General features: G+C 36.2%; 5 protein-coding genes and 2 long non-coding RNA genes across 7 annotated transcripts; all 7 read left to right on the top strand.

The window, feature by feature from the left end:
• Positions 1–21,231: 21,231 nt before the first annotated feature.
• On the top strand, positions 21,232–24,333 carry LOC113071444 (serine/threonine-protein kinase pim-2-like). Its single transcript, XM_026244804.1, has 8 exons — positions 21,232–21,265; positions 21,730–22,077; positions 22,160–22,348; positions 22,790–22,884; positions 23,027–23,077; positions 23,289–23,670; positions 23,782–23,961; positions 24,215–24,333. Exons 1-8 carry the CDS (start codon positions 21,232–21,234, stop codon positions 24,331–24,333), a joined length of 1,398 nt encoding a protein of 465 aa, XP_026100589.1.
• Positions 24,334–30,398: 6,065 nt separating this feature from the next.
• Positions 30,399–32,444, top strand: LOC113071442 (uncharacterized). The gene is made up of 5 exons (XM_026244802.1): positions 30,399–30,593; positions 31,057–31,410; positions 31,493–31,681; positions 32,127–32,221; positions 32,364–32,444. The coding sequence occupies exons 1-5, from the start codon at positions 30,560–30,562 to the stop codon at positions 32,442–32,444; spliced, it is 753 nt and encodes a 250-aa protein (XP_026100587.1). The 5' UTR covers positions 30,399–30,559.
• A 540-nt stretch (positions 32,445–32,984) lies between these two features.
• Positions 32,985–34,070, top strand: LOC113071441 (uncharacterized). The gene is made up of 4 exons (XR_003280091.1): positions 32,985–33,006; positions 33,118–33,297; positions 33,551–33,794; positions 33,902–34,070. It is a non-coding gene; the product is annotated as an uncharacterized LOC113071441 (long non-coding RNA).
• A 13,476-nt stretch (positions 34,071–47,546) lies between these two features.
• LOC113071440 (uncharacterized) lies at positions 47,547–48,649 on the top strand. The gene is made up of 4 exons (XR_003280090.1): positions 47,547–47,568; positions 47,680–47,859; positions 48,113–48,356; positions 48,464–48,649. It is a non-coding gene; the product is annotated as an uncharacterized LOC113071440 (long non-coding RNA).
• Positions 48,650–54,928: 6,279 nt separating this feature from the next.
• LOC113071443 (uncharacterized) lies at positions 54,929–59,284 on the top strand. The gene is made up of 8 exons (XM_026244803.1): positions 54,929–55,030; positions 55,131–55,174; positions 57,353–57,432; positions 57,905–58,064; positions 58,156–58,259; positions 58,342–58,530; positions 58,967–59,061; positions 59,204–59,284. Exons 1-8 carry the CDS (start codon positions 54,929–54,931, stop codon positions 59,282–59,284), a joined length of 855 nt encoding a protein of 284 aa, XP_026100588.1.
• Positions 59,285–59,454: 170 nt separating this feature from the next.
• On the top strand, positions 59,455–60,501 carry LOC113071439 (serine/threonine-protein kinase pim-3-like). Its single transcript, XM_026244800.1, has 3 exons — positions 59,455–59,819; positions 59,931–60,110; positions 60,364–60,501. The coding sequence occupies exons 1-3, from the start codon at positions 59,477–59,479 to the stop codon at positions 60,480–60,482; spliced, it is 642 nt and encodes a 213-aa protein (XP_026100585.1). The 5' UTR covers positions 59,455–59,476; the 3' UTR covers positions 60,483–60,501.
• Positions 60,502–66,253: 5,752 nt separating this feature from the next.
• Positions 66,254–68,277, top strand: LOC113071438 (uncharacterized). The gene is made up of 5 exons (XM_026244799.1): positions 66,254–66,373; positions 66,839–67,192; positions 67,275–67,463; positions 67,914–68,008; positions 68,153–68,277. Exons 1-5 carry the CDS (start codon positions 66,340–66,342, stop codon positions 68,231–68,233), a joined length of 753 nt encoding a protein of 250 aa, XP_026100584.1. The 5' UTR covers positions 66,254–66,339; the 3' UTR covers positions 68,234–68,277.
• Positions 68,278–71,909: the final 3,632 nt, after the last annotated feature.

Genomic DNA, 71,909 nt, shown 5'->3' with positions numbered 1-71,909 from the left:
TGTGGAACTCAAAACACTATATTATGAAGACTGTTGGTGTCCAAACAACATTAGAGTTCCTTGAAAGATTGTATGGAGAAAAAAAAACTTACATAATCATATTTTTGAATGAACTGTCCATTAAAACTGAGAATGAACTACATGAAAGTGATGTAGAATCATAAGATTAAAAATTAAATGACAAAACAATGGCAAATTAAATGATAAGAACAGATTTTGTAGAAAATGTACTATATTATATTGTATGTAACACTTGGAACAATATATTACAGTAGCTATACATTGTTATATGTATATTTGTTCAATTCATGGCAAACATTGTCATTCTGTCATAATCCCGCATTCTATAGCAAACATCACAAAAGTTTATTTACCTATTAAAAAGAGCATCAGAGGATGTGTTGCAGACAAATTCATGTTTACATTCCAGTCAAATCAGCTCAACTGAGAAGAATCGATATCAGCTTTATTTATTTGAGGGGGTGTGGCTTTTACACTGTACATGTGCCCATCTGTTTTAAAGCAGACTATAATATGCACTGTACAGAAGGGTCATCTAAATTTGTGTAAATTTAGTAATAATCAATAATAATAATAATAATAATAATAATAATGCTAATAAGTTCAGATCATATAGATCTTGAATTCTCTATTTATTCCTTCGTCATAGATAATTTTTCATAGATCTATTATATATATATATATATATATAAAACTTCTGATGTATGTCTATAGAACCTAGTTATTATTACATTACAGTACATTATGTATTATCTTCTAAAATCAAGTTCAAATGTCAAAATAATATAATTTACTTGTAAAACAAACAAACAAACCTAAGCAAATAACTAGTTAGTTGTTATTCAGTTTAAAATATAACATTAATCCAAATGTAGAAACTTAATGGGCAGACTCTGATGCATCGGTTACATTGCAATCTTGAGAAAGTCTTAAAACATTCACAAAACTAAAGGTAAAGGTCAACCAATAGGTTGGGAGACATTGCTGTCATAGAAACTTTTTTTTTGTATGTTTGAAATGTTGTGGGCCATCAGATTCGGCAAGCCTGGTAGCTCTACATAAACAGCACATTTTCAAAAAGATAAAGAAGGTTTTTATTATTACTATTATTAATAATAATAGTTTATTTAACATAAATTATGAAACCCATAATGAGTAGTGCAATAGCTGTAAGTAAAATATATATGTAGGCTACTAGCTAAATGACAACATTGCGAAGATGCCATGTACATACATCATTAGATAAGTTGCATGTATAGTTTTTTTCTTCTTTTTTTCTTTTTTTTTTCTTTTTAGAGAGCATTTTGATTGTAGACCAACCACACCACAAACCGCGTGACTGTGTTTAAACAAAAGCAGCCTCTCATCTAATAAAGTGGCAAACAAAGAATCATCATTTCCTGTAGGGAGTGACAGGAAATAACAGTTCAGTGCAGAACGAGTCCTGGTGAGGTGAACTTCAGCAGACCAACACACAAAGATTGAGCTTTAGTTCAGTTTTAGGTTTTCATTAGTTGTTTAATTTCATTATATACCACTACATTAGCAAAAACTGTTATTCTGTATAAAATACTGTAAATCTACACAGCACCTAAATAATGACTGAATATTTTATAACGTGTGTAGGAAACTGCAATTACATTATTTTTTTGTTCTTAATTCAGATGAATTCTTTGGTCATCAGCTTCAGTGTGTAATGCATACACTAAGCTTAAGTGTAACAATTGAACATAAATATAAGATTTAGGTCTGTGTCTATTGTTTCCACTCACAAAACTGAGATCACACTCACTTCATTAGATGTAAACCACATAAACAGTGATTGTGACACATTTATTTGCAAAACATTTTTTTTTAAATAAGCGAAAAGCATATATCTTGCGATCTGTAATTGGTCACTATTTATAAAAAGTCCACTGTTTAATAATCTTTTTTAAATTCACATTTAAATTGTAACATGAATATTTAAATATTCCAGTGACCTCTCAATTATAAGAAAATCATTAGGTGCGTGCATAATAATTATAAATGGAAAATGTAATTTAGTTGTAGTAAGTAGTTTTTTTTCTGTTGTCTGATGCTGGTAAAAGCAGCAGCATGATACTTTATACACTTGTGGTTTTAGACTATGAGCCCAGACCACAAAAAAAAATTGCAATCACCTAGTAAGACCGAGAATGGAAAGAATGAGATAGCCCCCATCAGTGCTCTCACCTCTGCAGCTGTAACTTTCCATTGAAACACTTATGATTAAAGTGTGAGAGTGGCTGACTAAACTGCAACTCAGTGAAGCTTGACCTCATGTTTTAGGCTGATGGCATTAAATAAAAGGCCTACAGTGTATTGTAACAATTTCATTTTTTCCACCAAATACTACTGTATAATGTGCCGAGTCGGCTGCCTTTTTTGACTTTTGATCGATCACAAGTGTAACGCATATGAAGTTGTATTGGTGCTGCTGTTTTGTGTCTTTTTCTCTTTTTTGATGTTGTTCTCTTTCTTGTTATTCTTCTCTCCTGTCCTGTTTCTTGGAGTTTGCCCCGCCTTAATTGGACATGCCACCAGCGTGCGTAGTGATAGGTGGTGAGGAGCACCGCCATCTTTTAAAAAAAGAATGATGAGCAATACCCGGTTTTGGGCGTGGGAGAGCATAATCTGTGTTGTTCATCTTGTTGTACTTTGTCATCGAATCTTGATTGTAAGATTAGTGAAAGTTGTGCGAACCATTGAAAGGCTTACTGTTCTCTCCCTCATGTTCTTTTTTCTTCCTCCTTCATTGTGTGTTACTGACCACTTATGTGATCTGATAAGTTTGGTTCATGAACAATGTAGGGGCAAGTTTTTCTAATTTTGGACATATTTTTCTAATGTTTTTGGATTAGTTAAGAAGTAAGGGAAGTGTTTCCTTTTATTTTTGTTTTATTATGATATTTCGTTTTGGGTTAAGGTAGTTCTGTTTGCTTATTATTTTGGCCTGGCCTAGTCCTTAAGTTTTTCGTGTTTTTGCTCTTTGTGTGAACGGCTTACGAAACAGATTTTCTTGGTCCTCCTGATAAAAGAAAATAACCTGGAAAGGTTTCTTAAAAGTACTAGCGTACTCAATTATTTATTTATTTTTTATTTTTTTTGTAATGTTTTGCCCCTAAACCCTAGACTCTGGAATGTAACAACTGGGGGCTAGTCTTTTGGGGTCAGTTTAGTACCGTATTTATCTTTTTTTTTTTTTTTTTTCATGGGAAATTGATATGAAACGAGAATGCATTATAATAGAGGGAATTTTTGTTTGCTTCATCTACTTTCTCTATGACTGCGTTTGGGGTAAGTGCTTCAGAATTTTTTTGTCACATGCTTTGTCATTTATTTTTATTCTTTTTCTTTGTCTGTTTGTTCTCTTTTTGTGTTGGAAAGAAAACAAGTGGGCATTGTATTTTGACCTGATCCCTTATACACTGGCTCTGACTAAGGAATGATTCCATCTTTGCCGCAAAGATGATTTGATTGAAATTGCAGATTTTTTTATAAGTTAGTGTGTTGCGTAATGCTAAAAAAAAAAAAAAAAAAAAAAAGATATTAAAAAGTATTTGCATCAGGAGTTGATCCTTAATCTTACCTGAGGAGATGGTGTTGGGTGGTGCAGTTGACAATGCTGTTCGCTGGTAGTAGCTGACGAGGAGCCTCCTTCTGTCCCTCCCTCTCCCATACCTCTTAGGTTTCTGTTATTTGTGCCACCTAGTAGCACAATGATGCTTCCGTCATCATGAGAAATTAATCTAAGGCAGGTGGAGGTGATCTGTTGCAACACAGATCGTCATTAGTATGATTTCAGAACCATGGACAGAGACACATTATATTTATTACATTTCACATTTTATACTTTCTTTTTAAAGTAATAGTTCACCAAAAAAAGAAAATATGCACCACAATGTCTTTAGGTGTTAATATTCAAATGCTAATTTACATTTTCACCAAGCTTTAGTTAGTTTACACTGTGTGTCCTGCAAAGTACATGAAAGCTTCTTAATTACTAAATAATTAGTTTTTTTTTTTTTAAATCTTAGTAATGTATGTACAACGTGGGGATTTTGCCATTCGCTTTTAAGATTGGTTTATTTTCAGAAAGCACATGGCTATGATGTCAAACTGAAACTTTTATCTTATTTGCCATAATTATTTGACTCAGTTGCACATGCAAGTTTAAGCAGCTAATGTTTTTTTTAAGCATCTAAAGCAAATTAATATCTCCCCTACACGTAAAATCATTAGCCCCTAAAACAGCTCCGACATATATCTGATAATTATGAGACAGATTATCTTATTTGATTTTAAAAGGTCAGTTTTAGCACAAACCACAGGCTCTTGCACAAACAATGCAAATGCTGCGGATGTGACAGCGACTGGTGCTCCAACCAGTAGACAGCGTTTGTTCGCAGCATCACTTCCTGTAGAGAAACGACAGAGAGAATCTGCTCAGTACAGAGTGAGAAGTGCTGATGTGTACTTCAGCGGACCAGCTTTGACATTCACCTGAGTGAACTGCATCATTACAATATTTGATATAATCATACTTTGATGTAATCATCTATTATATAATGAACACGTTCATACTTCACAAGTTGAGTAAATGTAAAAATTTAAGGCAGCACAAATTTCTTTTAGAAACTCTAACTCAGATTGTTTCTTTTAGAATTTATTTTTAATACAATTAAAAAAAAAAAATTCTAAAAGAAACAATCTTAGAGTTTCTAAAAGAAATAGTGTATCAACAGTTATTTTTGATTTCTTAAACATGTGTTGCAATTATTATTGAAAATGACCAATATATCGTTGAAAAAATGAGATCATGAGATGTTTGTTTGCACTTCTATGTGTACCTTTGTTCGTGCATTGCTTGCGCACATTGTGGTTTGATCATTTTCCAACCACTGGACTGACCCCTTGCTTCTGTTTTGAAGCCCCTTTCTGAATCAAAACCACAAAAACATCCTTCTCAACAGACAAACATTTATGCAATTAAAAAAAAACTACCCATTTAACTGTTTTTTTATTACACTTAAACAATTTATTAAATATTTTAGTGAACGATTTGTTCTAACCCGTTGATGTGCATGTTTATGCATAAAGTTACAGTTTATCAGTCCATTGTCTGACCTGCTGTATGTATCATGTGTGAAGTTTTAAAACAAATTAGACTGGACTGATAAATGCATCCCACAGAATGTGTGACATTTAGAAAATAAAGACTTCATAAGAATTGTTGAGAATAATTTGTAATAATATTATGAAATCTGGCCATGTAATAACACAATGTGTGCAATGAGCATTAGCAGTATAAAAAAACAAAATGTAAAAAGAGATATGAATAAAATTCTTTTGAAACTAAATGATCATATTTAGATTTCTGCATGTTTATTACAGACCACTGTTATTAGTACACCTGCACACTTTCAAATGTTGTCCTCTTATAGACCACAAGAAAAGAGGCCACTCTCTATTACTGCCGTATATGGTAGAATGTCACCTCATCAGTTCTCACTTTGTACTGAGTGGCTTCTTCCTGTCTCAGTTTCCACAGGAAATTATGGTCTTCTGTGCTCGCTCTCTGACTGGAGTCCCACCAGTGCAAAGTCAAACTTGTGTGGTTAGACCTCACAGTCAGAAGCATTCTAACTTCAAAGTTGAAATGATCACAGACAATAAAATCTATATTGCAGTGAGCCACAGTATTATGAAAAAATAAATAGCTTAAAGATTTTTTTTTCTGTTACAGACCAAGTGTAAAATTGAATTTAAATGTAAATGTGTTTCTATAACAGTGTGTGAGTTAAATCGTTCTCACATTCATATATTAATTTTAACAAATAACATGACCTTCTTAAGTTCATACTGGATTAGTGCACAATGTGTTACAGTGTTGCAGCATTATATATATATATATATATATATATATATATATATATATATATATATATATATATATATATGTATTTATAAAAGGAATATGGGGAAAATATTATCACATACTGCCCCCTACTGGTATATCTTATCACCTGCTGTCAACATCTTCACCTACAGCATATCAAGCAGGAAAAACAAATACTTTCTTTATTATTATTTTTCTTGATTGAATTTTACCCTATTTTATTTAGTGTATTATAATATTACAAAAAAAAAATTCTCAAATCATGTACATTTTTAATTCTCAAATCATGATAATGACTATAATTTTGCAGGTTGACCTAGACTGTAACTAGACTGTAAAACTAACTTAACTAAAAAATGAAAATGAAAAAAAAAAAAAAAAAAAAAAAAAAAAACAGTCCAGAGATGGTGACCTCTTAAGGATAATGAGATCTTTATTATTTCTGTTAAACATGCTGGTTTTTGTGTTGTTTTCATAAACTAAAGAAAAAGTTATTAAAAATAGTATGTGTATTAAAATAGATTTTAGCTGCAATTCAATGAGGCTAAACCCCCAAAACCATAAGACCTATTTTGGTCTAAACGAGCTTTCAATGGTGTGGGGCCAGCTGAGGTCAACTTCAGATCATTTCCTGTGATAATTGCAGCAATATGTTGTTTGTTTTTCTGCAGAAAATGTATGAGGCATTCAGACTGTTGCAGTTTACATCATTTGCATAAATTTGTTAATCATAATTTGAGTCTATTCAACCCACAATAATGACCTCATTTCATGCCTTTGTGTCAAAACCACAAAAACAGTAAGCAAAACATTTTCCATTACCAAAAGCACCTGATTGCATCGGTTATGATTAGAAAACTAAAAATATGTTTTAACAACTGTCGGTGTATACATATAACTTTTTGTGTTATATAATTCATTGCCATTTTATTTTCATTTTCTTTATTCCACTTTTCGTTAGGGAAACAAAACATGTGGCACAAGACAACATGATCAATCACTTTGTTTGCTGCTTCATGTTTGCAAAGAGATTTGCTGCTACATGCAGTTTCGCTTTGTTCTATGATCTCAGGCCACAAAGCTCAGCCTACAAGAGTAAAAACACAACAAACAACAGTCAGAGCCCCATCAGAGCTCACATTTATGTGGTCAAATATTTCCTGAGAAACTAACACACTTGTTCACTTTACATTTAATACAGAAGATAATATTCCCATAATGATTTTACGGTACACGAATATCCCTGGGGGTGGTGGGGTGGGGGGTATCTTCATGACAGATAGTAAAATGTACAATAAAGATATTTGAAGCACACGTGTTATGTTTTTAATTTTTTATTTATTATTTATTAATTTGCATTAATTTAATCCAAAAGTACTTAAACTGCAGTATCTATGATGTATGCATTCAGCACCACGGACAAGAACATGCAACTCCATATCACTCTTTCACTGCTTTACATTCAAACTTTGAATTAAAATTGTGAATTTCTTTTTTTTTTTTTTGTGGCTAATATGGCACATTTAATAGACATGTAACTCACTGATCAAATTGTGGAAAAATAACAGCTAAATGAAATTACTTAACATTAAAACAGTGTGTAACAAAACAATTAAAACACTGTCTTGTAATGTGATAACAGCAAAGGTGGACTTGGTGTATGAGTTTTTGTATTTTTTCAAGATAACCTAATAGTTAATTGTTTAGTTAATTAATATGTAATTTAAAAAGTGTAATTAAATTTTCTTTTCACATCTTTTATCAGATTACCAATTAAGAATTTACTTATTTAATTAAAGGAGATAATCGGCTTAATGTGTTGGGAATGTTTACAAATCTGAACACAAAAACTCACAAAACGACATTTAATGCTACACATAAACATTAAAAAAAAATATTAACATGTTTACATGTACACTGTAGAAAAATAGCAAGTTGTATCATGTTCTATCAAAACAAAGATTGGAATATTTCAATCTTTCTACAAAATTTCATTTTGAAGTCAATGTGTAACTTACCATTTACTTGTGAAATTTGTTTCTACACCATGTTTTTCAGTGTAGTTTGCATAGACCTATATGAATTTAGTTTTAGACTAATTGAATTTAAGTTGGCTTATGTTCTTATATTGTGCTTGCTTTATATTTTGCCCTATGTACAAAAATTTATTCTCAAATGAATGTGTCATTCCTTCAAAAATGTAGTCATAGATTTCGTTACAATAGCGTAGGCCATTTCTGCATGAACATAATAAATCAAGGAACCCAACAATCCTAAATAAAGTTTGACATTCATTTTAACTAAATGTTGTCCTTTAAATGTCTCTCAACTAACATTCAGAGCAAACCCACACCTGTGCACTTTGCTCTCCTTGAGGTACATAACTCTGTATACAGTATGTCGTCCTATATAAAGCACAGCTCAAAGCTGCTCTCTTCACAACAGTGTCTGTGTGATGAGTTCTCACTGATTGGCACTCAAGTTAATACGTAAGTCAGTTTTACTACTTAACCTGAGATAAGCAGGTATTTACTAAATATTTTTAATATATATATATATATATATATATATATATATATATATATATATATATATATATATATATATATATATATATATATAGATATATATATATGAAAAAATGTGTTTGTGTAAAACAATCCCATTTTATTTCTCTTTGTTTTAGGTGACAAAATGGCTGGTAAAAAATTTCTATAATATCCACACTTGCAAACTGTCTCTCAAATTTCTGTAAAATGCAAATACATTTTAACTTTAACATTACAGTTGTAATTTTAATAAACTGCATTGCTTGTTGAATGTAAATGACAAATTAATGGTAATCAATTATTTATTAACTTATTTGTAAAATACTACAAGTACTGATAAAATGTAAATGTGTACCTTGAATGCAATGTACAGTGAGTCGCTTTGGATAAAGTCATTTGGCAAATGCATAAATGTAAATGTAATTTTATAACAGTCACACATGACTATGAAGTAACTTTCTCTTAGAACACAATATTCCATCCAGGAAATATATGTTTTTTTCTTCTTAATATCATAGTTACCATTATAGGTAACATTTATTACAATAAGGTCTCATTTGTTAACATAAATTAATTTATTAACTAAAATCAATGAACAATGTATTATTACAATGTATTTTTATTCTGTTAACAGATATAACTTTTTATTTTAATAATGTATTCATAAATGTTGAATTTAACATTAACTGGTTAATGCTGTACATAATATTGTTCATTTTAACTACTATAATTCACTAATGCTAACATCTGAAACATTGTAATTTATTTTTTATATTTTATTATTTATAGACACATTTTTACTTATAAATTATTTCTCATTTGTTCTATAAATAGTATTAATATGTTTATTATTATTGTTGTTTTATGTAAATGCTATTCTTTTGACAATTATAGGTCTATGTATTTTCTGTAGGTTAACTAAACATACAAAATCCCAAACAATAATTCTAAACCAAGTGGTTATATTATTATTATTATTATTATTATTATTATTATTATTATTATTATTATTATTATTATTATTATTAAAATCATTATTAGTAGTACTTGCTAAATATCTGACTGATAACTTACATTTTTGCACCAAGTGATAATTTACAGATCCATCACATTACTACATATATACAAAGTGTGTGTGTGTGTGTACATTTATTTTCATTTGTTCTATAAAGATCATTTATATGTTCATATTTTGCTTAATTCAGATTGTTCAGCACTCTTCCAAGTGGTGTTTGTCTGCAATATTGTGATTTTACTCTTCAGTGGAATCATGAACATAATTCTATGTGACAGACTGAGGAAAAAAAAAAGTGAATTGTGTGCAGGTGTAGTAAATATTTAAGTTGTTTTCATTTTGTTTCCTAAAATGCGGAATAAAATCAGTATTGTAATGTTATGTAGACATTGAATACATTATCTTTTTTTTTTTGAGAAAGAGAGAGAGGGTGAGAGTGAGAGTGAGAGAGTTCAGCAGTGGCCATTTATTCAAATATTATTGGAAGTTTAGTTGTTTCTGTACCATTGTTTTCTGTTCATGTACCATTATTTTACTTTATCCCATTATTTTTGATTCTTGCAGCACATCACAGGAGGCTTCACCTGGCTGTTCCTACTCAACCAAACTCTGTGTCAGATGTCCGTATTAATCTTTTATTTTATTACATCTAATTTGTTTTAATTTTACATATGGTACTCAGCTATAACCTTCATAAATATAAAGTGATAACAAATTTGTCATTTCCCTCAAAGGATCAAGAGAGTGAGGTGAACTATACCATGCTGCAATTCCCTGAAGACATCACAAAAACAGAGAGCTCAGAGAAGAGAAGAAAAAACACTGTCTATTCCAGTCTAAAATACCAAATCTCAAACATCACTGAGGAAAACTAAGTCAGGATATTCAGGTGACTATAGCTGTGGACACATTGGACATGAATGAATATATACGTTGGGGTGCTACGGTACAAAAATCTGACGGTTCGGTATGTACCTCGATTTTAACATCACAGTTTTTTTATTTATTTATTAAAAGTTAAAATATCTGCTCTAAACGAATCTGTAGGGCGTCACGGCTCAGACACGGGGAATGGGAAGCCAAACACTGAAAGTAGGATGAAACAGCACAGTGTTCGAGTGTTCAAGCAGTGCTGATCGGTCATTGGCGCAGCTCGTGACCGACTCGACAGCAAAGAGATTACATGTTTACCAGCGCCACCAAACTGACAGTTTCAACAGCACAGCTCGAACACTACTCTTCTTCTAATAACGTTTAATGGCAGATGGCAAACCAACTTTTGGTGCATATACCACCACCAACTGGACTGGAGTGTGAAGCAACGAATATATACATATTTACATATATAAAAATTCTCCTGGTTAATCAAATTTCTTTAATGTATTTAACAATACCCAATTTTTTACCTTGTTCTGCATGTTCTTTCAGAAGGCTTGACAAATTAAATGTTTCAACACCTATGTTTCTTAATATATATATATATATATATATATATATATATATATATATATATATATATATATATATATATATATATATATATATATATATCACGGGCGTAATTTCCTATGGGGACAGGGGGGACATGTCCCCCCCCACTTTTCAAAATCCCGTTCGTGTCCCCCCCACTTTCAAATTAGTTTGTTATGATTTTTTTTTTAACTGCGCGCCGTCATCGTCACGGAGGAGCAGGACCATAGACAGTAAAAGAAATGGACACAGCGACCCCCTTGGAACTCAATTGAGACAAGTGAACCCCATTTATAGCGTTTTTTAGCACTTCCGTTCCTGACGCGCAGACTCAAACGAAGCTTGACGACGTCAGCAACCTGTCTGCCAGATGTAAATCTTCTAAGTGGCTGTGCGTGCAAACTGCCATCGTTAATCTTGCAGAGACGGCGAGCTTGAGCGGTGAGTTCTTTGTCGTGAGTGAGCAGGAGTAAGTATTCTGATTAATTATTTTGTATAGTATTTTAAAATGTAATGCCAGTACGCCATATTAGGTTAATTGCCTACAAGCTTCTCCTCCTGTCTGTACGGTAATGCGACAGAGAGACGAGTGGTTATGACGCAATCGTTAGCCTATTTTTTACAAAAACTGTTTATACAGGGCCATAATGTAACATAGAAGGTAATGGAGCCCTTTATACATTGTCGTGTATCTTTAGAAATAAATAATTGACAAACGGAGTCTTTAAACGCCTCAGATGTAAAGTTATTCGCTGTCAAAGTGACGCCAAAATGAATTGGAGTCAATGGGAATGCTAACGCAAGTGAAGTTCTGCTAAAAGATGGCAGCCCCCACCCGACTTCAACTTCCAGTCGAGTTCCTTGCCCCCTGAGCAGGACCAAGAAGAACAGAAATCCTGCCTGTCTGTGTCGATGCGCGCGTCCGCGTACAGGCAGTGACGTCTCGTGCACACTCTAAACAGTGTAAGCGCACTGAAAGTTCTACTGAGCAGCCGGTATGAGTCATGAAACGCCAGCAACAGATGACTTTAATGTCTTCTTGGATGAAAAAAAGGAAAGGAGATGTGATTTGGTTGATTCAGTAAATTAGCTCAAGTCAGGGTAATCAAAATGTCTGTCTACTTATTTTTTTAGGTCTACACCTGTTGATGAGCTAACGTTACAATAGGGCTTGGGCGCCAAGTTGCATTCTGGGACGTGGCGGCCATGTTGCCAGCTTTGCGAATGTAAACATACAGCCAGTTGAACGAGAAGAGCAGAGCTGGGAGAAAAGAAAAAAAGATGTCAAAATCGCGAAAAGATTGTGGGATTTATAGGGATACGCTAAATAGGGATGCCAGGGACCGGTATGTGGACAAAATCTGCACTATTAACGGTTTGGATCCATATGAAATTCCCAACAAATAGTGGAGTACCGACGAAGACTTGTTGCCGCACGTTTGCATAAGAGATATCTTCGGCTACCTACCTTGTTTGTTTTGTGAGCGGCTACACTTCAGAAAAGTTCCGAAGCTACAAGTCCAGTCTCATGTACAGTTCACAAATGGATGGGTTCAGGAGCTGCAAATCATAGAAACGGAACAGTGGCAAAACAGTATACAGTAATCCGGTAAGCTGCGCTCTACCTAGCTGCTAGTTTAGTAACCGTTAGTGCTAACAACCATTCACACATGGACTTTTAACAATGTGTTTCAAAAGTGTAGTTAGTGGCTGTCCACCCTCCCGTTTTTCCGGGGTTCTCACGTATTTGAGCTGTTTTGCCACTGTCTTCCCGTTTTAGTATTTTCCTGTAAAATATCCCGTTAGCCCCTCCATCAGACCTGTCAAGTCTCTGTGTTGTTGTCCTGTTGCTACTCCTTGTCCTTCCAGCGAAACAGATGTTTTCAAAGCATCGTTTGCTTACTTGAAAGCAACCTTAGTGTGATGTTGGGCTTTTTAAGATAGCGTGGTTGTTGTGAGAGCACGATTTCACGCCAATCTGTAACTAAAGTCACGTTAGACCTAGCTTCACAAATCGCTTAACGTTAGTTAATGCAGCAGTTTTATAGTACGAATTTTTGCTGTCAGCAGAGGGATAGCAACAAAAAGATGAATGTTGAAATTTCCCGTATTTTCAATGTTGACTTAAGCTATATAAATTAATATTCAGATGTTATGGTCTCCGTAGTCGCGCCTCCAAGCAGGAAAGCGGTGTAAAGTTAATCCATTCTCATTTTATTTTCCCCATGGCGATTATGTGTTGCGGTATTACACCCCACAATACAGCAACGGTTGAAAATGGTTAAAATAGATTTTTTAATTAATCAAATTAAGACACACGGATGAGAGGGAGTATGTCTAAACACTGCGCAGTAGCCCAAGTAGCAGTAAAGGAGGCTACCAACGGGGCGGCCACGCCAAGTAATGACGTCACGACGCCCAAGCCCTATACACTGTTGCTAGGTAAGACACTGTTGCTCAGACCGTTAGCTAGCTAACCTAAACATTTAATGTTGCCTAGAACATTAAACAGCAGCGTTTTCTGTCAACAATGTATGACAAGCAGACTCTGGCTTCTGTTATAGGATACTCAACTCATTATACTCAGATGCAGAAATAAAATAAGTCTTAATAATAAATGTTTTTCTAAACTTGAGCTATTGTTGTTCACTTACAATATTTGTTCATTTAAAATTGAAGTTAATTTGTACAAATTTATTTACTTGTTCAAAGAAAATGATTAATGTCGAGCTAGCCTGAGTTAGCCTATATTTTATATAGTGTTATGGTTATGTGGTGAGCCTGAGTATAGTTTTGCACATCAGCCCATTCTAGTCTGTAAAGTTATTGATACACAGTCAGGGTTTTTTTTTTATACATTAATCTGAAAATGAATGTGGCACACCCAGTTTTTAAAATGTACATCCAGAGACTCTTTTGTGGCTATGTGGACTCAATATGATCATAACCCAGTTGTTTTCATATCAGAGCACAGATGAGGTGGAGCTGCTTCAGAACAGAGAGGGTGAGATAGGGAAAAACAGTAGCAGCACAACGTTACAGGTAGGTTATGTGCTGTATGAAAGGCCAGGTGATTTTCATTTGTTGGTGATAAAAAGGAAGAAGTGTACATGATAAATAGTGAATACAGTTTGAATATTATCAAATTAAATGTTCTTCTTGTAGGAGCCAAACTGCGGGTTGTTACTTGTTTAGAATATTTTTTTAACATGATCACATCATCACATGGGTGTGGTTTCATATTATTTACCTGCTCACTTGTGTGGTGGGAGAGAAACAGAATCAGGCCCTGATATTTTTCTGTTGACTGTTATAATATAGTTTCAGTTGTGATGAACTTTTGTTTATTTTTTATGCCATGCTTTCATATCAGAGAACAGATGAGGTGAAGCTGATTAAAGACAGGGAGGGTGAGACAGGGAGAAGTAGCTCAGAGTTGCAGGTATGTGCTGTGTAAAGGGTCAGGTAATTAATTTTAATTATGTCATGTCAGAAACAGGTTAGCACATTTTCATATTTCATAGGTGATTTTATAAAATTATTCTCTCAAGTCTTGGCTATTCAACAATAAATAAAGTAAGACATCTTTTTCTTCTACATAGTAGCCTATTATTCTTTTTGGCAGAATTTATCATTATAATTAATTCCTGGATTTTGTATCACCATAGTCCCTGACTGTATGTAAATGGAGGAAATGGGATTCAAATCGAAAACATTTTTCCCCATTTTGTGTTCCCCCCACTTCTCAAACCAAAGTTACACCCTTGATATATATATTTATATATATATATATATATATATATATATTATTTATTTATTTATTTTTTACGTATGCGCATTGCCTCTCAATGCAGAATGCCGGTGTTGTGCCAAGCACTTAAACAAATGCTCAATGTCATCTGTTGTATCAGTGTACAGTAGAGTATTTTGAATTATTGACTGTTAAAAGCAGATGATTGGCTTCCCTGTGGGTGTAACAGTTTTCCTTATAAAGTTGAATTGAGGATTGAGGAAGTGGCATGTCTCTTATAAATTTTCTCTGGCTTGATCCATTGAGCCGTGCCAATGACCGGTCAGCGCTGTGTGAACACTTGAATACAGCGCTGTTTAATTCATCTTTCGGTGTTTGGCTTCCCATAAACCAGAGCTGATCGCGACCACTTGTACTTGTGTTGGGATTATAACAGCATGAGCCCAACATGCTGAGTCCATTCGGGCCGGGTTCGGGCCATTTATTTTTTATTTTTTACAGATCAGGCTCGAGCCAATTTTTTTGGGCTAGGGCTCATTTAGCTTCTCTCCTTTATAGTGTCCATAAAAAGTTTCCCTAATGCTTTGGAAAAGCTGCATTTTGAAAGAATTTTGATTGGATTACCATGACAAACAACGAGCCAATTGGTCATGTGCAGTGCTCCCAATCACCTCATTAGATGCACCTTTAAGAAATGCATCTATATGGATTATGATTATATAACAGTTTAATCTGCAAGGGGTGCCCAAACTTTTGATCCCCACTGTATATACAGTGAGGATCGAAAGTTTGGGCACCCCTTGCAGAATCTGCGAAAATATGAGTAATTTTCAAAAAATAAGAGAGATCATACTAAATGCATGTTATTTTTTATTTAGTACTGTCCTGAGTAAGATATTGTACATAAAATATTTTGGAAAACTGAAGAATCTGCAGGACCTTAAAGATTTTTCTGAAGAACGCTGCTCAGTTTAACTGTTCAGAACAAACAAGGGACTCATGCATTAACATCACAAAACAGAAAGACAGTCGAGGATCATCAGGTAACAGCACACAGTATTAAGAACCAAGGGTTCCCAAACTTTTGAGTGGGGTTATTTTAATAATTTCAGCATTTTTTTTTTTTTGTCTTGTGGAATAAATGTTAAAATATTGTATGTACAATATCTTACTCAGGACAGTACTAAATAAAAAATAACATGCATTTAGTATGATCTCTCTTATTTTTTGAAAATTACTCATATTTTCACAGATTCTGCAAGGGGTGCCCAAACTTTCGAGCCCCACTGTATATATATATATATATATATATATATATATATATATATATATATATATATATATATATATATATATATATATCACTTTACCATTACATACAATACTGAACTATGTTTAATAGCTGAAACAGTTTAATCAATATTATAAACTAATATTGGAAAAAAAAAAAACACAGTATTTTACTTTAAAACTACCACAAGACAATTTTAAATGCATAAGAACATCAGTAAAATAAAATTAATTTAAAGTCAGGCTTTTATCCATTCATTGGAACAGATTTTGAGAAATTTAGCATTACATAACTTGCTCACCAGTGGATCCTCTGCAGTGAATGGCTGCCATCAGAAGATATATATATCATCATCATCAATATATCATTGAAATATTTTAACTGTTGTTTCCGGCTAAATATGAGTTACAAGCATATATATATATATATATATATATATATATATATATATATATATATTTATATATATATATATATATATATATATATATATATATATATATATATATATATATATATCTCAACAACATTTGAGTTTATGAACATACAGGAGAGTATACAGTTTACATCCCAGAATACAGTACAGGTTTTAAAATAGCTGTTCTTGATATTTTTGAATAAAAAAACTAAACTAAACTAAAACAAAAACTTTTTCGTGATCATAAAACCAGGACATCAGGAGTTTTATAAAATTATTACTTACAAATGATATAAATACTTTAACAACAGTATATTTGCCAAAGTAACAAAGTTAACCATAAGTAAAATGCTAACAAAAGCTCCATTAAACTATAAACTAACTAACTAACTAAATAAATAAAAACAAATAATGCCAAAATAATTATCTCAAGCTAAACCTGTGTAAATGTAGGTTTAGAGTAAATATAACTGTACATTCATAAACTAACTAATGTAAATGTAAACTTAACCATGTCTCATCAACCCCAGGAAACATTTCAGTTTCACTAATATATTATTACATAAGTCAAAATATATGATGACTCTATGGCTAATGTGTCAGATTAAAAACTATTATATAGTATATGAACAAAAATATATATTTGTTGTACAGTAATTGCAAAACAGAAAAAAAATGTAAGAACATATGTCTGAAATCAATGATTGAGCTTACATAGTGTATATAACAAACTGCATACTGTATCAGAATGCATATATTTTAAGCACTTTTATGGCTTGTCAAGGCAGACAAAATTATGTCTTTCCTCACAGTCTGTGGGTTTCCAAATCTTCTCTTCTCTATCTAGAGCTTCCCAGCGCAGATTTCCAGCCGGACCCTGGGTCTCTCCCTCCTCAGACCAGGCTTCATATTGAAGATCATCACCACTGACCCAAAACCAATGACCAGCCATAAAGCGCAGACCAGTCCACACATAAGCTGTCTGGAATGTTGTAGTGTAATTTATCACCTCTGCCATAATTGTCCCAGAATTTAGACTTGCCAGATCAGTGTACTCTTTTCTGCAATAGTCCACAGCTTCATCCCACGTCTTATTCTGATGAACCAAAACTGGGCTGAAGACCTTCATACAGTAAAAAGATAGAGTCTCAGAGCATGGTATGTTGTGCAGTTTAGAAGTGGATATTTTTAACCCGCCACAATTTTCAGAATAATAATCTGGTTGTTTGCTATCCCAGTTGTCAATTGGTTGCCTCTCACCTCTGGACCAAATCCATTTTTCTGTTGTTAAAACTTCTGTATAGTCCAACCCAGTTTAAATGATACACAGAATCTGTACAAGTGGAGAGCTTTTCTGCCTCTTCTTTACTGATGGTGGAAAGTTCATCGTAGTACTCTCTGCAGTATTTCTGTGCATCGTTCCAAGTAATTTTTTCCCCCACAAAATAGTGGATTCAATGGGCACTGAGGTTCAGCCCAAAAAGACTCAAAAGTAAGAACAAAGTGACTGCAGCCTTCATTTCTGTATGGACGATTTACACAGTAATGCCCTAAGCATTTCTTAAATATTTGTTTTCTTTTTTAAATAAGAGACCAATAAAAAAAAGATGTAATGGAACTTGTCAATCAGAAGATCACATCCTTGAAGTATTTGTGTTGCAAATGTTTCAATAAATAATGATTCATTGCAAATATTTGGATAGCAAAGAAAACAGGCCATGCACCTCTGGCTAAAAAAAAAAAAAAAAAAAAAAAGTTATATTAAGTTAAGAGCACAATATTCTGATTTGAAAAAATAATCAATAGAATACATTGATAAATAAATGAATGTTGATTATGTAATATTTTATAAGAATTTGAATTGTAGGGAATTTAATAGTTACTATTCAGGTTCCTAGATGAATCCAGTAAAACTTGTTTTACATTGTACAGAAAAAAAAATAATTTAGAATAAAGCAATGGAATTATTATTACATTGACAGTCCTCCACAGTTGTTTGCCACATCATGGATATTTTATATATGCTATATAAAAATATAGATTGGTCGGGATTTCTCGTAAAAGCCTGGCAACCCTGGCCCAACGTATTTGATTTACTGAACAGGATGGTCGCTTATAAAATAATCAGATCATGAGTCTTCCAATGTTTGTGTTTCTCTCTGTGGAATCAGACATATTGTCAAACATTTAGTACGTTTTCAGTCCACATCGGGGTTGCGCGGAATGGTTATCAGGACGATAAATTGTAATGTCCATCACAAGGCAAGATTCTGTAACATTTTACTGGGGGTCATGACCTGGTATATAAGTTGCAACCAAGAGATGGAGCTCCAGGGTCGACTGTGTCTATTACACAAACAAATGACACTCTCACACAACTCTCCACCAAAATCTGTGTGTACCCCTGCCTAAACCCACATTCAAAAATATATGAAAGCAAACCTTAATGCTTTTAAGTACATTACACACCACTAATATGATGGTGTGTGCAGTAATTGCAAGTAATGTTCAAGTTCACATGTTTTCTACTGAGAGTAGAAAACATGTTTTTTAGTCCAAAATTAAAACGGTGCAGAACACCAGCTTGTCAGTCACGTACTTTATAAACAAATATATACAGAAACCATACTCACTTCTGACACAAAGAAAACAACTGATCTATTCAAATAAGGTGCCCTATTTCAATAGGTAAGCAGTCAGGAGAGTATAGAAGATTCAGTCATGGGGAACATTGTTTAACAGCACAAATTCTGAAATATGATAGATTAAAAAGCTGTGCACACAGTGTTACCTTTGCACATGCTCAGTGATAAAGGTTGTTGTTGATTTTAGACCAAAACACACACACACACACACGCACGCAAAAACTAAGGCACTGAACAACCTAATTCAGTGTGAATCTACAATTTTCATAGTCATGAAAATTAAGAAAACTCTTTGAATGAGAAGGTTTGTCCAAACTTTTGGTCTGTACTATATATATATATATATATATATATATATATATATATATATATATAAAATAACAGTCACTAGTAATTAATAATATATAATAATATACAGAATTAAACCAAATAACCTCTTTAAATATTTTCATGACAAAGCATAGGCCTATATAAAATTTTATCGAATTAAAACTGAATCTAGTGTTAATAAAAAACTGCCTTAAAGGGATACTCCACCCCAAAATGAAAATGTTGACATTAATCACTTACCCCAATGTCGTACCAAACCTGTAAAACCTTCATTCATCTTCGGAACACAACTTAAGACATTTTGGATGAAAACTGGGAGGCTTGTGAAAGTGACGTGACATACAGCCAAGTATGGTGACCCATACTCAGAATTCGTGCTCTGCATTTAACCCATCAAGAGTGCACACACACAGCAGTGAACACACACACACACACACACCGTTAACACACCCAGAGCAGTGGGCAGCCATTTATGCTGCGGTGCTGGGGAGCAATTGGGGTTCGGTGCCTTGTTCAAGGGCACCTAGTCGTTGTATTGCCAGCCCAAAACTCAGGCCCACAACCCTACGGTTAGGAGTCAAATTCTCTAACCACTAGGCCACTAAGATGTTAATAAACGATTGTGACTGTCTCATTCAATGCCAAGTAAATTACACTGTCAAAGTCCAGAAAAAGTATGAAAGATATCGTTCGTCAGAATAGTCCATCTGCCATCAGTGTTTCAACCGTAACGTTATGAAGCGATGAGAATGTATGTGAAAAAAATGACTTTTTTCAACAGTTTGTCTCCTCCGTGTCTCTCGGAGTCACTGTAACACCCTCAGCTGTGATACAAGGATACATTTGCTACATGTATTTACACTTTGTTTGGGTCAGACTCGGGCCGGTAATTCTGATAGGCTGTCAGACAAGGGCCGATGTCCTGATATTTTATCCTACCTGTCACATTGTCCTACCAGTGTTTACTGTGTATGCGCACATCAATATTGTGTTCTTTTTCATTCTAAAAAGCAATATTTCATGTATTTGCATAAGGGTAGGTTTAGGGTTGTGATAGTGTGTAAACGTTAATAAACGATAATTTTACAGGTAGAATTATTCATTTTCGAATTGTACTGTACCCACAAATTTAAACAATTTAAATCCCTGGTTGTATATTTAAATTATGCATGAACGTTCCCAAACACGGTGACAGTGCGAGCTCATGAGATATGTGATTGTTGTCATATTTCTTTAAAAATCAAAAAATTTATGATAAATACACTTTTCGTATGGAATCAAAAAGCAAGCACTTTGAGTGTCTTGATCATCATATTTATTTACATATAAAAGCAACAGAACTGAGATTATATTATGTATATTAGCAACACAGTACGTGAGTGTGAATAACGCGATATCTGCCTTTGATCTCGTTGCTCTGTCTGTTCCACTTGGAGAGGTATAGGCTACAGTAAGAATTCTGTCCGTCTTGACTGCGTTTATTTCAATCAACCGGCACAAATGCATCTCAAACAAGCCTAATGTTTAAAAAATGCACATGACCTCGCGCTCCTTCTTTCTAATCCATTATGCAAATTGCGTTCCATTTCCATGACGTCACACAGCAGCCGCGAAATCGCTGAATCTTTCTGAGGATTCATATGCTGATAGGAGTATCATATGTGTACAGACGCTAATTTTCTGAGTGAATTTGCAATACAGAGAGTTTGTTTAGATTCAGTCAAACAACCACAGTGCACAAATTTGATACATTTTCACTGGACAATATCTTGAAGATTATCGTCCGTGTCTGAGGAGAGTGTAGAGAGCCAGTTGAGTGTCATGGAGGCCCCTCATGTGGAGCAGAGCTCAACAGGTGAGTTTAGAAATATGTTTGAAACTGTTCAACTTTGATTTACACACATCTCACAAATTCAGGAAAGCAATAGATGGGTTATAGTGGGGCTTGGAGTTATTTTTGTGGTGTTTCTGTAATTTGCTCTCAAGCTAGGAGAGCACAGGCTGTTTGATGTTTGCTGGTAATTAACACTAGTGGTCGACTTGTGATTTTTACCATTTAAAAATGCACAGAATATAAAAATGGAAATAAAAATGTAAGACATATTCATGAAATAATGTAGGTCTATCTATTTGGCAAATATAAATAAGTTCAATTAACACCAAGAGCTAATGATTCAGTTTTTTTTTTTCTTCAGTCATTTTAGTGCTTCAATTTATTTCAGTTAGTTGCCAAGGCAATTAATAATGTTTTAGTTTTAGTTAATGATGATAACCCTGGGTCATATTAATAGTATTTTCTATTTTCTTTCTTAGTTTCAGAAAAGCATGCCAGCAAGAGGAAGAAGAACATAATTTCATGTTTCTTCAAGAAAGTACGTAAGGCTGTGAAGCTTCCCATCTGCTCCAAGAACACAGTGGACTGTCTACCACAGCAGGACCCACAGTTTGACAACTCTACACCTAGCCTGGAAGGGTGGAACGACGCCGCTTTATCCAGTTCGGATGGCTGCCCAGAGCAGTCCAGCTTCACACTTCCAGGTGAAGTGCTTGTTGAGCCAGTAAGGGCTTCAGCTTGCCTGAAACTAAAGACAGCATCCAGATTAGATGACTCTATACCTAATGTCATCAATGAGGGCAGTACAGACAGACCGAAATTGGAGGCTTCAGGTGAGAATAATATTGCATTACAAACAGGGGACATCCGTGTAGCTAGATCTCCAATAGCTGATATTAAATTTGTTGATATTAGTTACAAAAAAGGGTACAGAAGAACGTAGGAAGAGGAGAGGAATCCACTCTTTCTTCAAGAGCGCGTGGAAGGCTATGAAAAAGCCTTTCTGCTGCCAGAACAAAGTGGAGCCTTTTGTGCCTCCACCAGAACTGGATGATCCTGAGCTGTCACCTGTCCCAGAGCCTTCAGACTGCGTCCCAACTAATGGTAAATATGTGATCATTATAACAAGATTAGTGTAATTGAAGTAATAAACTGGTTTCAAATAAGTTTATTTGAAATATGCTTATACTGAAGTTAATTCTGCTGTTAGTTTGTGCCTTATTTATTTTTTTCTATATTAATATTGTTTGTTGTCACAAGGCACCAGTTTTATGAATTAAGACTGTGCCTTTTAAGAATTAACCATCTAGCAGTTAGCCTAGTTTATAATTATATTTCAATTTGAACAATTTTTTATGCACATTACTTTGTAAGTTATTACAAATCTTGAAGTAGAATATAATAATAACTCATTATACTGCTTTAAGCATTTTATGCAAATTAAAATGATCTAGCAAGCTTTTATAATGTATAACACACTGTATAATATATTTATATAATACAATATATATGTTATTGTGTATGTGTTTTTCTCTTTTTGTTCAGAATCCATTAGCACTCGCTATATAGTGCAAAATATTATTGGAGAAGGAGGCTATGGCAAAGTGTATGAGGGAATCCGTATTTCCGATGGCAAAAAGGTAGAAGAACATTTTGCTCTTACATTGGAATCGGAAAAAATTTGAGGGAACCTAAAGATTTTAATCTTAAATACTCAGTTCTTCATGGTTAGGTTAAGGTTAGGTGTTAAATATGCTCAACTGTGTTTTTTACCTTTTGCAGGTTGCCATCAAACGTATTAAAAAAACTGTACGGGATCATTATCTTCAAACTGTAAGCTGGCAAAACATAATATGTATTTAGTTGTTTAAGTGCTGATCACTGTAGTTAATTCACTTGTACGTAACATTAAGCATGAATTTACCTTTTACTCTATTTATTAAATCGACAAAGTTCAAAGCAATGTAAAGTACAGTACATTTAAAAATTATACATATTCTTCAGAGTTTTACCAAACTAACCTTTTGTCTCATCATTTCTGTAGACCGTTCATCCCAAACCTCTCATTACCGAAGTTGCGCTGATGCTAACGATGAAGCAAGGACCCATAAGCCCCTACGTCATCCAACTATATGAGTGGTTTGAGCACCCTCAAGTATTCACTCTCGTGATGGAGAATCCGGATCCCTGCGAGAGCTTGTTGGACTTCATCAACAATAACCCTAACATGAATGAGACAACAGCACGGCTCATCATGTGTCAGGCGGTGCAAGCAGTACTGCACTGCATTGAGCACGGTGTTTTTCATAATGATATTCATCCAGATAATATCCTGTTGAGAAAACACACTTTGGAGCTCAAGTTAATAGACTTTGGCTGTGGTCATCTACTTAGTAGTAATGGCTATAATCGCAGTCAATATAGAGGTGAGCTGGCATTTTGTGTAACAGAGTGTGGAAACCAGTATTTAGTGACAGTATTGCTGATCATGTGATTCTTCTAAGAATTGCTCAATGCTGAACATGTCTTGCTTACAGGAATACAGGCTTACTACCCACCTGAGCTCTTCACCTGTGGCAGATTCTACGCCACCTCTACAAACGTCTGGGCTCTAGGAGTGTTGTTGTATGAGATGGTGAACACGTGTTCTCCATTTTGCAATTTAACTGAAATCACACAAGCCGAAATTAGGTTTGAAAACCCAGATTTATCCAAAGGTGAGAGAATAGCACTAACAACACACACATACAGCTTCTGCACAGAAGTAACAAACATTGGTAGAAAATGTCCAGTCTAAAACACAGACTTTAGTATTTAACAACTGATGTTAGAGGTTAGAATTATGTGTTCAGAGTTATGTTTCTAATTATAGTAACTTCCCTTAACCTTAAATTAACAATGTTTCAGCTGTTTTATGCATGCTAACATTAGTCACATGGTCACGACTAACCAGCTCTCTCCTGAAAACAGAATGTCGTGATCTGATCGTCCAGTGCCTAAACCGTGATCCAACTGAACGGCTGACCCTCGATCAGATCTTGCAGCATGACTGGTGTAAAGCAGAGGATCTAGAAGAGTCAGAGGATTGAAACTGCATACTGCAAACTGGCTTCAGAGTTGAGCAAGTGTAACAGACAGAGTAGGAAACTACATCTGTGCCGTCATCTTCAATTCTGAATCATATATGATGCAGATTAAAAATGTGATTAGTGAAGTGAGTTCATTTTAACAATATTGATGTACTATAATATATGATGAATAGAAAAAAGAAATGAGTGAAGACAGTCAGTGTGAAGAATCCTCTTACTTTCTCTTTCCTAGGGTTGGACACAAACCTTCCAGTGAAAAGGCACTATGAATTCACATGCTGATGGAAATTGGAAACTCAAGCCCTCATGTGAACCCATAACTAAAGAATCAGAGAGCTCGGAGCACCCCGGAATTCAGAGCCAGTCCACATCCTTACTGTTCCATCCGAAAATGAGCAGCGATTAGCTCTAGACATCACAGCCATAGGTGCTTTGTTTTAAAAGCATAGTTTTAGCTTTGTTTTAAAAGCGTAGTTTGGCAATTTTAAAAGGAATATGTTATTAGGAATCAATAAAAAAGGGCTTTCTAAAAAATTATATCTAATAAAAATATATTTAATAAAAATAATGACAAAAATTATATCTGTTTGTCTTAACATTTTATGAATAATAAACATAATAACAATAACATCTCATTTGGTGGAATTTTTTGCTAAAAAATTTAATTATAAAAATATATGGACCATTTACACACACACACACACGTGTATAAATAAGATAAATGAATAATAAAGAAACGTACTGATTTACATGTAATTGTAGCATAACTCGTCCTGTGTTATTGTATATAACTTTTTACAGTTACAGTTTTTGTTAATATTTTTAATATTTTTTTATATTATTTTAGCCTTGGCTACTGCACTCAAAAAAATGTACTTTCACTTTTGCCAATTTACTTTAACAATGTGAACTTAATTTAGTCTAGTTCATTCAACAAAAAAAGTGTGTATTGTCAGCTTTACTTAAAATTATTTTTTCAGCCAACATAACTGTTGCATAAAAGTAACAGATTAATAAAACCAATACAGACTTGAATCTCATTGGCTGAGGATTTTGCAGTGTATTATGGGTAATTGTTGTTCTGTCACCCTCGTGCAGAAGTGTAGCACCATTAGATAGGTACCTGAGTAATAACAGATCACAGTTGAGTTAATGAACTTGTTCTAATATAATTTAGAACAAATCTTATAAACAAGTGGTTGGAAATGTAACATTGCATTTCAAACATGTATTTGTGATTTGTTTGATGAACCTTAATTAAGAAACGATGTTACTGTTGAATTGTATTTGGCGGTTGCACTCTTATTTACTAATTAGGTGTTATAGTCTTAAATCCTTATTGAAGGAGGCGGTGTTTCCGAAGTGGAATCATTAATCACAATTTTCATGGACAATGAACTGAATTGTTGTTTGTTGATTCTACTAAGGTTTGTTAATTTAAGTTTAAATTAACATCTTTTGTAAAATGAACTAAATTATTGTTTGTTGAGATTAGTTAAACAAATTGTTTGGAACCTGTTGACATAATATTTTTAATTAAACCCAACATTTCATTTTTTTGAGTGTGGCTTAAGTAAAAAGTTGTTATATGTTATTTTATTTTACATTCATGCATTTAGCAGAAGCTTTTATCCTAAGAGGCTTAGGCCGAATCCCAATTCTACCCCTTATGGAGTTTTATTAACACAGTTCGGGAGGAGAATGATCAGATAATCCAATTTGGCACAGGTGCATCTCATTTAGCTAATCATCTTAACTAGCACACAAGTATATATATGTCCAGTCTTCCTACCTCCTGTCCTACTACGACAGTTTTTCGGCATGGACGGTTTGTCAGCATTTGGTTGGCTCAGTCTGTCATCTTATCACAGACCCAATTTTCCTTCCGACGAAGAGATCTATACTGGGGATTTTTCAGATCTGCCGTTTTTGTGCTGGACCAATGATCACTCCTACCCCACAAAACACGGCCGCTGAACACCAACAAGTGTCATCGCAACAGCTGCTCTTCTCGCCAAGCCACACGTTGTGGCTAAAAGACTGTGCAAAGCCCCTAGCTCGCCTCACTCGACAACATGATCATGCCACTCAAGACCAGGCTCTGTTCGGATCACAGCAGCAGCAGGCATTTAACCAGCCTGAGTCGCACCCCAGTTCTCACCACAGCAAGCCTCTCTCGCTTCCAGTTCGATGCTGCTCAGTTCAGTGTCTGCTCCTGCAGGAGCCTTTACTGTATCTCCCCACTGCCACAGCAGTGTCTGCTCCCGCAGTAGTCCTCTCTGTATCTCCCCACTGCTGCAGCAGTGTCCGCTCTTGCTGGAGCCTTTTTTATTTTTCCTCACTGCCGCAGCAGTGTTAGACCCCGCAGGAGCCAAAAAAAAAAACAAAAAAGACCCAAAGAATCCCCCCCCAAAAAATTGCATACGTAGGCGATTCTAGCCCGAATCTGTATCTGTATGCATGAGACTGTCAGAATTACAGTAGAATACAGGCAGAATTCACATTTCTGTTGTAAAAAGAGAAAAATTGTGCAGAAGTATTATTTGCTGTTTTTGGTAAGTTTGGTAAGTATTCTGATTAATTATCTCTCTATGCCTCCACAATATTATTAACTCATCGTTATCTTTAGGTCACGTCCCAAACCCATCCAAGCTGGCCTCTTATCAGGGGTGCAGATAGGATTTTTTAACTGGGGGGGACAAAGCTGTCCAGCAGTAAAAAATTTTGCAGTCCAGAAAAATCACTAGCTCAGTCATAGATGATCGTACAGGTGTATCTCAAAAAAATTAGAATATCATAGAAATTCTTTATTTTTTTGTAGTTTAATTTAAAAAAGCAAACTTTCTTCTATTCTACTGTCATTCATTGCACACAAACTGAAATATTTCAAGAGTATTTTTTTCTTTATTCTAATGGTTACAACTTACAGCTTAGGAAAATAAAAAAATTTGTATCTCAAAAAATAAGTATTCCTTTTTGAGCTTGATTAGTTTTATTAATTTTGAGTATAAATACTGGGTAGCTCTTGAGCTAGTTTAGAACATGTAACCGTTGTCCATAATACGATCATGTGTTTCCATTCATGAGCTTTTATAAAAATAAAGATATTATCATTCATTCTAAATGTGACGTTACTACTGTGGCTACAAATAAACAGAAACCGACTCGACTGAATAAGCAGGCTATTTTCATAAGCGTTAATGAATAAATAAAATAGAAATACATGTAAGTGTATTTATGTGTGATTAATTTTGAGTCCTGATAAATTAATTCATTATGATCAATGTATCACTTATTCTATAGTAAGACATTGATGCTTTTGAATTTGAATATTTAACAAAGCATGCAATAAAACAGCCGCTTTTATCATGTTCAGTGTGATCGTGCATATTCCAGTGATTTATTTCTTATTAGTTTTATGATAACTTCTCTTTGTTGGTGAAATGATGAGGTTGCATGATGTTGTTCATGAGAGGCATGTAAAGGACGTGTTTTAGTGACGCGCAGGGGAGCTTCAGGCCCTGACTGTGGAAACCCTGCGCTATTCTGGCCTCGGTGCTACTGGCCCGAGGCTATTACCCCACCCGGCCCGTTTTAAGCCTTTGCTCGCACTGGCCCGACAGTGGAAATGCGGCTAAAGACACCCTCCACAAGTAGGGTAAGACACAGAAGGTCATTGCTGAAAGGGCTGGCTGTTCACAGAGTGCTATATCAAAATATATTCATAGAAAGTTGACTGGAAGGAAAATGTGTGGTAGGTAAAGATGCACAAGCAGCATGGATGACCACAGCCTTGTGAAGATTGTCAGGGAAAGCCGATTCAAGAACTTGGGAGAGCTTCAGAAGGAGTGTACTGAAGCCATAGTCAGTGCATCAAGAGTCACACGCTCAGACGTCTTCAGGAAATGGGCTACACTTGTCACATTCCTAGAACCAAGCCACTCCCGAACCAAATTTTGTATTTCATTTGGATATCAAGGTCTGGAGTCTGGAGGAAGACCTGAGAGGCACGAGAATCCAAAGTCCAGTGAGAAGTTTCTGAAGTCAGTGATGATTTGGGGAGCTGTGACGTCTGCTGGTGTTGGTCCATTGGGTTTTATAAAGTCCAAAGTCAATGCAGCCATCTACCAGGAGATTTTGTAGCACTTTTATGCTTCCATCTGCTGACAAGCTTTATGGAGATGCTGATTTTATTTTGCAGCAGGACTTTCCCACAGTGCCAAAACCACTTCCAAGTGTTTTGCTGACCATGATATCACAGTAATATTCAAATTTTGAAATTTTTCTAAACTGCAAGTGGTAACCATCAGAATTAAAACAAAAAAAACTCTTGAATATTTCAGTTTGTGTGCAATTAATCTAGAATATAAGAAAGTTAGCGTTTATTTGGTTTTCCATGATATAATTTTTTTTTTGAGATGCACCTGTATATGATCACTATGGTTACCGCTGCAGCACAATTGAGGCCGTTACCAGCTCCTCATAGGAACCCGGGGTCAGGAGTCATAGCACATACACACACACCGAGAACGTAAACGTCAGTGGCAGCAACATCGTCATGTGTGTTTATTGATAACAGAACATGTGAAGTGAGAAGGTGGGTACAAAGTAATGGTTTTATTCTTATTCTGCTTCAGCCTGCTTCTGACCTGACACAGTTTTTATAGCATCAAAACACACACCCATACCCCAACGGGATCTGCTACAGTGGCAGAGAGAGCTAAACGTGCTACAAATGATGAAAACACCTGCAAATTATGAAAACATCTTCATCAATTTGACAACACGCGCTGCAAATACTCACTATACAAACAAATAAAGAAATGTGCTGCAAAAACACAGACTACATCGGAAATATTTAAGTTAACCATAAAGTGAAAAACATGGCTGGGACATAATTTATCAATGTTTGCTCTGAAAAGATCTTTATTTTAACATCCTGATCATACGATATCTTAGCTTTTTTGTTTTTGTTGCTTTTTTTGTGTGAATATTATTAGCCTAAATAAGCTGACTAAATACACAATTTACTGTAACTGTGAAAGGTTATGTAAGCTGGCTAACTTTTACAACTTTCCTTACAAAAACTAACCGTAATATTATAATTTATATAAAAAGCAAACAAAAATGGTTACTGTTATCATGCACAAATTAACCATGGATACTACTCTAACCATAGTTTAACCATGGTATTTGTACAACTGTCATAATACAAATGGTAATCAATACGACAAAAAAATTAATTTTCGTTTTGTTGGGGTAATTTTGTTTTTGTTGAGTATTTGCACCTCGTTTCTGTATTTGTGTTGTGAGCATTTGTTGTTTTTGTATTTCGTTGTGTTGCGAGTATTTGCAGCACGTGTGCTGTCAGACTGATGAAGATGTTTTCTTAATTTGCTGGTGCTTTTTCTATTTGAATGTGTTTTGTGAAGTTGCAGTGCTTTGAGCTCTCTCGGCCACCGCGTCTCGTCCATTTTGAAATCTTCGCCCCACATTGACACACGCAACCATGGCAACGACGTTCGCGGAAACAAGTGAAGATGACAAACAAGCATATAAAAAAAAAGCCAACATGGAAAAGTTGTGTGAAACTTTACTCACCTATCAAAAAGAAACAAAGTAACCTCGGTGTCCGATTCGTGCACTTCCCACTCCTTGAGTTTTTCTCCACCGAAGCTGCTCCGATATTTAAGCGGGTCCTCCCATTTGCCTGATTATAATCTTTTTTAATTTTTTATTTCTCTGATATTTACCTCTTTTTTTATCTGCCATCTCTCTCAATCTACAGTCAATATGCTTGTTTTTAATTTAGCATCTGGATCATATTTATCATATTTATTTCATGGATCATATTTATTTCAATATAAAAGCAACATAACTGAGATTTCACCCCCCCCCCCCCCCCAAACAAGTGCAACTCAAACAATGTTTAAAAAATGCACATGACCTCGCGCTCGTTCTTTCTAATCCATTATGCAAATTGCGTTCCTTTTCCATGACGTCACACAGCAGCCGCGATATCGCTGAATCTTTCTGAGGATTCATATGCTGATAGGAGTATCATATGTGTACAGACGCTAATTTTCTGAGTGAATTTTCAATACAGAGAGTTAGTTTAGATTCAGTCAAACAACCACAGTGCACAAATTTGATACATTTTCACTGGACAATATCTTCAAGATTATCGTCCGTGTCTGAGGAGAGTGTAGAGAGCCAGTTGAGTGTCATGGAGGCCCCTCCTGTGGAGCAGAGCTCAACAGGTGAGTTTAGAAATATGTTTAAAACTGTTCAACTTTGATTTACACACATCTCACGAATTCAGGAAAGCAATAGATGGGTTATAGTGGGGCTTGGAGTTATTTTTGTGGTGTTTCTGTAATTTGCTCTCGAGCTAGGAGAGCACAGGCTGTTTGATGTTTGCTGGTAATTAACACTAGTGGTCGACTTGTGATTTTTACCATTTAAAAATGCACAGAATATAAAAATGGAAATAGAAATGTATGAAATATTCATGAAATAATGTAGATCTATCTATTTGGCAAATATAAATAAGTTCAATTAACACCAAGAGCTAATGATTCAGTTTTTTTTCTTCAGTCATTTTAGTGCTTCAACTTATTTCAGTTAGTTGCCAAGGCAATTAAAAATGTTTTAGTTTTAGTTAATGATGATAACCCTGGGTCATATTTGCCACTAATAGTATTTTCTATTTGTTTTTCTTAGTTTCAGAAAAGCATGCCAGCAAGAGGAAGAAGAACATAATTTCTTGTTTCTTCAAGAAAGTACGTAAGGCTGTGAAGCTTCCCATCTGCTCCAAGAACACAGTGGACTGTCTACCACAGCAGGACCCACAGTTTGACAACTCTACACCTAGCCTGGAAGGGTTGAATGACGCCGCTTTATCCAGTTCGGATGGCTGCCCAGAGCAGTCCAGCTTCACACTTCCAGGTGAAGTGCTTGTTGAGCCAGTAAGGGCTTCAGCTTGCCTGAAACTAAAGACAGCATCCAGATTAGATGACTCTATACCTAATGTCATCAATGAGGGCAGTACAGACAGACCGAAATTGGAGGCTTCAGGTGAGAATAATATTGCATTACAAACAGGGGACATCCGTGTAGCTAGATCTCCAATAGCTGATATTAAATTTGTTGATATTAGTTACAAAAAAGGGTACAGAAGAACGTAGGAAGAGGAGAGGAATCCACTCTTTCTTCAAGAGCGTGTGGAAGGCTATGAAAAAGCCTTTCTGCTGCCAGAACAAAGTGGAGCCTTTTGTGCCTCCACCAGAACTGGATGATCCTGAGCTGTCACCTGTCCCAGAGCCTTCAGACTGCGTCCCAACTAATGGTAAATATGTGATCATTATAACAAGATTAGTGTAATTGAAGTAATAAACTGGTTTCAAATAAGTTTATTTGAAATATGCTTATACTGAAGTTAATTCTGCTGTTAGTTTGTGCCTTATTTATTTTTTTCTATATTAATATTGTTTGTTGTCACAAGGCACCAGTTTTATGAATTAAGACTGTGCCTTTTAAGAATTAACCATCTAGCAGTTAGCCTAGTTTATTATTATATTGCAATTTGAACTATTTTTTATGCACATTACTTTGTAAGTTATTACAAATCTTGAAGTAGAAAAAAATAATAACTCAGTCATTATACTGCTTTAAGCATTTTATGCAACTTAAAATGATCTAGCAAGCTTTTATAATGTATAACACACTGTATAATATATTTATATAATACAATATATATGTTATTGTGTATGTGTTTTTCTCTTTTTGTTCAGAATCCATTAGCACTCGCTATATAGTGCAAAATATTATTGGAGAAGGAGGCTATGGCAAAGTGTATGAGGGAATCCGTATTTCCGATGGCAAAAAGGTAGAAGAACATTTTGCTCTTACATTGGAGTCTGAAAAAATTTGAGGGAACCTAAAGATTTTAATCTTAAATACTCAGTTCTTCATGGTTAGGTTAAGGTTAGGTGTTCAATATGCTCAACTGTGTTTTTTACCTTTTGCAGGTTGCCATCAAACGTATTAAAAAAACTGTACGGGATCATTATCTTCAAACTGTAAGCTGGCAAAACATAATATGTATTTAGTTGTTTAAGTGCTGATCACTGTAGTTAATTCACTTGTACGTAACATTAAGCATGAATTCAGCTTTGACTCCATTATTAAATCGACAAAGTTCAAAGCAATGTAAAGTACAGTAAATTTAAAAATGATACATATTCTTCAGAGTTTTAACAAACTTACCTTTTGTTGCATCTTTTCTGTAGACTGTTCATCCCAAACCTCTCATTACCGAAGTTGCGCTGATGCTAACGATGAAGCAAGGACCCATAAGCCCCTACGTCATCCAACTATATGAGTGGTTTGAGCACCCTCAAGTATTCACTCTCGTGATGGAGAATCCGGATCCCTGCGAGAGCTTGTTGGACTTCATCAACAATAACCCTAACATGAATGAGACAACAGCACGGCTCATCATGTGTCAGGCGGTGCAAGCAGTACTGCACTGCATTGAGCACGGTGTTTTTCATAATGATATTCATCCAGATAATATCCTGTTGAGAAAACACACTTTGGAGCTCAAGTTAATAGACTTTGGCTGTGGTCATCTACTTAGTAGTAATGGGTATAATCGCAGTCAATATAGAGGTGAGCTGGCATTTTGTGTAACTGAGTGTGGAAACCAGTATTTAATGACAGTATTGCTGATCATGTGATTCTTCTAAGAATTGCTCAATGCTGAACATGTCTTGCTTACAGGAATACAGGCTTACTACCCACCTGAGCTCTTCACCTGTGGCAGATTCTACGCCACCTCTACAAACGTCTGGGCTCTAGGAGTGTTGTTGTATGAGATGGTGAACACGTGTTCTCCATTTTGCAATATAACTGAAATCACACAAGCCGAAATTAGGTTTGAAAACCCAGATTTATCCAAAGGTGAGAGAATAGCACTAACAACACACACATACAGCTTCTGCACAGAATGAACAAACATTGGTAGAAAATGTCCTGTCTAAAACACAGACTTTAGTATTTAACAACTGATGTTAGAGGTTAGAATTATGTGTTCAGAGTTATGTTTCTAATTATAGTAACTTCCCTTAACCTTAAATTAACAATGTTTCAGCTGTTTTATGTATGCTAACATTAGTCACATGGTCACGAGTAACCAGGTCTCTCCTGAAAACAGAATGCCGTGATCTGATCGTCCAGTGCCTAAACCGTGATCCAACTGAACGGCTGACCCTCGATCAGATTTTGCAGCATGACTGGTGTAAAACAGAGGATCTAGAAGAGTCAGAGGATTGAAACTGCATACTGCAAACTGGCTTCAGAGTTGAGCCAGTGTAACAGACAGAGTAGGAAACTACATCTGTGCTGTCATCTTCAATTCTGAATCATATATGATGCAGATTTAAAATGTGATTAGTGAAGTGAGTTCATTTTAACAATATTGATGTACTATAATATATGATGACTAGAAAAAAGAAATGAGTGAAGACAGTCAGTGTGAAGAATCCTCTTACTTTCTCTTTCCTAGGGTTGGACACAAACCTTCCAGTGAAAAGGCACTATGAATTCACATGCTGATGGAAATTGGAAACTCAAGCCCTCATGTGAACCCATTACTAAAGAATCAGAGAGCTCGGAGCACCCCAGAATTCAGAGCCAGTCCACATCCTTACTGTGCCATCCGAAAATGAGCAGCGATTAGCTCTAGACATCACAGCCATAGGTGCTTTGTTTTAAAAGCATAGTTTTAAATAGTTTTTAAAAGCGTAGTTTGGCAATTTTAAAAGGAATATGTTATTAGGAATCAATAAAAAAGGGCTTTCTAAAAAAATATATTTAATAAAAATAATGACAAAAATTATATCTGTTTGTCTTAACATTTTATGAATAATAAACATAATAACAATAACATCTCATTTGGTGGAATTTTTTGCTAAAAAATTTAATTATAAAAATATATGGACCATTTACACACACACACACACACACACACACGTATATAAATAAGATAAATGAATAATAAAGAAACGTACTGATTTACATTTAATTGTAGCATAACTCGTCCTGTGTTATTGTATATAACTTTTTACAGTTACAGTTTTTGTTAATATTTTTAATATTTTTTTATATTATTTTAGCCTTGGCTACTGCACTCAAAAAAATGTACTTTCACTTTTGCCAATTTACTTTAACAATGTGAACTTAATTTAGTCTAGTTCATTCAACAAAAAAAGTGTGTATTGTCAGCTTTACTTAAAAATTATTTTTTCAGCCAACATAACTGTTGCATAAAAGTAACAGATTAATAAAACCAATACAGACTTGAATCTCATTGGCTGAGGATTTTGCAGTGTATTATGGGTAATTGTTGTTCTGTCACCCTCGTGCAGAAGTGTAGCACCATTAGATAGGTACCTGAGTAATAACAGATCACAGTTGAGTTTTTTTTTCGGTGGCTTCGACACGGAACATGGCGGAAACCTCAGCAGGTGGACGGAAAGGATCGGCGGCAAGGCACAACTGCTCCGCGAATGGAACAGAGAGGTTTGAGTGGGGGGATAGTGAAGGAAGTATGGATGTAGGAAGCGAAGAGGAAAATGGTGGATATTTAGGGAACCGGTGGAGTGAAGTTAGAAATAGTAGAGGAGAAAAACGGAAGAAAAGGAGTGATGTTGAAGAATCTGACGAAAGGAGTAGGGATAGCATTAAGTGCATTGTGAGATTTGGGGAACAGTTAGGGGTAAGCAAAATTAATCCGCTAAAACTGACAAAGATCATAAATAGGGACATCGGAAATGTTGAGTTTGCTAAAGTACTTTCTGATGGAAATTTGCTAGTTGGATGTAATAATGAAGAACAGGCAAACAAAGCTCTCAAAGTAAAAGAAGTAGGAGGGATTAAAGTTGTCAGCACAAACAAAGTTGGAACTATAAGTAAAGCTAGTGGTCAAAAAGGGATTATTTTCGGTGTTCCTCTTAACATAAGTATGGAAGAATTTAAAGGTAATGTAAAAGGAGGAAAAGTAGTGAATGCGCATAGGCTAAAGTCAGTTGTTGAAGGGGTTAGGAAAGACACTGAAACAGTAGTGATAGAATTCCAAGGGGAGGGAATTCCAAAAAGAGTTATGTTGGGGGTAATGAGTTATATAGTAAGAGAGTTTATACCGGGGCCAGTGAGATGTTTTAATTGCCAAAGATTTGGACATGTTGCTACAAGATGTAGAGAAAAGTGTAGATGTGCACGATGTGGAGGAAATCATGAATATGGCAAGTGTGAGGAGGGAGTAAAACCAAAGTGTTGTAATTGTGGTGAGGGTCACAGTGCTGCCTTTAGAGGATGTGAAGTGTTAAAGAGGGAGATGGTGATTCAGAAAAGGAGAGTGGAGGAGAAGATAACTTATGCTGAGGCAGCAAAACTGGTTAGAGACCAAAATACAAAGCAAAGTGATCAGCCAGGGGATGCAGTTAGAAGAAATAAAGATGTTTCAGAAGATTATATGATTATTGAAAAGAAAAAATTGGTGACATTTATTGCTGGAGTTATTAATGGTACAGCAGGGATTGAATCAAAAACTCAATAAATACAGGTAGTTGTAATAGCTGCAATACGTCATCTTGGATTGGTGGGCTTGACCTGGGAAGAAGTTAGGGATGAACTTCAGATAAGGTCAAGTCAGGATACAAATGGGTAATACATATCTATGAGGGTTTGTCAGTGGAATGCTAGATCCTTGATAGCAAATGGTCAGGAGTTCAAGCAGTTTATTGAGGAATTGTATATAAAACCCGATGTAATTTGTGTTCAAGAAACTTGGTTGAAATGCCGTTTGGAATATGTTTACAGGGATATAATGTAGTACGTCAAGATAGGGAAGAAGGGAATGGTGGAGGGTGTGCAACATTTATTAAACAAGGAATACAACATAGGGTGCTGGGAAAAGGGAGAGACCAAGAATATATTTCTGTGGGGGTATGGGGGAGAGGACAGGAAATAGTTATTATAAACTATTATAATCCATGTAAAAATCTGGTTTTAGATAAATTGAAGGAAGTGCATGGACAAGATAGTGGTAGAGTAATATGGTGTGGGGATTTAAATGCACACAATACATTATGGGGAGGGAAACTTATAAACGCTAATGGACAAGTGGTGGAGGAATTAATAGAGGAAAGAGAGCTGGTTTGTTTAAATGATGGCAGGGGTACAAGGATAGATCCTCGTACGGGGATGGAGGCTGTGTTGGATTTGACATTGGTTTCTAATAATTTAGCTAGTAAGTGTAATTGGGAGGTTTGGGAGGAATCTAGCATTGGGAGTGATCATTATCCAATATTTACAACTTTGGATATAGAGATGGAGAGAACATCAGCGCAAGGAAGAGGAAGATGGGTATTTGAAAAAGCAAACTGGGCTAAATTTGAAGAAATTTGTGAGGAAAGATTAGAAGTAATTGAATCAAAGCAAGAAATTAACAACTTAAATAATAACATTTGTACCATACTGCTTGAAGCAGCGTCGGAAACAATCCCAAAAAGTAAAGGAAAAATGACAAGGAAAGCGGTTCCATGGTGGACAGATGAGTGTGGTAAAGCCGTTAGAGCTAGAAATAAGGCTTTTAAACTTCTTAAGAGAATGCATAATTTTAATCATTTAATATTATACAAGAAAGCTCAAGCAGTGGTAAGAAGAACTATAAGGCAAGCTAAAAGAAATAGCTGGCAAAGCTTTTGTAGTGAGATTGGGAGAACTACGCCAGTGGGTGACGTGTGGAGTATGATAAAAAGAATGGGAGGCAATAAAAGAGAGTGTGGATATCCAGTATTAGAAGCAGAAAGGGAAATTGCAGTAACAGACAAAGACAAAGCAGAAATGTTGGTAAAAACATTTGTACAGATCCATGGGTCAGGGAATCTGAGTGAGGAAGGAAGGAGGAGGAGGGAAATAAAAAAGAGACAACATCTAGAAGAACTAGAAAGAAATGGGGCAACAGAAGTTCAGTCAGTTAACCTCCTGTTTACCCTAGATGAACTGAAAAGAGCCATTAGTAATTTAAATAATACACGGTCGTCTCCAGGAAAAGATCAGATCACAAATATAATGTTGAAACATCTTAAAGATGGAGCAATGAAAAAATTTTTAGACTTGTATAATAGAGTATGGGAGGAAGGAAGGTTACCAAATGCTTGAAAAGAAGCTATAATAATTCCAATAAGAAAGCATGGCAAAGATCCTTCTAAACCAGCTAATTACAGGCCAATAGCTCTTACTTCGAATATATGTAAATTAATGGAAAGGATGGTTACAGACCGTTTGACATATTTATTGGAAAAGAGAGGAATATTAACTATCAAAGTGGTTTTAGAAAAGGAAGAGGAACAATGGACCCTGTTGTATGTTTGGAAAATGAAATTAGAAAAGCTCAGGTAAATAAGGAATCAATAATTGCAGTATTTTTCGATGTTGAGAAAGCATATGATATGATGTGGAGGGAGGGACTTTTGATAAAATTGAAAATGATGAATATAGGTGGAAGAATTTACAGTTGGATTAAAGATTTTATGGCGCACAGAAGTATACAGGTAAGAATTGGCAATGAATTTTCAAACAGATGTGAGATAGAAAATGGAACTCCACAAGGGAGTGTTATAAGTCCATTAATTTTTTCCATAATGATTAATGATGTTTTTAATCAAGTACAGCTAGATGTAGGTCGATCTCTTTTTGCTGATGATGGAGCTCTATGGAAAAGGGGAAGAAATATTTTGTATATTAATGGAAGGATGCAAGAAGTAATTAGAAAGGTAGAAGAATGGGCATATGATTGGGGATTTAAATTTTCAGTAGAAAAGACTAAGACTATAATTTTCTCTAGGAAAAGAATTATACCAGAGATAAATTTGAAGATGTACGGGAGGTCCTTAGAGAGAGTTAATGTTTTTAAATTTTTAGGTATTTATTTTGATACAAAACTTACATGGGTGGAGCATATAAACAAAGTTATTGAAAAATGTCAGAAGGTATTAAACATCATGAGATGTGTAAGTGGAGTGGCATGGGGGGCAAGTTTTTCATCAATAAAAACTATTTATGTGGCAATGATCAGATCTGTGTTTGATTATGGCAGTGTGGTATATTGTTCAGCTTCAAAAACCCTGTTGGAAAAATTGGATAAAATACAAGCACAAGCTATGAGACAGTGTTGTGGAGCGGTAAAAACAACACCCATTCCTTCTTTACAAGTCCTGGTAGGAGAGATTCCTCTGGAAATGAGAAGGAAACAATTAATGATCAATTACTGGGCTAACCTCAAAGGTCATAAAGAAGATCATCCTACAAAAATGGTTTTAATGAATTGTTGGGAACAAAATAAATTGTGTAGAAAAAGTTTTGGATGGAGTAGTAAAGTGTATGTAGAAGAAATGGAGGTAAATCGGTTTAAGATGAGCCCAACAGTGGTGATTCCTGAAAATGAACCATGGAGTTATACAACTCCCCATATAGATTCACATCTGTTGGAAATTAAAAAAGCAGAAAGAGAAGTAGACATGTCTTCAGCATTCTCTGTACACTTTAGAACACAATATCCTCAATACCTGCAAATATTTACAGATGGCTCAAAAGATCCAGAGCGTGAGACAACTGGAGCTGCCTTTTTAGTTCCAGAATGGACAATGAGTTGTATAAAGCGAACATCCAATCATTTGGCAGTATATACTGTTGAAATGATAGCAATACTTTTGTCCTTGCAGTGGGTAGAAGATTATAAACCTGAAAAGGTTTTAATTTGTTCTGATTCACTCTCAGTTTTAAAGAGTCTAAGGTCTTTTAAATCCAGTCATCAAGATATTCTTTTTAGTATTTTACAGATATATTCTAGATTGGTTCAGAATGATATTTTAATTAGTTTTATTTGGGTTCCATCACACATAGGTATAAAGGGAAATGAGGACGTAGATAAGTTAGCAAAACAAGCCTTGCAGAGAGAAGAAATAGAATTACAAGTTCCTCTAAGCAAGTCTGAAATTAAGGTTTTAATCTGGAAAAAGGTTATTGCAGAATGGCAAATAAAGTGGGACAACAACGAAAAGGGTAGATTTCTCTACAATTTAATTAACAAAGTAAGTAAAAAAATAAGACATATTGGTAAAACAAGGAAAGAAGAGGTTGTATATAATAGAATATTGCTGGGACATTCCAATCTCAATAGTACACTCAGAATATTAGGGAAGCATCCAAATGGACTATGTGATGAATGCAAAGTAGAAGAAACAGTAACTCATGCAATTCTTGAATGTAAGAAATATGAGGAAGAAAGAAGTAGTATGATAGTTGAAATCAAGAAGAATGGAATTCAGGTGGTACATTTTAAATCTTTAATAAAATGGGCAAGTAAAATAAATAGCAAAGCTTTCTTTGAATTTCTTAAAAGGACAGGATTAATGAGTAGAATGTAACGCTCTGTTCCACACTCCGGAGCAGAAGGTGGCGGTAATGCACCTAATTACGCTGGTTGCCAGCCGCCGTTAAAAACCAAGAAGAAGAAGAAGAAGAAGATCACAGTTGAGTTAATGAACTTGTTCTAATATAATTTAGAACAAATCTTATAAACAAGTGGTTGGAAATTGAACATTGCATTTCAAACGTGTATTTGTGATTTGTTTGATGAACCTTAATTAAGAAACAATATTACTGTTGAATTGTATTGGGTGGTTGCACTCTTATTTACTAATTAGGTGTTATAGTCTTAAATCCTTATTGAAGGAGGCGGTGTTTCTGAAGTGGAATCATTAATTTATCTTTGTCATCATTAATCACAATTTTCATGTACAATGAACTGAATTGTTGATTGTTGATTCTACTAAGGTTTGTTAATTTAAGTTTAATTTAACATCTTTTGTAAAATGAACTAAATAATTGTTTGTTGAGATTAGTTAAACAAATTGTGTGGAACCTGTTGACATAATATTTTTAATTAAACCCAACATTTCATTTTTTTGAGTGTGGCTTAAGTAAAAAGTTGTTATATGTTATTTTATTTTACATTCATGCATTTAGCAGAGGCTTTTATCCTAAGAGGCTTAGGCCGAATCCCAATTCTACCCCTTATGGAGTTTTATTAACACAGTTCGGGAGGAGAATGATCAGATAATCATCCAATTTGGCACAGGTGCATCTCATTTAGCTAATCATCTTAACTAGCACACAAGCATATATATATCCAGTCTTCCTACCTCCTGTCCTACTACGACAGTTTTTCAGCATGGACGGTTTGTCAGCATTTGGTTCACTCAGTCTGTCAGCATTTGGTTCACTCAGTCTGTCAGCATTTGGTTCACTCAGTCTGTCAGCATTTGGTTCACTCAGTCTGTCAGCATTTGGTTCACTCAGTCTGTCAGCATTTGGTTCACTCAGTCTGTCAGCATTTGGTTCACTCAGTCTGTCATCTTATCACAGACCCAATTTTCCTTCCGACGAAGAGATCTATACTGGGGATTTTTTCAGATTTTTTTGCTTTATTGCTGGACCAATGATCACTCCTACCCCACAAAACACGGCCGCTGAACACCAACAAGTGTCATTGCAACAGCTGCTCTTCTCGCCAAGCCACACGTTGTGGCTAAAAGACTGTGCAAAGCCCCTAGCTCGCCTCACTCGACAACATGATCGTGCCACCCAAGACCAGGCTCTGTTCGAGTGCTGGATAACAGCAGCAGCAGGCATTTAACCAGCCTGGGTCGCACCCCAGTTCTCACCACAGCAAGCCTCTCTCGCTTCCAGTTCGATGCTGCTCAGTTCAGTGTCTGCTCCTGCAGGAGCCTTTACTGTATCTCCCCACTGCCACAGCAGTGTTTGGTCCCGCAGTAGCCCTCTCTGCATCTCCTCACTGCTGCAGCAGTGTCCGCTCTTGCTGGAGCCTTTTCTATTTTTCCTCACTGCCGCAGCAGTGTTAGACCCCGCAGGAGCCAAAAAAAAAACAAAAAAGAGGTATACGTAGGCGATTCTAGCCCGAATCTGTATCTGTATGCATGAGACTGTCAGAATTACAGTAGAATACAGGCAGAATTCACATTTCTGTTGTAAAAAGAGAAAAATTGTGCAGAAGTATTATTTGCTGTTTTTGGTAAGTTTGGTAAGTATTCTGATTAATTATCTCTCTATGCCTCCACAATATTATTAACTCATCGTTATCTCTGGACCAAAGCTGTCCAGCAGTAAAAATTTTTGCAGTCCAGAAAAATCACTAGCTCAGTCATAGATGATCGTACAGGTGTATCTCAAAAAAATTAGAATATCATAGAAATTATCTTTATTTTTTTGTAGTTTAATTTAAAAAAGCAAACTTTCTTCTATTCTACTGTCATTCATTGCACACAAACTGAAATATTTCAAGAGTATTTTTATTTATTCTAATGGTTACAACTTACAGCTTAGGAAAATAAAAAAAATTTGTATCTCAAATAAGTATTCCTTTTTGAGCTTGATTAGTTTTATTAATTTTGAGTATAAATACTGGGTAGCTCTTGAGCTAGTTTAGAACATATAACAGTTGTCCATAAGACGATCATGTGTTTCCATTCATGAGCTTTTATAAAAATAAAGATATTATCATTCATTCTAAATGTGACGTTACTACTGTGGCTACAAATAAACAGAAACAGACTCAACTGAATAAGCAGGCTATTTTCATAAGCGTTAATGAATAAATAAAATAGAAATAAGTGTATTTATGTGTGATTAATTTTGAGTCCTGATAAATTAATTCATTACGATCAATGTATCACTTATTCTATAGTAAGACATTGATGCTTTTGAATTTGAATATTTAACAAAGCATGCAATAAAACAGCCGCTTTTATCATGTTCAGTGTGATCGTGCATATTCCAGTGATTTATTTCTTATTAGTTTTATGATAACTTCTCTTTGTTGGTGAAATGATGAGGTTGCATGATGTTGTTCATGAGAGGCATGTAAAGGGTGTGTTTTAGTGACGCGCAGGGGAGCTTCAGGCCCTGACTGTGGAAACCCTGCGCTATTCTTGCCTCGGTGCTACTGGCCCGAGGCTATTACCCCACCCGGCCCGTTTTAAGCCTTTGCTCGCACTGGCCCGACAGTGGAAATGCGGCTAAAGACACCCTCCACAAGTAGGGTAAGACACAGAAGGTCATTGCTGAAAGGGCTGGCTGTTCACAGAGTGCTATATCAAAATATATTCATAGAAAGTTGACTGGAAGGAAAATGTGCGGTAGGTAAAGATGCACAAGCAGCATGGATGACCACAGCCTTGTGAAGATTGTCAGGGAAAGCCGATTCAAGAACTTGGGAGAGCTTCAGAAGGAGTGTAATGAAGCCATAGTCCGTGCATCAAGAGTCACACGCTCAGATGTCTTCAGGAAAAGGGCTACACCTGTCACATTCCTAGAACCAAGCCACTCCTGAACCAAATTTTGTATTTCATTTGGAAATCAAGGTCTGGAGTCTGGAGCAAGACCTGAGAGGCACGAGAATCCAAAGGTCAGTGAGAAGTTTCTGAAGTCATTGATGATTTGGGGAGCTGTGACGTCTGCTGGTGTTGGTCCATTGTGTTTTATAAAGTCCAAAGTCAATGCAGCCATCTACCAGGAGATTTTGTAGCACTTTTATGCTTCCATCTGCTGACAAGCTTTATGGAGCTGCTGATTTTATTTTGCGGCAGGACTTTCCCACAGTGCCAAAACCACTTCCAAGTGTTTTGCTGACCATGATATCACAGTGATATTCAAATTTGGAATTTTTCTAAACTGCAAGTGGTAACCATCAGAATTAAAACAAAAAACGCTTGAAATATTTCAGTTTGTGTGCAATTAATCTAGAATATAAGAAAGTTAGCTTTTTTTAGTTTTCCATGATATACATTTTTTTGAGATGCACCTGTATCTGATCACTATGGTTACCGCTGCAGCACAATTGAGGCCGTTACCAGCTCCTCATAGGAACCCGGGGTCAGGAGTCATAGCACATACACCCGAACGTAAACGTCAGTGGCAGCAACATCGTCATGTGTGTTTACTGATAACAGAAGTGAGAAGGTGGGTACAAAGTAATGGTTTTATTCTTATTCTGCTTCAGCCTGCTTCTGACCTGACACAATTTTTATAGCATCAAAACACACACCCATACCCCAACAGGACCTGCTACAGTGGCTGAGAGAGCTAAACGTGCTACAAATGATAAAAACACCTGCAAATTATGAAACATCTTCATCAATTTGGCAACACGCGCTGCAAATACTCACTATACAAACAAATAAAGAAATGTGCTGCAAAAACACAGACTACATCGGAAATATTTAAGTGAACCATAAAGTGAAAAACATGGCTGGGACATAATTTATCAATGTTTGCTCTGAAAAGATCTTTATTTTAACATCCTGATCATACGATATCTTAGCTTTTTTGTTTTTGTTGCTTTTTTTGTGTGAATATTATTAGCCTAAATAAGCTGACTAAATACACAATTTACTGTAACTGTGAAAGGTTATGTAAGCTGGCTAACTTTTACAACTTTCCTTACAAAAACTAACCGTAACCTATGGTTTTACTATTGTAATTAATTAATTAATATTATTATAATTTATTATATAAAAAGCAAACAAAAATGGTTACTGTTATCATGCACAAATTAACCATGGATACTACTCTAACCATAGTTTAACCATGGTATTTGTACAACTGTCATAATACAAATGGTAATCAATACGACAAAAAAATTAATTTTCGTTTTGTTGGGGTAATTTTGTTTTTGTTGAGTATTTGCACCTCGTTTCTGTATTTGTGTTGTGAGCATTTGTTGTTTTTGTATTTCGTTGTGTTGCGAGTATTTGCAGCACGTGTGCTGTCAGACTGATGAAGATGTTTTCTTAATTTGCTGGTGCTTTTTCTATTTGAATGTGTTTTGTGAAGTTGCAGTGCTTTGAGCTCTCTCGGCCACCGCGTCTCGTCCCTATTTTGAAATCTTCGCCCCACATTGATACACGCAACCATGGCAACGACGTTCGCGGAAACAAGTGAAGATGACAAACAAGCATATTAAAAAAAAGCCAACATGGAAAAGTTGTGTGAAACTTTACTCACCTATCAAAAAGAAACAAAGTAACATCGGTGTCAGATTCGAGCACTTCCCACTCTTTGAGTTTTTCTCCACCGAAGCTGCTCCGATATTTAAGCGGGTCCTCCCATTTGCCTGATTATAATCCTTTTTAATTTTTTATTTCTCTGATATTTACCTCTTTTTTTTATCTGCCATCTCTCTCAATCTACAGTCAATATGCTTGTTTTTAATTTAGCATCTGGATCATATTTATCATATTTATTTCATGGATCATATTTATTTCAATATAAAAGCAACATAACTGAGATTTCACCCCCCCCCCCCCCCCCCAAACAAGTGCAACTCAAACAATGTTTAAAAAATGCACATGTCCTCGCGCTCGTTCTTTCTAATCCATTATGCAAATTGCGTTCCATTTCCATGACGTCACACAGCAGCCGCGAAATCGCTGAATCTTTCTGAGGATTCATATGCTGATAGGAGTATCATATGTGTACAGACGCTAATTTTCTTAGAGAATTTGCAATACAGAGAGTTAGTTTAGATTCAGTCAAACAACCACAGGGCACAAATTTGATCAAATGTCAACGGACAATATGTCTTCAAGATTATCGTCCGTGTCTGAGGAGAGTGTAGAGAGCCAGTTGAGTGTCATGGAGGCCCCTCCTGTGGAGCAGAGCTCGACAGGTGAGTTTAGAAATATGTTTGAAACTGTTCAACTCTGATTTACACACATCTCACAGATTCAGGAAAGCAATAGATGGGTTATAGTGGGGCTTGGAGTTATTTTTGTGGTGTTTCTGTAATTTGCTCTCGAGCTAGGAGAGCACAGGCTGTTTGATGTTTGCTGGTAATTAACACTAGTGGTCGACTTGTGATTTTTACCATCTAAAAATGCACAGAATATAAAAATGGAAATAAAAATGTAAGAAATATTCATGAAATAATGTAGATCTATCTATTTGGCAAATATAAATCATTTCATTAAGTTCAATTAACACCAAGAGCTAATGATTCATTTTTTTTTCTTCAGTCATTTTAGTGCTTCAACTTATTTCAGTTAGTTGCCAAGGCAATTAAAAATGTTTTTGTTTTAGTTAATGATGATAACCCTGGGTCATATTTGCCACTAATAGTATTTTCTATTTGTTTTTCTTAGTTTCAGAAAAGCATGCCAGCAAGAGGAAGAAGAACATAATTTCATGTTTCTTCAAGAAAGTACGTAAGGCTGTGAAGCTTCCCATCTGCTCCAAGAACACAGTGGACTGTCTACCACAGCAGGACCCACAGTTTGACAACTCTACACCTAGCCTGGAAGGGTTGAATGACGCCGCTTTATCCAGTTCGGATGGCTGCCCAGAGCAGTCCAGCTTCACACTTCCAGGTGAAGTGCTTGTTGAGCCAGTAAGGGCTTCAGCTTGCCTGAAACTAAAGACAGCATCCAGATTAGATGACTCTATACCTAATGTCATCAATGAGGGCAGTACAGACAGACCAAAATTGGAGGCTTCAGGTGAGAATAATATTGCATTACAAACACGGGACATCCGTGTAGCTAGATCTCCAATAGCTGATATTAAATTTGTTGATATTAGTTACAAAAAAGGGTACAGAAGAACGTAGGAAGAGGAGAGGAATCCACTCTTTCTTCAAGAGTGTGTGGAAGGCTATGAAAAAGCCTTTCTGCTGCCAGAACAAAGTGGAGCCTTTTGTGCCTCCACCAGAACTGGATGATCCTGAGCTGTCACCTGTCCCAGAGCCTTCAGACTGCGTCCCAACTAATGGTAAATATGTGATCATTATAACAAGATTAGTGTAATTGAAGTAATAAACTGGTTTCAAATAAGTTTATTTGAAATATGCTTATACTGAAGTTAATTCTGCTGTTAGTTTGTGCCTTATTTATTTTTTTCTATATTAATATTGTTTATTGTCACAAGGCACCAGTTTTATGAATTAAGACTGTGCCTTTTAAGAATTAACCATCTAGCAGTTAGCCTAGTTTATTATTATATTTCAATTTGAACTATTTTTTTATGCACATTACTTTGTAAGTTATTACAAATCTTGAAGTAGAAAAAAATAATAACTCATTATACTGCTTTAAGCATTTTATGCAACTTAAAATGATCTAGCAAGCTTTTATAATGTATAACACACTGTATAATATATTTATATAATACAATATATATGTTATTGTGTATGTGTTTTTCTCTTTTTGTTCAGAATCCATTAGCACTCGCTATATAGTGCAAAATATTATTGGAGAAGGAGGCTATGGCAAAGTGTATGAGGGAATCCGTATTTCCGATGGCAAAAAGGTAGAAGAACATTTTGCTCTTACATTGGAATCTGAAAAAATTTGAGGGAACCTAAAGATTTTAATCTTTAAATACTCAGTTCTTCATGGTTAGGTTAAGGTTAGGTGTTAAATATGCTCAACTGTGTTTTTTACCTTTTGCAGGTTGCCATCAAACGTATTAAAAAAACTGTACGGGATCATTATCTTCAAACTGTAAGCTGGCAAAACATAATATGTATTTAGTTGTTTAAGTGCTGATCACTGTAGTTAATTCACTTGTACGTAACATTAAGCATGAATTCAGCTTTGACTCCATTATTAAATCGACAAAGTTCAAAGCAATGTAAAGTACAGTAAATTTAAAAATGATACATATTCTTCAGAGTTTTAACAAACTTACCTTTTGTTGCATCTTTTCTGTAGACTGTTCATCCCAAACCTCTCATTACCGAAGTTGCGCTGATGCTAACGATGAAGCAAGGACCCATAAGCCCCTACGTCATCCAACTATATGAGTGGTTTGAGCACCCTCAAGTATTCACTCTCGTGATGGAGAATCCGGATCCCTGCGAGAGCTTGTTGGACTTCATCAACAATAACCCTAACATGAATGAGACAACAGCACGGCTCATCATGTGTCAGGCGGTGCAAGCAGTACTGCACTGCATTGAGCACGGTGTTTTTCATAATGATATTCATCCAGATAATATCCTGTTGAGAAAACACACTTTGGAGCTCAAGTTAATAGACTTTGGCTGTGGTCATCTACTTAGTAGTAATGGGTATAATCGCAGTCAATATAGAGGTGAGCTGGCATTTTGTGTAACTGAGTGTGGAAACCAGTATTTAATGACAGTATTGCTGATCATGTGATTCTTCTAAGAATTGCTCAATGCTGAACATGTCTTGCTTACAGGAATACAGGCTTACTACCCACCTGAGCTCTTCACCTGTGGCAGATTCTACGCCACCTCTACAAACGTCTGGGCTCTAGGAGTGTTGTTGTATGAGATGGTGAACACGTGTTCTCCATTTTGCAATATAACTGAAATCACACAAGCCGAAATTAGGTTTGAAAACCCAGATTTATCCAAAGGTGAGAGAATAGCACTAACAACACACACATACAGCTTCTGCACAGAATGAACAAACATTGGTAGAAAATGTCCTGTCTAAAACACAGACTTTAGTATTTAACAACTGATGTTAGAGGTTAGAATTATGTGTTCAGAGTTATGTTTCTAATTATAGTAACTTCCCTTAACCTTAAATTAACAATGTTTCAGCTGTTTTATGTATGCTAACATTAGTCACATGGTCACGAGTAACCAGGTCTCTCCTGAAAACAGAATGCCGTGATCTGATCGTCCAGTGCCTAAACCGTGATCCAACTGAACGGCTGACCCTCGATCAGATTTTGCAGCATGACTGGTGTAAAACAGAGGATCTAGAAGAGTCAGAGGATTGAAACTGCATACTGCAAACTGGCTTCAGAGTTGAGCCAGTGTAACAGACAGAGTAGGAAACTACATCTGTGCTGTCATCTTCAATTCTGAATCATATATGATGCAGATTTAAAATGTGATTAGTGAAGTGAGTTCATTTTAACAATATTGATGTACTATAATATATGATGACTAGAAAAAAGAAATGAGTGAAGACAGTCAGTGTGAAGAATCCTCTTACTTTCTCTTTCCTAGGGTTGGACACAAACCTTCCAGTGAAAAGGCACTATGAATTCACATGCTGATGGAAATTGGAAACTCAAGCCCTCATGTGAACCCATTACTAAAGAATCAGAGAGCTCGGAGCACCCCAGAATTCAGAGCCAGTCCACATCCTTACTGTTCCATCCGAAAATGAGCAGCGATTAGCTCTAGACATCACAGCCATAGGTGCTTTGTTTTAAAAGCATAGTTTTAAATAGTTTTTAAAAGCGTAGTTTGGCAATTTTAAAAGGAATATGTTATTAGGAATCAATAAAAAAGGGCTTTCTAAAAAAATATATTTAATAAAAATAATGACAAAAATTATATCTGTTTGTCTTAACATTTTATGAATAATAAACATAATAACAATAACATCTCATTTGGTGGAATTTTTTGCTAAAAAATTTAATTATAAAAATATATGGACCATTTACACACACACACACACACGTATATAAATAAGATAAATGAATAATAAAGAAACGTACTGATTTACATGTAATTGTAGCATAACTCGTCCTGTGTTATTGTATATAACTTTTTACAGTTACAGTTTTTGTTAATATTTTTAATATTTTTTTATATTATTTTAGCCTTGGCTACTGCACTCAAAAAAATGTACTTTCACTTTTGCCAATTTACTTTAACAATGTGAACTTAATTTAGTCTAGTTCATTCAACAAAAAAAGTGTGTATTGTCAGCTTTACTTAAAAATTATTTTTTCAGCCAACATAACTGTTGCATAAAAGTAACAGATTAATAAAACCAATACAGACTTGAATCTCATTGGCTGAGGATTTTGCAGTGTATTATGGGTAATTGTTGTTCTGTCACCATCGTGCAGAAGTGTAGCACCATTAGATAGGTACCTGAGTAATAACAGATCACAGTTGAGTTAATGAACTTGTTCTAATATAATTTAGAACAAATCTTATGAACAAGTGGTTGGAAATGTAACATTGCATTTCAAACGTGTATTTGTGATTTGTTTGATGAACCTTAATTAAGAAACAATATTACTGTTGAATTGTATTGGGCGGTTGCACTCTTATTTACTGATTAGGTGTTATAGTCTTAAATCCTTATTGAAGGAGGCGGTGTTTCTGAAGTGGAATCTTTAATTTATTTTTGTCATCATTAACCCTTTCGAGTCGATTAACGCATATATGCGTTTTGAGTCATTTTCGCCTGATAACCCCGAAAAGAAATTAAATTACACTCTCAGTTTTAATCGTACAGATAAGAGCAATACATCAATCGAATCTGTAAAGGGTCTAGTTTTTTTTGGATACAGACATAATAACAAAAAACCTTTGTGCACTTATAAAATAAAGATAACAAACAAGGTGTGCTGTCTACAGTCTTTGTCTCCGCTGATCGTCATGTACAAACATTTCATTAAAATGAACTGTAACTCCGTGAATACTCAACGAAGAGACATGAGAGAGATATCTATAGAAAGCCTGACATGTCTACTTTTAAACTAAACAAGTGCTGCCGAAAACAAATATTCTGAGATAAAGTAATCCATATGAAAACAACGCGATGCCTGTTTTTCATATCTCCCTTCATTATATTTAATGTGACCACGCCCCCGCGCTGAACGCGCTATTCAGATTCAAACTGAAGCGCGCGGCTTGAATACGCCCACACAGAAGAAAAAGCAGCGAGACTGTTCTTCAAGTTTTTATTTTATTTTACTGTTTGCTTCGCGATGAGAGGACTAAGACATAATTCACCCCAAAAAGATGTGATGTGGTTGAGGATTTGAAAAATGGATTTCCTCAGAAAAAAGAATGAAGCACTTTATTCAGCAGAGATCATAAACATGAGTCTCTTTTTATTTATTTGTACTAGTCTTCACATAAAGTGTAAACATTTTACTAGTTAGACTTTTTCCAAATACTTTTTCCAAACTATAATTCCTGACTAAATGTATAATCAAGTGAAACATTATGAAGTTTCAATAACAGTATACAATACTATACCATTCAAAAGCTTGATGTAAATAATATAAATGTGACAAATAGAGATAACTCTAACAAATGTAAAAACAATGCAGTTCTTTCGATTTATTCCCCCTAAAAAAACCTGAAAAAAATTATCAGCTCTTTTCAACATTAATAATAATAATAATAATGATGATGATAATAAATGGGGTTTATTTGGTAGAAAATCAGATTGTTAAAAGGATTTCTGAAGGATTGTGTGACTGAAGGATGCCAAAAAATTTGTTTGAAAGTCAGCTTTGATTGTCCCTAATAAACTGTTTAACTGCTCCCCCAAGTGGATATTAAATTATGTTGTGGGATAATTAAATATATTCTTAATAAACTACAAACATAAAATTATATACTAATTATATAATTATATACTATTTTGTTCTCACATTCTTTCTTGTAAGTCCTCCCTCACAGTGGCACAGTTGAATGAGAGGCTCATTATGCAGCTCATTATGCAGGCCTTTGTCTTCTCAGGTGTAAATCACAATGATATTCATGGTAGTTGACGCCTACTCGCATATGACTTTTACCAACAAAAAGTGTTTTAGAAAATTTAAATCAATATATTGTTTTCTGTGAGTGAGTAAACAAGATGATTTTCACATCATTCAGAAATAAAAATTCTACGCTACAAGCTCCAGTTCTCAACTTTTCCGGCAACCAATGTTATGTATGTGTTTTATGGCCTTATTCAAGTGATTTAAAATTTTTAGTTTTTCACTAACCATGCATAACATTTTTTTTCTCAAAAATACAATCATGTACATGCATGCATTTCACATATTATTATAGCCCAGTTTGTGCTGATTACAGTGATATTAGACTTTACCCATTTAGATATTTATAAGAAACTGAAAAAAGCACAAATGTCAGGGCATGACAAAACTTCTCAAGGCCCCAAAAATACCCTTAGACTCCAGAGGGTTAATCACAATTTTCATGTACAATGAACTGAATTGTTGATTGTTGATTCTACTAAGGTTTGTTAATTTAAGTTTAATTTAACATCTTTTGTAAAATGAACTAAATTATTGTTTGTTGAGATTAGTTAAACAAATTGTGTGGAACCTGTTGACATAATATTTTTAATTAAACCCAACATTTCATTTTTTTGAGTGTGGCTTAAGTAAAAAGTTGTTATATGTTATTTTATTTTACATTCATGCATTTAGCAGAGGCTTTTATCCTAAGAGGCTTAGGCCGAATCCCAATTCTACCCCTTATGGAGTTTTATTAACACAGTTCGGGAGGAGAATGATCAGATAATCATCCAATTTGGCACAGGTGCATCTCATTTAGCTAATCATCTTAACTAGCACACAAGCATATATATATCCAGTCTTCCTACCTCCTGTCCTACTACGACAGTTTTTCAGCATGGACGGTTTGTCAGCATTTGGTTTGCTCAGTCTGTCATCTTATCACAGACCCAATTTTCCTTCCGACGAAGAGATCTATACTTGGGATTTTTCAGATTTGCCGTTTTTGTGCTGGACCAATGATCACTCCTACCCCACAAAACACGGCCGCTGAACACCAACAAGTGTCATTGCAACAGCTGCTCTTCTCGCCAAGCAACACGTTGTGGCTAAAAGACTGTGCAAAGCCCCTAGCTCGCCTCACTCGACAACATGATCGTGCCACCCAAGACCAGGCTCTGTTCGAGTGCTGGATCACAGCAGCAGCAGGCATTTAACCAGCCTGGGTCGCACCCCAGTTCTCACCACAGCAAGCCTCTCTCGCTTCCAGTTCGATGCTGCTCAGTTCAGTGTCTGCTCCTGCAGGAGCCTTTACTGTATCTCCCCACTGCCACAGCAGTGTTTGGTCCCGCAGTAGCCCTCTCTGCATCTCCTCACTGCTGCAGCAGTGTCCGCTCTCGCTGGAGCCTTTTCTATTTTTCCTTACTGCCGCAGCAGTGTTAGACCCCGCAGGAGCCAAAAAACCCCAAAAGGCGATTCTAGCCCGAATCTGTATCTGTATGCATGAGACTGTCAGAATTACAGTAGAATACAGGCAGAATTCACATTTCTGTTGTAAAAAGAGAAAAATTGTGCAGAAGTATTATTTGCTGTTTTTGGTAAGTTTGGTAAGTATTCTGAATAATTATCTCTCTATGCCTCCACAATATTATTAACTCATCGTTATCTTTAGGTCACGTCCCAAACCCATCCAAGCTGGCCTCTTATCAGGGGTGCAGATAGGATTTTTTAACTGGGGGGGACAACGCTGTCCAGCAGTAAAAATTTTTGCAGTCCAGAAAAATCACTAGCTCAGTCATAGATGATCGTACAGGTGTATTAGGGATGCTCATATTGACCGTTTAACCGTTAACCGAAAGTAAACATTTTGACCGATTAATACTATCAGTTAAACGGTTTAAAACGTTTTTTTAAGGTTCTTTTTTTTTTTTTTTTTTTTTTTTTTGCTGCATGGTTTAAAAATAAAATAGCCTACTATATAGCTTATATTTATTAACTCACGGAGCGCGTCGGCACCCGAGCAAGGGAAGCAAAATGAAGCGAGCGAAAAGAAGCACTGTGTGGGATCATTTTAACAGAAAGGGCGACAATGTTACCTGTAAAGTATGCGGCGCTGTATTAAAATACAGCAGTAGCACAAGTACGATTTACGAAGCAAACACCCACGCGCTTCGAGTGATGAAGGGCAACAAACACTGCCCTCCATGTTATCAGGGAGAAGATGCGATGCACGGCGATCTGAGGAGATAACGCACTGATTATCCAGAAGCAGAGGTTGACATCTATATGAGAGATGATCCTCCTTCTCTGGATATTAATCCTCTTGACTGGTGGAAAGCAAATGAAAGGCGCTTCCCGAAGCTGGCCACTAGCGAGACGTTACCAGTGTATTCCCGGTACAACTGTCCCATCGGAGAGGGTGTTTTCTGCCGCGGGACTAACTGTCAAAAGGCTGCGCTCCAGACTGACCCCACATCACATTGATATGTTGCTTTTTTAAATAAAAATTAGACCAGGAGTTGAGGTAGGGCTGCTATTTTTATTTAACGATAAATCTTAGTCTAACAAAAAAAATTCCCGGTTTTTGAAAGCTTCATTCAAACGGATTCAGTGTTTTCTTTTTGTCATCTTAATTTGTTAATTATTTAAGTTTAAAAAATATATTTAGTGTAGGCCTATTGTGTTTTTTATTTGTAAATTTTTTATTCTATTTTTCTCACTGTCAGAAATGCTGCAGGTGCGTGGACATTTTAACTGAAACCGGTTCTGTATGCTGCTGCTGTTTGCACGTTAAAATAAACCCTTTTATATATAAAATTTTTTTTGTATTTTTTTAAAGGGTCACAGATACGCGTCAATTTTATTTGTATTTAATGCCAATTCAATATTATAATCTTATCAGTTAACGGTTAATAATCGATTAACGAGCGGCGGTTGTCGGTCAGGAAAATTAATCGAAATGAGCATCCCTAAGGTGTATCTCAAAAAAATTAGAATATCATAGAAATTATCTTTATTTTTTTGTAGTTTAATTTAAAAAAGCAAACTTTCTTCTATTCTACTGTCATTCATTGCACACAAACTGAAATATTTCAAGAGTATTTTTATTTATTCTAATGGTTACAACTTACAGCTTAGGAAAATAAAAAAAATTTGTATCTCAAATAAGTATTCCTTTTTGAGCTTGATTAGTTTTATTAATTTTGAGTATAAATACTGGGTAGCTCTTGAGCTAGTTTAGAACATATAACAGTTGTCCATAAGACGATCATGTGTTTCCATTCATGAGCTTTTATAAAAATAAAGATATTATCATTCATTCTAAATGTGACGTTACTACTGTGGCTACAAATAAACAGAAACAGACTCGACTGAATAAGCAGGCTATTTTCATAAGCGTTAATGAATAAATAAAATAGAAATAAGTGTATTTATGTGTGATTAATTTTGAGTCCTGATAAATTAATTCATTACGATCAATGTATCACTTATTCTATAGTAAGACATTGATGCTTTTGAATTTGAATATTTAACAAAGCATGCAATAAAACAGACGCTTTTATCATGTTCAGTGTGATCGTGCATATTCCAGTGATTTATTTCTTATTAGTTTTATGATAACTTCTCTTTGTTGGTGAAATGATGAGGTTGCATGATGTTGTTCATGAGAGGCATGTAAAGGGTGTGTTTTAGTGACGCGCAGGGGAGCTTCAGGCCCTGACTGTGGAAACCCTGCGCTATTCTTGCCTCGGTGCTACTGGCCCGAGGCTATTACCCCACCCGGCCCGTTTTAAGCCTTTGCTCGCACTGGCCCGACAGTGGAAATGCGGCTAAAGACACCCTCCACAAGTAGGGTAAGACACAGAAGGTCATTGCTGAAAGGGCTGGCTGTTCACAGAGTGCTATATCAAAATATATTCATAGAAAGTTGACTGGAAGGAAAATGTGCGGTAGGTAAAGATGCACAAGCAGCATGGATGACCACAGCCTTGTGAAGATTGTCAGGGAAAGCCGATTCAAGAACTTGGGAGAGCTTCAGAAGGAGTGTAATGAAGCCATAGTCCGTGCATCAAGAGTCACACGCTCAGATGTCTTCAGGAAAAGGGCTACACCTGTCACATTCCTAGAACCAAGCCACTCCTGAACCAAATTTTGTATTTCATTTGGAAATCAAGGTCTGGAGTCTGGAGCAAGACCTGAGAGGCACGAGAATCCAAAGGTCAGTGAGAAGTTTCTGAAGTCATTGATGATTTGGGGAGCTGTGACGTCTGCTGGTGTTGGTCCATTGTGTTTTATAAAGTCCAAAGTCAATGCAGCCATCTACCAGGAGATTTTGTAGCACTTTTATGCTTCCATCTGCTGACAAGCTTTATGGAGCTGCTGATTTTATTTTGCGGCAGGACTTTCCCACAGTGCCAAAACCACTTCCAAGTGTTTTGCTGACCATGATATCACAGTGATATTCAAATTTGGAATTTTTCTAAACTGCAAGTGGTAACCATCAGAATTAAAACAAAAAACGCTTGAAATATTTCAGTTTGTGTGCAATTAATCTAGAATATAAGAAAGTTAGCTTTTTTTAGTTTTCCATGATATACATTTTTTTGAGATGCACCTGTATCTGATCACTATGGTTACCGCTGCAGCACAATTGAGGCCGTTACCAGCTCCTCATAGGAACCCGGGGTCAGGAGTCATAGCACATACACCCGAACGTAAACGTCAGTGGCAGCAACATCGTCATGTGTGTTTACTGATAACAGAAGTGAGAAGGTGGGTACAAAGTAATGGTTTTATTCTTATTCTGCTTCAGCCTGCTTCTGACCTGACACAATTTTTATAGCATCAAAACACACACCCATACCCCAACAGGACCTGCTACAGTGGCTGAGAGAGCTAAACGTGCTACAAATGATAAAAACACCTGCAAATTATGAAACATCTTCATCAATTTGGCAACACGCGCTGCAAATACTCACTATACAAACAAATAAAGAAATGTGCTGCAAAAACACAGACTACATCGGAAATATTTAAGTGAACCATAAAGTGAAAAACATGGCTGGGACATAATTTATCAATGTTTGCTCTGAAAAGATCTTTATTTTAACATCCTGATCATACGATATCTTAGCTTTTTTGTTTTTGTTGCTTTTTTTGTGTGAATATTATTAGCCTAAATAAGCTGACTAAATACACAATTTACTGTAACTGTGAAAGGTTATGTAAGCTGGCTAACTTTTACAACTTTCCTTACAAAAACTAACCGTAACCTATGGTTTTACTATTGTAATTAATTAATTAATATTATTATAATTTATTATATAAAAAGCAAACAAAAATGGTTACTGTTATCATGCACAAATTAACCATGGATACTACTCTAACCATAGTTTAACCATGGTATTTGTACAACTGTCATAATACAAATGGTAATCAATACGACAAAAAAATTAATTTTCGTTTTGTTGGGGTAATTTTGTTTTTGTTGAGTATTTGCACCTCGTTTCTGTATTTGTGTTGTGAGCATTTGTTGTTTTTGTATTTCGTTGTGTTGCGAGTATTTGCAGCACGTGTGCTGTCAGACTGATGAAGATGTTTTCTTAATTTGCTGGTGCTTTTTCTATTTGAATGTGTTTTGTGAAGTTGCAGTGCTTTGAGCTCTCTCGGCCACCGCGTCTCGTCCCTATTTTGAAATCTTCGCCCCACATTGATACACGCAACCATGGCAACGACGTTCGCGGAAACAAGTGAAGATGACAAACAAGCATATTAAAAAAAAGCCAACATGGAAAAGTTGTGTGAAACTTTACTCACCTATCAAAAAGAAACAAAGTAACATCGGTGTCAGATTCGAGCACTTCCCACTCTTTGAGTTTTTCTCCACCGAAGCTGCTCCGATATTTAAGCGGGTCCTCCCATTTGCCTGATTATAATCCTTTTTAATTTTTTATTTCTCTGATATTTACCTCTTTTTTTTTATCTGCCATCTCTCTCAATCTACAGTCAATATGCTTGTTTTTAATTTAGCATCTGGATCATATTTATCATATTTATTTCATGGATCATATTTATTTCAATATAAAAGCAACATAACTGAGATTTCACCCCCCCCCCCCCAAACAAGTGCAACTCAAACAATGTTTAAAAAATGCACATGTCCTCGCGCTCGTTCTTTCTAATCCATTATGCAAATTGCGTTCCATTTCCATGACGTCACACAGCAGCCGCGAAATCGCTGAATCTTTCTGAGGATTCATATGCTGATAGGAGTATCATATGTGTACAGACGCTAATTTTCTGAGAGAATTTGCAATACAGAGAGTTAGTTTAGATTCAGTCAAACAACCACAGGGCACAAATTTGATCAAATGTCAACGGACAATATGTCTTCAAGATTATCGTCCGTGTCTGAGGAGAGTGTAGAGAGCCAGTTGAGTGTCATGGAGGCCCCTCCTGTGGAGCAGAGCTCGACAGGTGAGTTTAGAAATATGTTTGAAACTGTTCAACTCTGATTTACACACATCTCACAGATTCAGGAAAGCAATAGATGGGTTATAGTGGGGCTTGGAGTTATTTTTGTGGTGTTTCTGTAATTTGCTCTCGAGCTAGGAGAGCACAGGCTGTTTGATGTTTGCTGGTAATTAACACTAGTGGTCGACTTGTGATTTTTACCATCTAAAAATGCACAGAATATAAAAATGGAAATAAAAATGTAAGAAATATTCATGAAATAATGTAGATCTATCTATTTGGCAAATATAAATCATTTCATTAAGTTCAATTAACACCAAGAGCTAATGATTCATTTTTTTTTCTTCAGTCATTTTAGTGCTTCAACTTATTTCAGTTAGTTGCCAAGGCAATTAAAAATGTTTTTGTTTTAGTTAATGATGATAACCCTGGGTCATATTTGCCACTAATAGTATTTTCTATTTGTTTTTCTTAGTTTCAGAAAAGCATGCCAGCAAGAGGAAGAAGAACATAATTTCATGTTTCTTCAAGAAAGTACGTAAGGCTGTGAAGCTTCCCATCTGCTCCAAGAACACAGTGGACTGTCTACCACAGCAGGACCCACAGTTTGACAACTCTACACCTAGCCTGGAAGGGTGGAACGACGCCGCTTTATCCAGTTCGGATGGCTGCCCAGAGCAGTCCAGCTTTACACTTCCAGGTGAAGTGCTTGTTGAGCCAGTAAAGGGCTTCAGCTTGCCTGAAACTAAAGACAGCATCCAGATTAGATGACTCTATACCTAATGTCATCAATGAGGGCAGTACAGACAGACCGAAATTGGAGGCTTCAGGTGAGAATAATATTGCATTACAAACACGGGACATCCGTGTAGCTAGATCTCCAATAGCTGATATTAAATTTGTTGATATTAGTTACAAAAAAGGGTACAGAAGAACGTAGGAAGAGGAGAGGAATCCACTCTTTCTTCAAGAGTGTGTGGAAGGCTATGAAAAAGCCTTTCTGCTGCCAGAACAAAGTGGAGCCTTTTGTGCCTCCACCAGAACTGGATGATCCTGAGCTGTCACCTGTCCCAGAGCCTTCAGACTGCGTCCCAACTAATGGTAAATATGTGATCATTATAACAAGATTAGTGTAATTGAAGTAATAAACTGGTTTCAAATAAGTTTATTTGAAATATGCTTATACTGAAGTTTAATTCTGCTGTTAGTTTGTGCCTTATTTATTTTTTTCTATATTAATATTGTTTGTTGTCACAAGGCACCAGTTTTATGAATTAAGACTGTGCCTTTTAAGAATTAACCATCTAGCAGTTAGCCTAGTTTATTATTATATTTCAATTTGAACTATTTTTTTATGCACAATACTTAAAGTTATTACAAATCTTGAAGTAGAAAAAATGAATAACTCATTATACTGCTTTAAGCATTTTATGCAACTTAAAATGATCTAGCAAGCTTTTATAATGTATAACACACTGTATAATATATTTATATATACAATATATTCTGGTGTATGTGTTTTTTTTTCATCTTCAAGAATCCATTAGCACTCGCTATATAGTGCAAAATATTATTGGAGAAGGAGGCTATGGCAAAGTGTATGAGGGAATCCGTATTTCCGATGGCAAAAAGGTAGAAGAACATTTTGTTCTTACATTGGAATGTGATAAAATTTGAGGGAACCTAAAGATTTTAATCTTAAATACTCAGTTCTTCATGGTTAGGTTAAGGTTAGGTGTTAAATATGCTCAACTGTGTTTTTTACCTTTTGCAGGTTGCCATCAAACGTATTAAAAAAACTGTACGGGATCATTATCTTCAAACTGTAAGCTGGCAAAGCATAACATGTATTTAGTTGTTTAAGTGCTGATTACTGTAGTTAATTCACTTGTACTGTACATATCATTAAGCATGAATTCAACTTTGACTCCGTTTATTAAATCGACAAAGTTCAAAGCAATGTAAAGTACCGTTACCAAACTAACCTTTTGTCTCATCTTTTCTGTAGACTGTACATCCCAAACCTCTCATTACCGAAGTCGCGCTGATGCTAACGATGAAGCAAGGACCCATAAGCCCCTACGTCATCCAACTATATGAGTGGTTCGAGCACCCTCAAGTATTCACTCTCGTGATGGAGAATCCGGATCCCTGCGAGAGCTTGTTGGACTTCATCAACAATAACCCTAACATGAATGAGACAACAGCGCGGCTCATCATGTGTCAGGCGGTGCAAGCAGTACTGCACTGCATTGAGCACGGTGTTTTTCATAATGATATTCATCCAGATAATATCCTGTTGAGAAAACACACTTTGGAGCTCAAGTTAATAGACTTTGGCTGTGGTCATCTACTTAGTAGTAATGGCTATAATCGCAGTCAATATAGAGGTGAGCTGGCATTTTGTGTAACAGAGTGTGGAAACCAGTATTTAGTGACAGTATTGCTGATCATGTGATTCTTCTAAGAATTGCTCAATGCTGAACATGTCTTGCTTACAGGAATACAGGCTTACTACCCACCTGAGCTCTTCACCTGTGGCAGATTCTACGCCACCTCTACAAACGTCTGGGCTCTAGGAGTGTTGTTGTATGAGATGGTGAACACGTGTTCTCCATTTTGCAATATAACTGAAATCACACAAGCTGAAATTAGGTTTGAAAACCCAGATTTATCCAAAGGTGAGAGAATAGCACTAACAACACACACATACAGCTTCTGCACAGAATTAACAAACATTGGTAGAAAATGTCCTGTCTAAAACACAGACTTTAGTATTTAACAAATGATGTTAGAGGTTAGAATTATGTGTTCAGAGTTATGTTTCTAATTATAGTAACTTCCCTTAACCTTAACTTAACAATGTTTCAGCTGTTTTGTGCATGCTAACATTAGTCACATGGTCACGACTAACCAGCTCTCTCCTGAAAACAGAATGCCGTGATCTGATCGTCCAGTGCCTAAACCGTGATCCAACTGAACGGCTGACCCTCGATCAGATCTTGCAGCATGACTGGTGTAAAACAGAGGATCTAGAAGAGTCAGAGGATTGAAACTGCATACTGCAAACTGGCTTCGGAGTTGAGCCAGTGTAACAGACAGAGTAGGAAACTACATCTGTGCTGTCATCTTCAATTCTGAATCATATATGATGCAGATTTAAAATGTGATTAGTGAAGTGAGTTCATTTTAACAATCTTGATGTACTATAATATATGATGACTAGAAAAAAGACATGAGTGAAGACAGTCAGTGTGAAGAATCCTCTTACTTTCTCTTTCCTAGGGTTGGACACACACCTTCCAGTGAAAAGCACTATGAATACACATGCTGATGGAAATTGGAAACTCAAGCCCTTATGTGAACCCATTACTAAAGAATCAGAGAGCTTGGAGCACCCCAGAATTCAGAGCCAGTCCACATCCTTACTGTGCCATCCGAAAATGAGCAGCGATAGCTCTAGACATCACAGCCATAGGAGCTTTGTTTTAAAAGCATAGTTTTAGCTTTGTTTTAAAAGCGTAGTTTGGCCCATTTTAAAACGAATATGTTTGTGGCGAGTGGGGCGGGGCCGAGAGGCGTGGGAACGAGGAGTGAGGCCAGGTGTAGTGATTGGAGATGAGCTACACCTGAGCCCCACCGCTAGTATCGAGTCCCACGTAGGAGATGGAAGGATATAAAACTGGAGTGACGACCGTGAAGGACGAGAGAGGACCAGGCCTGGGACATTATTTTATGTTTGCTTTTTATTTATGCGCACCAGTCGTCCGTGAGGGGCTGGTGCGCCGTTTTGTATTTACTTTTGAATATTAAAATGAGTTTTGATTGTGCGCCGGTTCCCGCCTCCTTCTTCCCGATGAATATGGAGATTTGTATATTGTTACAATGTTATTAGGAATCAATAAAAAAGGGCTTTCTAAAAAAATATATCTAATAAAAATATATTTAATAAAAATAATGACAAAAATAATATCTGTTTGTCTTAACATTTTATAAATAATAAACATAATAACAATAACATCTCATTTGGTGGAATTCTTTGCAATATGGACCATTTACACACACACACACGTGTATAAATAAGATAATGAATAATAAAGAAACATGTACTGATTTACATGTAGTTGTAGCATAACTCGTCCTGTGTTATTGTATAAAACTTTTTACAGTTACAGTTTTTGTTAATATTTTTCACCTTTTTTTAATATTATTTTAGCCTTGGCTACTGGCTTAAGTAAAAAGTTGTTATATGTTATTTTATTTTACATACATGCATTTAGCAGAGGCTTTTATCCTAAGAGGCTTAGGCCGAATCCCAATTCTACCCCTTATGGAGTTTTATTAACACAGTTCGGGAGGAGAATGATCAGATAATCATCCAATTTGGCACAGGTGCATCTCATTTAGCTAATCATCTTAACTAGCACACAAGCATATATATATCCAGTCTTCCTACCTCCTGTCCTACTACGACAGTTTTTCAGCATGGACGGTTTGTCAGCATTTGGTTTGCTCAGTCTGTCATCTTATCACAGACCCAATTTTCCTTCCGACGAAGAGATCTATACTGGGGATTTTTCAGATCTGCCGTTTTTGTGCTGGACCAATGATCACTCCTACCCCACAAAACACGGCCGCTGAACACCAACAAGTGTCATTGCAACAGCTGCTCTTCTCGCCAAGCCACACGTTGTGGCTAAAAGACTGTGCAAAGCCCCTAGCTCGCCTCACTCGACAACATGATCGTGCCACCCAAGACCAGGCTCTGTTCGAGTGCTGGATAACAGCAGCAGCAGGCATTTAACCAGCCTGGGTCGCACCCCAGTTCTCACAACAGCAAGCCTCTCTCGCTTCCAGTTCGATGCTGCTCAGTTCAGTGTCTGCTCCTGCAGGAGCCTTTACTGTATCTCCCCACTGCCACAGCAGTGTTTGGTCCCGCAGTAGCCCTCTCTGCATCTCCCCACTGCTGCAGCAGTGTCCGCTCTCGCTGGAGCCTTTTCTATTTTTCCTTACTGCCGCAGCAGTGTTAGACCCCGCAGGAGCCAAAAAACCCCAAAAGGCGATTCTAGCCCGAATCTGTATCTGTATGCATGAGACTGTCAGAATTACAGTAGAATACAGGCAGAATTCACATTTCTGTTGTAAAAAGAGAAAAATTGTGCAGAAGTATTATTTGCTGTTTTTGGTAAGTTTGGTAAGTATTCTGATTAATTATCTCTCTATGCCTCCACAATATTATTAACTCATCGTTATCTTTAGGTCACGTCCCAAACCCATCCAAGCTGGCCTCTTATCAGGGGTGCAGATAGGATTTTTTAACTGGGGGGGACAAAGCTGTCCAGCAGTAAAAATTTTTGCAGTCCAGAAAAATCACTAGCTCAGTCATAGATGATCGTACAGGTGTATCTCAAAAAAATTAGAATATCATAGAAATTATCTTTATTTTTTTGTAGTTTAATTTAAAAAAGCAAACTTTCTTCTATTCTACTGTCATTCATTGCACACAAACTGAAATATTTCAAGAGTATTTTTATTTATTCTAATGGTTACAACTTACAGCTTAGGAAAATAAAAAAAATTGTATCTCAAAAAATAAGTATTCCTTTTGAGCTTGATTAGTTTTATTAATTTTGAGTATAAATACTGGGTAGCTCTTGAGCTAGTTTAGAACATGTAACCGTTGTCCATAATACGATCATGTGTTTCCATTCATGAGCTTTTATAAAAATAAAGATATTATCATTCATTCTAAATGTGACGTTACTACTGTGGCTACAAATAAACAGAAACAGACTCGACTGAATAAGCAGGCTATTTTCATAAGCGTTAATGAATAAATAAAATAGAAATAAGTGTATTTATGTGTGATTAATTTTGAGTCCTGATAAATTAATTCATTATGATCAATGTATCACTTATTCTATAGTAAGACATTGATGCTTTTGAATTTGAATATTTAACAAAGCATGCAAACAAACAGCCGCTTTTATCATGTTCAGTGTGATCGTGCATATTCCAGTGATTTATTTCTTATTAGTTTTGTGATAACTTCTCTTTGTTGGTGAAATGATGAGGTTGCATGATGTTGTTCATGAGAGGCATGTAAAGGCCTTGTTTTACTGACGTGCAGCGGAGCTTCAGGCCCTGACTGTGGAAACCCTGCGCTATTCTTGCCTCGGTGCTACTGGCCCGAGGCTATTACCCCACCCGGCCCGTTTTAAGCCTTTGCTCGCACTGGCCCGACAGTGGAAATGCGGCTAAAGACACCCTCCACAAGTAGGGTAAGACACAGAAGGTCATTGCTGAAAGGGCTGGCTGTTCACAGAGTGCTATATCAAAATATATTCATAGAAAGTTGACTGGAAGGAAAATGTGTGGTAGGTAAAGATGCACAAGCAGCATGGATGACCACAGCCTTGTGAAGATTGTCAGGGAAAGCCGATTCAAGAACTTGGGAGAGCTTCACAAGGAGTGTACTGAAGCCATAGTCAGCGCATCAAGAGTCACACGCTCAGACGTCTTCAGGAAATGGGCTACACCTGTCACATTCCTAGAACCAAGCCACTCCCGAACACAATTTTGCACTTAATTTGGAAATCAAGGTCTGGAGTCTGGAGGAAGACCTGAGAGGCACGAGAATCCAAAGTCCAGTGAGAAGTTTCTGAAGTCAGTGATGATTTGGGGAGCTGTGACGTCTGCTGGTGTTGGTCCATTGGTTTTATAAAGTCCAAAGTCAATGCAGCCATCTACCAGGAGATTTTGTAGTACTTTTATGCTTCCATCTGCTGACAAGCTTTATGGAGCTGCTGATATTATTTTGTGGCAGGACTTTCCCACAGTGCCAAAACCACTTCCAAGTGTTTTGCTGACCATGATATCACAGTGATATTCAAATTTTGAAATTTTTCTAAACTGCAAGTGGTAACCATCAGAATTAAAACAAAAAACTCTTGAAAATATCAGTTTGTGTGCAATTAATCTAGAATATAAGAAAGTTAGCTTTTATTTGGTTTTCCATGATATAATTTTTTTTTTTAGATGCACCTGTATATGATCACTATGGTTACCGCTGCAGCACAATTGAGGCCGTTACCAGCTCCTCACCCGGGGTCAGGAGTCATAGCACATACACACACCCGAACGTAAACGTCAGTGGCAGCAACATCGTCATGTGTGTTTATTGATAACAGAACAGTGTGAAGTGAGAAGGTGGGTACAAAGTAATGGTTTTATTCTTATTCTGCTTCAGCCTGCTTCTGACCTGACACAATTTTTTTTGAATCAAAACACACACCCATACCCCAAAAGGATCTGCTACAGTGGCCGAGAGAGCTAAACGTGCTGCAAATGATAAAAACACCTGCAAATTATGAAAACATCTTCATCAATTTGACAACACGCGCTGCAAATACTCGCTATACAAACAAATAAAGAAATGTGCTGCAAAAACACAGACTACATCGGAAATATTTAAGTGAACCATAAAGTTAAAAACATGGCTGAGACATAATTTATCAATGTTTGCTCTGAAAAGATCTTTATTTTAACATCCTGATCATACGACATCTTAGCTTTTTTGTTTTTGTTGCTTTTTTGTGTGAATATTATTAGCCTAAATAAGCTGACTAAATACACAATTTACTGTAACTGTGAAAGGTTATGTAAGCTAACTTTTACAACTTTCCTTGCAAAAACTAACCATATCCTATGGTTTTACTATTGAAATTAATTAATTAATAAATATTATTATAATTTATTATATAAAAAGCAAACAAAAATGGTTACTGTTATCATGCACAAATTAACCATGGATTTATTACTCTAACCATAGTTTAACCATGGTATTTGTACAACTGTGATAACACAAAAATGGTAAATCAATACGACAAAAATTTATTTTTCGTTTTGTTGGGGTAATTTGCTGGTGCTTTTTCTATTTGAATGTGTTTTGTGACGTTGCAGCGCGTTGAGCTCTCTCGGCCACTGTTCCTCCTCCCTATATTGAAATCTTCGACCCACACGGACACACGCAACCATGGCAACGACGTTCGCGGAAACAAGCATATAAAAAAAAAAGCCAACATGGAAAAGTTGTGTGAAACAAAGCAAAATCAACTTTACTCACCTATCAAAAATAAATAAAGTAACCTCGGTGTCCGATTCGAGCACTTCCCACTCCTTGAGTTTCTCTCCACCGATGGAAAGCTGCTCAGATATTTACGCGGGTCCTACCTTTTGCCTGATTATAATCCTTTTTATTTTTTTGTTTCTCTGATATTTTCCTCTTTTTTATCTGCCATCTCTCTCAATCTACAGTCAATATGCTTATTTTTAGCATCTGCTAAATTACTAAATGTAAATATGCGTCCTGTGCACTCAAACTGAGCGCACCCCTTCCCTAGTGCCATCTGCTCGCCTTTTGTCATATTTCTAAAAAAAAATCTAAAATACATGTTTGTACTAAAGTAAAAATGGATGATTGATACATCTTTCACATGGAATCAAATAGCAAGCACTTTGATTGTCTTGATCATCATTTTTATTTCAATATAAAAGCAACAGAACTGAGATTATACCCCCCCCCCCCTCAAGCAAGTGCAACTCAAACAAAGTTTAAAAAATGCACATGACGTCGCGCTCCTTATTTCTAATCCATTATGCAAATTGCGTTCCATTTCCATGACGTCACACAGCAGCCGCGATATCGCTGAATCTTTCTGAGGATTCATATGCTGATAGGAGTATCAAATGTGTACAGACGCTAATTTTCGGAGTGAATTTACAATACAGAGAGTTAGTGTAGCTTCAGGCAAACAACCACAGGGCACAAATTTGATACATTTTCACTGGACAATATCTTCAAGATTATCGTCCGTGTCTGAGGAGAGTGTAGAGAGCCAGTTGAGTGTCATGGAGGCCCCTCCTGTGGAGCAGAGCTCAACAGGTGAGTTTAGAAATATGTTTGAAACTGTTCAACTTTGATTTACACACATCTCACAAATTCAGGAAAGCAATAGATGGGTTATAGTGGGGCATGGAGTTATTTTTGTGGTGTTTCTGTAATTTGCTCTCGAGCTAGTAGAGCACAGGCTGTTTGATGTTTGCTGGTAATTAACACTAGTGGTCGACTTGTGATTTTTACCATTTAAAAATGCACAGAATATAAAAATGGAAATAGAAATGTATGAAATATTCATGAAATAATGTAGATCTATCTATTTGGCAAATATAAATAAGTTCAATTAACACCAAGAGCTAATGTTTCAGTTTTTTTTTTCTTCAGTCATTTTAGTGCTTCAACTTATTTCAGTTAGTTGCCAAGGCAATTAAAAATGTTTTAGTTTTAGTTAATGATGAAAACCCTGGGTCATATTTGTCACTAATAGTATTTTCTATTTGTTTTTCTTAGTTTCAGAAAAGCATGCCAGCAAGCGGAAGAAGAACATAATTTCATGTTTCTTCAAGAAAGTACGTAAGGCTGTGAAGCTTCCCATCTGCTCCAAGAACACAGTGGACTGTCTACCACAGCAGGACCCACAGTTTGACAACTCTACACCTAGCCTGGAAGGGTGGAGCGATGCCACTTTATCCAGTTCGGATGGCTGCCCAGAGCAGTCCAGCTTCACACTTCCAGGTGAAGTGCTTGTTGAGCCAGTAAGGGCTTCAGCTTGCCTGAACCTAAAGACAGCATCCAGATTAGATGACTCTATACCTAATGTCATCAATGAGGGCAGTACAGACAGACCGAAATTGGAGGCTTCAGGTAAGAATAATATTGCATTACAAACAGGGGACATCCGTGTAGCTAGATCTCCAATAGCTGATATTAAATTTGTTGATATTAGTTACAAAAAAGGGTACAGAAGAACGTAGGAAGAGGAGAGGAATCCACTCTTTCTTCAAGAGCGTGTGGAAGGCTATGAAAAAGCCTTTCTGCTGCCAGAACAAAGTGGAGCCTTTTGTGCCTCCACCAGAACTGGATGATCCTGAGCTGTCACCTGTCCCAGAGCCTTCAGACTGCGTCCCAACTAATGGTAAATATGTGATCATTATAACAAGATTAGTGTAATTGAAGTAATAAACTAGTTTCAAATAAGTTTATTTGAAATATGCTTATACTGAAGTTAATCTACAGTTAGCTGGCATCTACTGTTAGTTTGTGCCTTATTTATTTTTTCTATATTAATATTGTTTATTGTCACAAGGCACCAGTTGTATGAACTAAGACTGTGCCTTTTAAGAATTAACCATCTAGCAGTTAGCCTAGTTTATTATTTTATTTCGATTAGAACTATTTTTTTTATGCACAATACTTAAGTTATTACAAATCTTGAAGTAGAAAAATGAATAACTCATTATACTGCTTTAAGCATTTTATGCAACTTAAAATGATCTAGCAAGCTTTTATAATGTATAACACACTGTATAATATATTTATATAATACAATATATTCTGGTGTATGTGTTTTTTTTTTCATCTTCAGAATCCATTAGCACTCGCTATATAGTGCAAAATATTATTGGAGAAGGAGGCTATGGCAAAGTGTATGAGGGAATCCGTATTTCCGATGGCAAAAAGGTAGAAGAACATTTTGCTCTTACATTGGAGTCTGAATTTTTTTTTGAGGGAACCTAAAGATTTTAATCTTAAATACTCAGTTCTTCATGGTTAGGTTAAGGTTAGGTGTTAAATATGCTCAACTGTGTTTTTTACCTTTTGCAGGTTGCCATCAAACGTATTAAAAAAACTGTACGGGATCATTATCTTCAAACTGTAAGCTGGCAAAGCATAACATGTATTTAGTTGTTTAAGTGCTGATTACTGTAGTTAATTCACTTGTACTGTACATAACATTAAGCATGAATTCAACTTTGACTCCGTTTATTAAATCGACAAAGTTCAAAGCAATGTAAAGTACCCGTTACCAAACTAACCTTTTGTCTCATCTTTTCTGTAGACTGTACATCCCAAACCTCTCATTACCGAAGTCGCGCTGATGCTAACGATGAAGCAAGGACCCATAAGCCCCTACGTCATCCAACTATATGAGTGGTTCGAGCACCCTCAAGTATTCACTCTCGTGATGGAGAATCCGGATCCCTGCGAGAGCTTGTTGGACTTCATCAACAATAACCCTAACATGAATGAGACAACAGCGCGGCTCATCATGTGTCAGGCGGTGCAAGCAGTACTGCACTGCATTGAGCACGGTGTTTTCATAATGATATTCATCCAGATAATATCCTGTTGAGAAAACACACTTTGGAGCTCAAGTTAATAGACTTTGGCTGTGGTCATCTACTTAGTAGTAATGGCTATAATCGCAGTCAATATAGAGGTGAGCTGGCATTTTGTGTAACAGAGTGTGGAAACCAGTATTTAGTGACAGTATTGCTGATCATGTGATTCTTCTAAGAATTGCTCAATGCTGAACATGTCTTGCTTACAGGAATACAGGCTTACTACCCACCTGAGCTCTTCACCTGTGGCAGATTCTACGCCACCTCTACAAACGTCTGGGCTCTAGGAGTGTTGTTGTATGAGATGGTGAACACGTGTTCTCCATTTTGCAATATAACTGAAATCACACAAGCTGAAATTAGGTTTGAAAACCCAGATTTATCCAAAGGTGAGAGAATAGCACTAACAACACACACATACAGCTTCTGCACAGAATTAACAAACATTGGTAGAAAATGTCCTGTCTAAAACACAGACTTTAGTATTTAACAAATGATGTTAGAGGTTAGAATTATGTGTTCAGAGTTATGTTTCTAATTATAGTAACTTCCCTTAACCTTAACTTAACAATGTTTCAGCTGTTTTGTGCATGCTAACATTAGTCACATGGTCACGACTAACCAGCTCTCTCCTGAAAACAGAATGCCGTGATCTGATCGTCCAGTGCCTAAACCGTGATCCAACTGAACGGCTGACCCTCGATCAGATCTTGCAGCATGACTGGTGTAAAACAGAGGATCTAGAAGAGTCAGAGGATTGAAACTGCATACTGCAAACTGGCTTCGGAGTTGAGCCAGTGTAACAGACAGAGTAGGAAACTACATCTGTGCTGTCATCTTCAATTCTGAATCATATATGATGCAGATTTTAAAATGTGATATAGTGAAGTGAGTTCATTTAACCAATCTTGATGTACTATAATATATGATGACTTAGAAAAAAGACATGAGTGAAGACAGTCAGTGTGAAGAATCCTCTTACTTTCTCTTTCTAGGGTGGACACACACCTTCCAGTGAAAAAGCACTATGAATACACATGCTGATGGAAATTGGAAACTCAAGCCCTTATGTGAACCCATTACTAAAGAATCAGAGAGCTTGAGCACCCCAGAATTCAGAGCCAGTCCACATCCTTACTGTGCCATCCGAAAATGAGCAGCGATAGCTCTAGACTCACAGCCATAGGAGCTTTGTTTTAAAAGCATAGTTTTAGCTTTGGTTTTAAAAGCGTAGTTTGGCCATTTTAAAACGAATATGTTTGTGGCGAGTGGGCGGGGCCGAGAGGCGTGGGAACGAGGAGTGAGGCCAGGTGTAGTGATTGGAGATGAGCTACACCTGAGCCCCACCGCTAGTATCGAGTCCCCACGTAGGAGATGGAAGGATATAAAACTGGAGGTGACGACCGTGAAGGACGAGAGAGGACCAGGCCTGGGAAACATTTATTTTTTATGTTTGCTTTTTTATTTATGCGCACCAGTCGTCCGTGAGGGGCTGGTGCGCCGTTTTGTATTTACTTTTGAATATTAAAATGAGTTTTGATTGTGCCCGGTTCCCGCCTCCTTTCTTCCCCGATGAAATGGAGATTTGTATATTGTTACAATGTTATTAGGAATCAATAAAAAAGGGCTTTCTAAAAAAATATATCTAATAAATATATTTAAATAAAAATAATGACAAAATAATCTGTTTGTCTTAACATTTAATAAATAATAAACATAATAACAATAACATCTCATTTGGTGGAATTCTTGCAATATGGACCATTTACACACACACACACGTGTATAAATAAGATAAATGAATAATAAAGAAACATGTACTGATTTACATGTAGTTGTAGCATAACTCGTCCTGTGTTATTGTATAAAACTTTTTACAGTTACAGTTTTTGTTAATATTTTTCACCTTTTTTTAATATTATTTTAGCCTTGGCTACTGGCTTAAGTAAAAAAGTTGTTATATGTTATTTTATTTTTACATACATGCATTTAGCAGAGGCTTTTCCTAAGAGGCTTAGGCCGAATCCCAATTCTACCCCTTATGGAGTTTATTAACACAGTTCGGGAGGAGAATGATCAGATATCATCCAATTTGGCACAGGTGCATCTCATTTAGCTAATCATCTTAACTAGCACACAAGCATATATATATCCAGTCTTCCTACCTCCTGTCCTACTACGACAGTTTTTCAGCATGGACGGTTTGTCAGCATTTGGTTTGCTCAGTCTGTCATCTTATCACAGACCCAATTTTCCTTCCGACCGAAAGAGATCTATACTGGGGATTTTTTCAGATCTGCCGTTTTTGTGCTGGACCAATGATCACTCCTACCACAAAACACGGCCGCTGAACACCAACAAGTGTCATTGCAACAGCTGCTCTTCTCGCCAAGCACACGTTGTGGCTAAAAGACTGTGCAAAGCCCCTAGCTCGCCTCACTCGACAACATGATCGTGCCACCCAAGACCAGGCGGCTCTGTTCGAGTGCTGGATCACAGCAGCAGCAGGCATTTAACCAGCCTGGGTCGCACCCCCAGTTCTCACCACAGCAAGCCTCTCTCGCTTCCAGTTTGATGCTGCTCAGTTCAGTGTCTGCTCCTGCAGGAGCCTTTACTGTATCTCTCCACTGCCACAGCAGTGTTTGGTCCCGCAGTAGCCCTCTCTGCATTTCCCCACTGCTGCAGCAGTGTCCGCTCTCGCTGGAGCCTTTTATATTTTCCTTACTGCCGCAGCAGTGTTAGACCCCGCAGGAGCCAAAAACCCCAAAAGGCGATTCTAGCCCGAATCTGTTCTGTATGCATGAGACTGTCAGAATTACAGTAGAATACAGGCAGAATTCACATTTCTGTTGTAAAAAGAGAAAATTGTGCAGAAGTTTATTTGCTGTTTTTGGTAAGTTTGGTAAGTATTCTGATTAATTATCTCTCTATGCCTCCACAATATTATTAACTCATCGTTATCTTTAGGTACGTCCAAACCCATCCAAGCTGGCCTCTTATCAGGGGTGCAGATAGGATTTTTAACTGGGGGGGACAAAGCTGTCCAGCAGTAAAATATTTTTGCAGTCCAGAAAAATCACTAGCTTCAGTCATAGATGATCGTACAGGTGTATCTCAAAAAAATTAGAATATCATAGAAATTATCTTTATTTTTTTGTAGTTTAATTTAAAAAAGCAAACTTTCTTCTATTCTACTGTCATTCATTGCACAACAAACTGAAATATTTCAAGAGTATTTT

This window comes from Carassius auratus, unplaced genomic scaffold (genome assembly GCF_003368295.1).
Source record: "Carassius auratus strain Wakin unplaced genomic scaffold, ASM336829v1 scaf_tig00007309, whole genome shotgun sequence".
Lineage (NCBI taxonomy): Eukaryota > Metazoa > Chordata > Actinopteri > Cypriniformes > Cyprinidae > Carassius > Carassius auratus.
The sequence above is the reverse complement of the archived record's forward strand: the minus strand, read 5'-3'. Positions and strand labels throughout refer to the sequence as shown.

Excerpts from the sequence above, each read along its gene's own strand:
- LOC113071442 (XM_026244802.1), top strand. The coding sequence starts at position 30,560 with ATGGAGGCCCCTCCTGTGGAGCAGAGCTCAACAG. Across the intron at positions 31,411-31,492 it reads ACCGAAATTGGAGGCTTCAG|TTACAAAAAAGGGTACAGAA; the intron begins GTGAGAATAATA and ends TGTTGATATTAG. Across the intron at positions 32,222-32,363 it reads GTATTTCCGATGGCAAAAAG|GTTGCCATCAAACGTATTAA; the intron begins GTAGAAGAACAT and ends TACCTTTTGCAG.
- LOC113071444 (XM_026244804.1), top strand. The coding sequence starts at position 21,232 with ATGGAGGCCCCTCATGTGGAGCAGAGCTCAACAG. Across the intron at positions 22,078-22,159 it reads ACCGAAATTGGAGGCTTCAG|TTACAAAAAAGGGTACAGAA; the intron begins GTGAGAATAATA and ends TGTTGATATTAG. Across the intron at positions 23,962-24,214 it reads AAACCCAGATTTATCCAAAG|AATGTCGTGATCTGATCGTC; the intron begins GTGAGAGAATAG and ends TCCTGAAAACAG.
- LOC113071439 (XM_026244800.1), top strand. The coding sequence starts at position 59,477 with ATGCTAACGATGAAGCAAGGACCCATAAGCCCCTACGTCATCCAACTA. Across the intron at positions 59,820-59,930 it reads TAATCGCAGTCAATATAGAG|GAATACAGGCTTACTACCCA; the intron begins GTGAGCTGGCAT and ends TCTTGCTTACAG. Across the intron at positions 60,111-60,363 it reads AAACCCAGATTTATCCAAAG|AATGCCGTGATCTGATCGTC; the intron begins GTGAGAGAATAG and ends TCCTGAAAACAG.
- LOC113071443 (XM_026244803.1), top strand. The coding sequence starts at position 54,929 with ATGGATGACCACAGCCTTGTGAAGATTGTCAGGGAAAGCCGATTCAAG. Across the intron at positions 55,175-57,352 it reads AGAGGCACGAGAATCCAAAG|ATTATCGTCCGTGTCTGAGG; the intron begins GTCAGTGAGAAG and ends TATGTCTTCAAG. Across the intron at positions 59,062-59,203 it reads GTATTTCCGATGGCAAAAAG|GTTGCCATCAAACGTATTAA; the intron begins GTAGAAGAACAT and ends TACCTTTTGCAG.
- LOC113071438 (XM_026244799.1), top strand. The coding sequence starts at position 66,340 with ATGGAGGCCCCTCCTGTGGAGCAGAGCTCAACAG. Across the intron at positions 66,374-66,838 it reads TGTGGAGCAGAGCTCAACAG|TTTCAGAAAAGCATGCCAGC; the intron begins GTGAGTTTAGAA and ends TGTTTTTCTTAG. Across the intron at positions 67,193-67,274 it reads ACCGAAATTGGAGGCTTCAG|TTACAAAAAAGGGTACAGAA; the intron begins GTAAGAATAATA and ends TGTTGATATTAG.